The sequence below is a fragment of the Coenobita brevimanus genome, chromosome 98 (genome assembly GCF_032717465.1).
Source record: "Coenobita brevimanus isolate Jiangsu-jjx chromosome 98, ASM3271746v2, whole genome shotgun sequence".
NCBI classification, from domain to species: Eukaryota; Metazoa; Arthropoda; class Malacostraca; order Decapoda; family Coenobitidae; genus Coenobita; species Coenobita brevimanus.
The window spans coordinates 15430146-15502234 of NC_137051.1; the positions used below are offsets into that span (position 1 = coordinate 15430146).

General features: G+C 44.1%; 1 protein-coding gene across 1 annotated transcript; it reads right to left on the bottom strand.

Moving 5' to 3' along the window:
• Positions 1-28698: 28698 nt before the first annotated feature.
• Thor (eukaryotic translation initiation factor 4E binding protein thor) lies at positions 28699-54378 on the bottom strand. Its single transcript, XM_080283813.1, has 3 exons — positions 54070-54378; positions 51245-51409; positions 28699-30094 (listed from the first exon to the last, which is right to left on the bottom strand). Exons 1-3 carry the CDS (start codon positions 54215-54217, stop codon positions 30057-30059), a joined length of 351 nt encoding a protein of 116 aa, XP_080139939.1. The 5' UTR covers positions 54218-54378; the 3' UTR covers positions 28699-30056.
• Between the last annotated feature and the right edge of the window lie 17711 nt (positions 54379-72089).

Genomic DNA, 72089 nt, shown 5'->3' on the forward strand with positions numbered 1-72089 from the left:
GATGCAACAGTGCGGCAAAGAGACAGAGGTTGAAAGGAGTCAGTAAGAGGAGGAGAGTTAATGAGGCGAAAAGCCTTTGACTCCACCCTATTGAGAAGAGCTGTATGTGAGGAGCCCCCTCACACATGAGAGTTGTACTCCACACAGGGGCGGATAAAAACCCCTGTATAGAGTCAACAATTGTGCAGGGGTAAAGAAGGAACGGAGTCGGCTTAGCACACCCAATCTCTTGGAAGATGATTTTACAAGAGATGTAATATGATCTTTCCAAGATAAGACCCGCATACACACACTAATTCACACACGACGATTTACATGCACACAAACACTTACGTACACATTCACATAAATCTTTCACACACAAAGACAACTTTACTGTACACAGACCCGCTCACAAGCATGCAATTGCACACATAGGCCTAATAGTACACACACACACACACACACACACACACACACACACACACACACACACACACACACTTCACGTGACGCACTGGGCCACTCTGCTAGTAAGTTACAGAGTTTAGGAGCGAGGTTTGCCGGGTAACGGCTATGAAATACGGCACGCTATGTAAATCAGGTTAAAGGCTACGACAAGCTTAGGGATGCTTAGAGATCTGTAATAGGCCCGAGGGTATGACAGGGCTGGGGTTACGATAGGCCTTGGGGCTACGACAGGCTAGGTATCCAGTGGTTTGAATGCCCTATACTCAGTTCTTTTTTATTGAGGCGAAGATGCACTTGATAGGTTGGTGACGATTGGTTGAATGCAACATGTCCGAATAACATTTACTAACCCAAATTTCCTCATCAGATATATGTTGTCAATTAATAATAGAGAGATTATGAAGTAATGTTGCATTAAGCCAATCATCACCAATCTGTCAAGTGCATCTTCGCCTCAATAAAAAAAAAAAAACTGAGTATAGTCGGAGTGAGGACCTTGTCATGAGCATGGATTCGCGTCCCAAGGCTAGAGGCAACAATAGGCAAGGGTTATAACAGGCCTGGTGATACAAACAGGTTAGAGGCTACAATGGACTAGGGACTATAACAGACTAGGAGCTAGGCTAGGGGTTACAGAAGGCCTGGAGATAAAAGAGCTGCAATAAGCTAGGAATTTTAACAGTCCAGGGGCTATGGAAGGCTACAACAGGCTATGGGCTAGACCAGAATAGAGACTGCAACAAGCTAAGGGCAATGACAGCACAGACTCCAGCAAGCTAGGGGATATTACAGGCCAGAGTCTACGTTATGGCTGCTGAGGACTATATATGTCATTATATTTTCTCTTAATGATACAAATACTACCCCAGTTTCTCACACCCACAACCCACACGCCAACATAAACATCACACACACACGTGCGAACTACAGTGTTTACATATAATTACAGACTCAAATACATCTGCAAACAGATGCAAACTCCAACGCTACCCATTATAATTTTTTAGCTCATTGAACGAACTTGGGTATTTTATTCTGGCCTAAGATGCTCCAGCCGGATGCAGTCTATAAAGGTTTATATCCGAGGATGGTTGGGGTTTATTGCTTACATAATGCTACTCAGGGAAGAGCGACTGGTTTGTCTCGCCTTAAATGTCGGGACTACCTACCCTAACCCCAGAACCCTACGATTCTGATAGGGCAATACATGAGTGGATGGTGGATAAATGAATGGTACTATATTCTGCATAACACCAGACGATATTATTGAGCTAATGGAAGACCTACGTAGTCTGAGGAATTAAAAAATAAATCGTAATTACACACACACACACACACACACAGTACACGTTCACGCATTCTAATACACACGCATCTAGGTTTACACACACACACACACACACACACACACACACACACACACACACACACACACAGTAAACAAGCAAATAAATTCACCACTTCTCGCATCCAATGCCTTTCTTGCCCGTCGATGGTCGAGGGGAAAAATTGACAATCGATTCTTTCATTATTTGTCAGACAAGACGTCATTTTCCAAAATGCGCGTGAACGAAACGCTCCAGGTGATGAAATGCTCTCGCGCTGTCCCGCTGTTTTCGGGTACATTTTTTGGGTGAAGTTTGAAAATGGAGCACGAGAGAGAGAGAGAGAGAGAGAGAGAGAGAGAGAGAGAGAGAGAGAGAGAGAGATGTTTTAATGTTTTAACGAGTCGAGGAACAGAGTGGGGAAGGAGCTGTGTGTATGTGTGTGTGTGTGTGAATTTTTAGTGTCTAGCCTATGCACTTAAAGGAAGAGTTCTGTGTACTTTGAGTGCATGGGTCGTGTAGCCTACACGTGTATGTCGGTGTAAATACATAAACATTGTATATATAAAAATTATGTATACATATTTATATAAAATAGCCAAGATTGTAAAATTTTCTCTTCCTTCTCACGTACTGTTCTTTTTTCAAGTGACTCTCTCTCTCTCTCTCTCTCTCTCTCTCTCTCTCTCTCTCTCTCTCTCTCTCTCTCTCTGTATATATAAATATAAATATAAATATCTATCTGTCTATCTGTCCATCTATCTATCTATCTATATATATATATTGTGTGTGTGTTCCAACTTTCAAAGCTGATTAGAACCTGGCATGAGCATTACCGGTACATAAGCACTTGACATTATAATATGTATCTTCCACTCCTTTTCTTCTTCATCAGAAGTGTAGGGGACCAGCGCTGGACTAGCCTACTCAGTCCCAACATTTAAGGCGATAAACTAACCTCGCACGCCCCTGTATAGCATTATGCAACAAAATCCGGTCAGCCCTCAAATGTAAATCCTCACGGGTTCCATCCGGTTGGATCACCTTATCCCACTATACCACCAGCCGTCATTTGGTTATATGGTTACTACCCAATGTAATAAAAGATTTCCTTAACCACAGGAAACCAACTGGCTTGTTATTCCATGTAGTCACTACCACTGCACATCCAGTGAGTGGATGGTGGGTGCCCTTACCTTGTACAGTAGGTACAACTAACCAAATCTGTCCCAAGCACAAGCGACAAAATATTATATACCGGTAATATTCATTTTTATACAGCATATATTGTTTTACGATTAGGAAGGCCTCCAAGGAAGTAAAAAAGGCGCCAACAGAAATTCCGAAGTCCTCATTTGCATATGGAAATGTTGAGTACAATTGTCAGAGGGAGTAATATCACAGTTTTCAGAATACTTCAGACAGACTCTGTTCCTGTAATGTCTGCCAGATGTAGGATCATTGTTTGATATGCTGCAAAATGGTGCCACATTTCAAAAGAAAACGTAAGGTCATGTCCTGAAACTACTGATGCTAAGTTGCACAAAAGTGAAAGATTTTTATTTATTTATTTATTTATTTATTTATTTGCATAAGACCGTATGTATATTTGTTTTTTCAGGCGTCTTGAGTCATAGCCAATGTGCCAGATGCTGTCAAATTTGGCACATTTTGCCAAAACTTGCATACAAAAATTGGTATCTGTGAAAAGCTGTCATTGTATTTACTTTTCTTGTGATTAAAAATTTAAAGTGCCATAACCAGCTTGGAACATTCACAAACTTAGGAGCTGCCAGTGATCGCCGCGTACTTCAATCAGGAACGCAGTCAACTACTCCCGGCTCGGACAGCCATATATTTTCAAAGTCCCTTCCATGATATTTAGTGATGAAGAGTACATAAATTCATCAAAATTGTCATCACTGGTTATCATGCCAGTTTTCTTTATATGATTTACAAAGTAAAATACTGCAGAACAGTTACTAGAATGCATAAAACGACAAGTGATCCGTTTGCATTTATCATGGAACATCAGAGGCCTCGCTGCATGTTCAATTTGAAACACTTGTCATTTAGTTATCAAAGAGATTAATGTTTCGTCTGGCAAATGCCGAAGAGAATGTACCGACAATACCTTATAAAAAAAAAAAAAAAAGAAAAAAAAAAAAGCACCATTTGCGAAGGCAAAATCATGCAAAGATGAAGCTGCCGATCGAAATCACAAGTACCAGTGTTTCCAGGATGACGACAGCAAAACTTGGCGCAAGAGTGTGCATACAATCTTCACCTGATTCCTATAGATCTTTCCCACGTGACGTCACGAGTCATGTGGCTTTTTTACAACGCCACGTTGGATGGCAAAATTGTTGGAAATCTAGAGAGAGAATTGCAGATTCCACAATGGTATTCCACTGTTGTGCCTTCGGCTGTAAGACAAGGCAGAAACTGGAAGTGGGGTACACTTCTACCGGTTTCCAGCCAATGACGAACGGCGACAGAAGTGGCTAGCTGCTGTGGAGAGGGAAAATTGGCAGCCAACGGCCTACACCCGGCTCTGTGGCAAGCATTTTATATCAGGTAAGGCGATGATTTCTAAGTAGATACCGGCATATTTATCATTCTTAGCAGCTACAGATGTCATGGGATATCTTAATTATGTTAATGTCATAGAGCACAAGACCCACATGGCCATGTGCGTGCGTAGGAAAAGAGGGGGAGGGTCCATGTCACAGGTCTAGTTTTGGTATTATTCCAGAGTTTCACACAAACGAAATCGGACATAAACTACTGTAGCTATATTCTCCAAAACAGTGATCAAGAATGTTAGATGAGTAAGTAAAATTGATTAAATTACAGGTTAGGTCATACTTTTGATTACCTTGGGTTAGGTAAGGCTGGGTTAGGTTAGGTTAAAGCTTAAATTTTTATTTGTCAATGTTTTTCAATGTGATTCATATGAAAATGATATGTCATGGTGGATCATTTTGATAGTAGTGCAGTACAGAATACTGTTGCGTCCCCACCCCACACTGCCACAGGCTCCAACAGCAGTAGTTCAATATAGGAAGGGTGTTGCCCAGTGAGTTCTTCTTCCTATGTTCAGCCTTTAGGTGCACAGTGCAAATGATCAGCTGAGGCGAAGATAAACACTGGCTTCTTAAGTTCACTGTTCTTATTTTCCAAATAACTACACTCAATGCTTTCCAACTTCACGTCACTGTTTTCACAAGCACTGGAGTTATACAGACTTTACTAACTGCAGTTACACTTAATGCTTGACAACAACTCTTCACTGTTTGCCAACAAGTACCGAAAATATAGAAACTGCACTGCACTGACACTTAATGCTTACCAACAACACTTCACTATTTCCACAAGCACTGCACTGACACTGAACGACACTCAAACTGAACTGAAAACCAACCGAACTCAAACTAGTCTCTTCCCCATCCTTATATAAGCTTCCTTGCTTCTCCAACATTCTAGGACATCCTAGTCCTGTACCTGCCCCTAACAACAACAGTTACCAACTCAGCGACAACCAAAACATGCCAGTTTTCTTACACTGCATAACACTGTAAATTATTTAGCATACTGACTTAAATTACATAATTAATAGCCACATAAATAAAACATTTAAAGAAAAAGAGCACAAAAATTCATGCGTAACTTACAAAACAAGTACGCTCACAAACAGCAAGCAAACCGGCAACTCTTGCTGCCAAACTGGCAACTCTGACTCGTACCAGAACCTACGGTAAACGTCAAGAAGCTTCTCAACCACCCAACTGGCAAATTTCGCTTCTTAACACTACCCCCTCCCTAGATCTTTGTTGTCCTGACAAAACTACACAATATATACAAGCATAACTAATCCTAATGAAACATTTAACTGTACACAAAATAATCCTTCAACTTATCAGGTCTTCTTCTATGCCGCTTCTGACGACGTCCTTGCTCCTCTACATGGTCCTTTCCTCCTGGAAGGTCTTGGTCCTCTTCCTGATGATTTTCTTTTGGGAAACTGTCACCATCCTCTTGCACTTCAGCTCCTTGGTCCTCTTCAAAACCTCAGCTGCAGGACAGCACGATTCCTTGTGAACATCCCAGCTGTATTGCCCTGGCCCATGGTACTGCCACAGATGGTTCACGTGTACCACCTTCGGGCGAGACTTCCTGCCTCCCTGAATCCGATATGTTAAGTCTGACAGGCAGTCTAACACAGTGTAAGGCCTGTCCCATGGGCTCTGCAGCTACGGTAACTGTCTCTTCTTTTGCTAAGGACTGTACAACCAAACTTGGTCACCATCTCTGAAGCTCACCTCACTTGCCTTGGCATCATACTGTACTTGTGCTTCATCACCTGTCCTGAAAACTTAAGGGCTCCTTGCACTGGATGATATACCTCAGCCAGCCTCTCCTGAAGGTGCTTTGCATAGCCGGAGGTGTCTGTAGGCAGCTCTTCACCAGAGGTCTTCCAATTACCAAGTCAACGGGCAGGCATAACCCAAGGCCCAATGTAAGTTTTGCAGGGGTGTAGCTGGTAGACTCATGGGATGCAGACTGATATGCCATCAGCAATGCAAGTAATTTCTAGACCCATTCTATTTGTACCTCTATACAGTACTTGGCCAGTTCTTGTCCCAGGGTCCAGTTGAATTTCTCCACGATCCTATCTGACTGTGGCCTTAACCCATCATGTCTGGGGGTTGTTTTCACCACCCAAGCCACCATAAGGTGTTTTTCTTAAAAATCACCTTTATTTAAACCATAATTTCTCAGCTAAAACTATAATATAATATTATAGTATAATATATTATAACATAATGCTATAAACATAATAATAATAATACAATAACACTACAAAACAATAGATCATGTATACATGACCCCCGGACGGCCCCGGAAAGACATTTATGCATGTCACACGGAAGGGAGGGGTTAATGGGGTCATCCTGGTCTTCTTGATCCCCAGTAACTTGCAGCACTCACTGAACACAGCAGACTCAAAGTTTCTACCCTGGTCTGAATATAGCTCTTGTGGCATCCCAAAACAACAGAAAAACTGGTCAACCAACACCTGAGCAACAGTCACAGCCTCTTGATCAGGGATAGCACAGGCTTCTCGCCACTTTGTGAAGTAGTCCATGGTAACACATATATAACGGTTTCCTCTTCCAGTGATTGGCAGAGGTCCAGCAATGTCCACCGTGACTCTTTCCATCAGTTCACCCACTTGGTACAGCTGAAGAGGGGCTCAACCACGTTTCTTGGGCCCTTTCTTGGCACAACCCCCATCACAGGCCTGACACCACTCTTCAACATTCTGACACATGCCAATCTAGTAGAATCTCTGTCACAGCTGGATTAGAGTTTTCTTCACTCCCAGGTGGCCACGAGTGATCTGGTTATGGGACTCATCCAAGATCTCAGACGTCATCTTCTTCGGAACCATCAGTTGCAAATACTTGGTGAGACCATCGGCTGTCTCCCACTGATGTTCCAGTAGTCTGCTGGTCAAACGAAGAGGGTCCCACTGACTCCAGTGGCTCTTGGTCGCAGGGCCTAACCTGGAAACTCCTTCCCAAGATGCCCGCACTGTACTCCGCTGCAGCCACTCCAGCCGTGGTTGTAAATCTGCATCCTCCATCTGCATCCTCTCCTCTACTGACACTTGGCCCAGAACATCCATTGCAGCACCATTGAGGCTAGTAGCAAGCTGCACTGCCCCCTCATACTTCTGCTGTTCTAGCTTGGCATCTACTTACTCCTTAAGCTGTTGCTGTTCTTCATTTCACCCATGAAAGCATCTAGCTGTCTTTGCATCCTCAGTTGTAATTCCCTCTGTTGCTCCTGTAATGGCTCTTGAAGTTGTTCAGATTGTTCTTTTTGTTCTTCACGTGCCTCTAGGTGTTCACTCTGTGCCTTCAATTGTACACTTTGTGCCTGTAATAGTTTTTTTCATTCTTTCTGTCCTTCATTCAGTGCCTGTAGTTGGACACTTCATGCATGTAGTTGTACACTTTGTGCTTGTAGTTGTACACTTTGTGCTTGTACCAGCTTCATTAGCCTATTGCTGCCAGGGACACTTCGTCTTCCTGCCCAGTTTGAGATCCTGTCTGCACACCCCCTTGCTCCACATCGAAGATTAGACTCACTGCAGCATCTTCTAAAATTCCACACTCCTGACACCAGTGTTACATCCCCACCCCTAGCTGCCAAAGGCTCCAACAGCAGTAGTTCAGTATGGGAAGGACGTTGCTTCTTAAGTTCACTGTCTTTATTTTCCAAATAACTACACTTAATGCTTTCCAATCTCACTGTTTTCACAAGCACTGGAGTTATACAAACTTTAACTGCAGCTACACTTAATGCTTGACAACAATACCGTTTGCCAACAAGTACCGAAAATATAGAAACTGCACTGCACTAACACTTAGCCTAATGCTTGCCAACAACACTTCACTATTTCCACAAGCACTGCACTGACGGTGAATTACGCTCAAACTGAACTGAAAACCAACTGAACTCTTCCCCATCTTTATATAAGCCTCCTTGCTTCTCCAACATTCTAGGACGTGCTAGTCCTGTATCTGCCCCTAGCAACAACAGTTACCAACTAGGAGACAACCAAAACATGCCAGAGTTTTCTTACATTATATAACACTGTAAATTATTTAGCATACTGACTTAAATTACATAATTAACAAGCAGTCACATAAATAAAATATTATAAAGAAAAAGAGCACAAAAATTAATGCACAGCTTACGAAACAACTACACTCACAAACAGCAGGCAAACTGCAGGAAACTCTGATTCGTACCAGAACCTACGGTAAACGTCGAGATGCTACTCGACCACCCAACTGGCAAATCTCGCTTCTTAACAATACTATTCAGCACTTCCGTATAAAACCGTTATATACTACTGTGAAACTGTGTGCTAAACTATGTTTCAAGTAGCTACAACTGAAGCATAATTACTGTTGCTTCTATATACAACTTCTGTGTTGTATTTAGAAATAAATGTTACTCCACTGAAAGCCAAATTGCCAATACATGCTCCAGTTAAACATACATTTTTCAATGGGTACAAAAATACTTTAATTATAGATGAAGACAAATGCTGTACTTATATCAACTCCTTTCTATATTTATCTTTTACCAGGTATGTACTAAAACTTTTTTGTTAATTTAAAATGTAAAATCATTAAAACTATATTGTTTAAGTCTTTAAGTTTTATTTTATGGTATTCATCAGCATGAAATAAATGACCTTGATTTAAATTTGTGCCAATGTTATGTTTCAGTTGTAATGTAAAAATTAACTTCAACAGTAATACTGTCAATTATGCATTTTATTTAAAACTATTTTATATATAGGCTGTGTGTATGTAATTAGGCCTATAATTACTGAAATATCCAAAAAAGTAAATTTTATGGTAAATTTCCAGAATTACACCCAACTAACACTGAAGCTTAAAAATTTTCATTTTTCAGTGTTTCATATTGTGGTTTATATGAATCTGCTATTCTGATCTTTCGGAAATAACTTTTTTATACTAAACCAAGCTAACCCAACCAACCTAACCTGACCTAACCTAACCTAGGACCTAACTTGATTAAGAAGAGAGGATAATTGTAGGAGGCCAATTGGCCCATGTTAGACAGCTCCTACAAAAGTGTGGCTAATCTACCCTGCCTACCATAGCCCATGCAGGCCCATGCTAGGCAGCTCCCACAAGAGTGTAACTAATCTACCCTGCCTACAATAGCCCATGCAGACTTATGCTAGGCAGCTCTCACATAAGTGTGACTACAAGAAAGACAAATATTACATGCAACATACACCTGTCATATGCATACCTAGCCTATGCTTGAAACTTTCTAAAGAGGGGGCAGCAACTACATCACTGGGTAACCTATTCCATTCATTAGCCACTCGATTCCCAGTCAATACATACAGTACAATCCCTCCCTCCTTGGCCCCACGTCAATAATTTACTGATTAGTAAGGCGGTTTACATGTACTGTATGTCAGTCCCAGCTAGCTACATTACACATATACAATATGACATGTCCATTTACCTTGAGGGATGCCCCGGTGAACTCTGACGGGGTGTTCACCTAATACCGTAGTTATGGAGATCGCCATATCTGAGATCAGGTTTCGGTCCCCAATCTTTGAAACTGGTGAATTTCTCCCTAGATATGGTGTCAAGATCAAGCCCCAAACACTTTATCTTGTTCCTGTAGATCTTGGTGGTGCTGATCCAGACTTCTGCATAAATCTGACAGTTCCATATCTGACAGCCCTGTCTGTACAGCCATTACTGCGAGGAGTTTGCATTCCTGTATGGAATAAACAAAACCAAATGATTTCTGTGACGTCACTGGAAAAGGTCTTTAAGTATTGTGCACCCAAACGACTTCATATTAGCATTATGTGTAGACATATATGTCTGAAAGTGTTTATTTGATTAAAACTATATTAAAGACATGCCTGGAATGTATGTATAATCGGTTTTAAGCTAAGAAGAAGAATTGTCCTGAGGTTTAGACGGTTGGTTTAGTTAGTTTAGTCATAGATATAAATATACATAGATGCCGCATGACACTACTTCAGGCACGTCTACGCGGCCGCCCTCCTGGAGCGGTCGAGGCAGGCCATGTTGCGTTCCAGTCACTGGGGAAAGTTGACCACTGTTTACCTAGAAATGCCGCAACACTGTGCTGCTTTTGGGTGTAAAAACCGTCGAAATATAGAAACAAGACAATAGGGAATAACTTTCCACAAGTAAGTTGACTTAAAGACTAGTTTTTGTGTGATAATTTGACGTCAGCTTGACCATGCATCTTGGATGACAATGTCAGTAATGTCCATGTGTCTGGTGTACCAGGGCCAGTAACATATGAAATTATTAGTTTACAATCTTAAACCAGATGCTTAATTATTTGCTTTCTTGAATTTCGTCTGTATAAAGTCTCAGGGAAGATTGGGGGAAGCAAGCTGCATAAGCATTTGAAAGTCAAGAGTTTGGAGGCTGTCCATTCCAAGAAATGACCGGATATATTGTCAAAATGTATTGTTGTGCAGCTGTCACGTGTCCGTATTAATATTATAATATACTCGTATATTCAAGGCCAAGCACAATGATTCTGTTTCACTTATCCCCATGAAAGTATTATTTTACAAGGTGCCAATATGCGGTTCAGGGATATGACCACCATAAACGCATAGTATGATACCTAACTCTAAGCATTCCGCTGCAGCACGTTAGACTAGGTTAGGTTAGATTAGATCCAGAAAAATATACTGCACAACCTTGGGGGTGTATTGGCAATTTGTAAAAACTTACCCCCATGAATTAGCTTCCAACAGAGTAATACTTTTACCACAAAAAAAAAAAAAAAAAAAAAAACTAGAAAATAAATTGTATGCAGTTAAACTTAATGCAGATTTTTCTTGCCATTTATCTAAATAGGTTTCCTAGAGATCTTCAGCTGATTAAAGTTTGGGAAACAGCTGTGAGGAGAGAAAGTCTTATGCATGTGTAAGTTTTTTGCTTTATACTGTACATTGTATTTTCTAATGATGTGTAATTGTGTGTGTAATTTTTTGTCTTATGCATTGTATTTTCTATGCATGTGTAGTTCTATGTTAATTTTTTTGCCTTATACATTGTATTTTCTATTGACGTGTAATTCTTTGTGTAATTTTTTTTGCCCTATACATTGTATTTTCTGTGCATGTGTAATTCTGTGTTTAATTATTTTGCCTTATGCACTGTATATTTGTTGATGTATTTTTTTTTTTTTTTTTTTTTTTGCCTTATGCATTGTATTTTCTATTGATGTGTAATTGTGTATTTTTTTCCTTTATGTATTGTATTTTCTATTCATGTGTAATTATTTTTTTTCCCCTTGTGCATTGTGACAGTGCAACAACTTAAAATGTATATTTTTTATAACCTGTGATTTGTAAGCCCTCCTTCCATTTTTCCTTCCTTCCTCTTGTCTTTCTTCCTCTTCCTTCTGTGTACGAGTGACGCTACACTGAGTGACAAGGTTTCTTGTATACTTGTGAGAGTTTACTTAAGTAATATAAGGTAAACTCAACACGTGTGAAAATTAATTTTTATCAGCTACCAGCTAGGTCCTAATTGTTTTAAGTTTTAAAGATAGTAAAACTTAGAATATACCCATGATCAAGTGCAGAACATAATTATTTAGTTATTTTTTTATGAAAGAAATAATAGCCCTGCAGAGGCTTAGATCTATTTGGTATTCTAAACACTAGCTATACGGCTGTAATATATCCTTCATTATGAACATCCGATTATGTACACTCATAAGAAAAACTCGTCACCCCCAGGATGTTCGATGCATAACGAACGTTAGCTGGGCTATGTGGGCGGGTCCTTGTTGTTAGTCCCTCCCCTATCTAGTGTTGCCATATCACAATCCCATTACAAGTGTTAGAATAATGAGCAAGAATGGGCCGTATGGCAGGGAAATATATAGGACATGTTTGCGTTACCCTGAGCTCCCCTCCGGGGATTAATAATGAAGCTCGGCACGTTTATCATTTTTCTACTCTTCATCACTTATCATCTATAGAATACAACAAATTATTTTGATATGTATTAAGTCTATAGGCATCGACTTTTTTTTTTAAATGATACTGTTGCAGGGGTGCACGAGTTCATTTGTTTGCTTTAGATGGGTGGTTAAATGCTTCAGATGTATGCTTCAGTTAGTGGCATCCTTGCGTCGACGTCTAGAGGTTGTTTTGGAAGCAGGGGGTGGGTATACAAAATATTGAGGCAATGAGACTGAACATGTATTATTATTTTCCTTCTACCCAACATTTATTATATGTAGAAAGCAATATATATCATTATTACATTGAAATTTACTAGACTTGTATCGGCTGATGTACTATCATACGTCTGGCATGGGTGCACATACTCATTGCCAGTTAGCATGTGTGTTGCCGACCCTACACCATTCTGTTATATTTTTATTTAATGAATTCGATGCTGGAAAATGAAACATATTGTCTCTATGCACAGAGGCCAAACGATCTAATTAGCTTTTATTACCTGTAGCACAAATTCTAATATCGGTCTCACATAACCGATATTGACGGGTTTGAGGTATAAACTTTTCTGTCCCATCATTCCACAACACTTTGTCGCTGTGTCACAGTGCATCGCTCTGAAGGGTAACGATGGTTTTTCTTTTGGTTGTACAATCTTTATTTAATTTTCTCTTCTTTAAGCGTAAGTTTAACAAAATCGGACAACAAATGGCAAAGTTACATTCATTTTCATAGTCTGAATTCATTCTAAAACAAGCGCCACTATTACACGCTAGACCGTTCCAAGATGGCGGCCATACTGAAGCATCGGCGCTGTACTGAGGAATGGGCGATGCGGCATCTAGGTATATTTATATCTATGAGTTTAGTGACTCCCTTCAACTTTATCATATTTATTGAGTAAATATGTTCATAAAATTATACTTATGAATGAAGTGATAAAGAAAACACCTACAAAACAGTAGTTTAGTTGACCGTATTTTTTATTTTTTCAAATTAAGTTACCAAGTGAAGACTGGCAACTTTGAGGAGTTTGTGAACGCTCCTAATTTGATAACTCCGGGAAGCAGAGTATCGGCAAACCGAAGCCAAACAACAAAAGGAAGTCCCTTGTCTTATCTTTATGAATCGATAAATGCTTTTGTTGATGTTCAGTATTTGTCCATTCACTCGTGGCTGAACGCTACCCGTGTAATTTTATGATGGTTTCCCTCTGAGCTGCTAACTCTTGCCTTGCCCGTTGACGTCCCGCCTTTCCCTTAGGCACATTGAGGCGATATAGACCGATTTTTTTTTTTTTTTTTTTTTTTTTTTAAGCAGTGAGATATCAGAAAGAGTTTGACTATAAATCTCAACTTTTTAGATACATTATTTACAGTTTTTTTTTTTTCTGAGTAACAACATTCGTGTAAATTTACTCCCGACAACTACTCATTATGTATAGTCATATATATATCCTACATGACCTTGAGCAAAGGTAATGTATCTTAATGTTTGTAGACATATATATCCTACTTGACCTTGAGCAAAAGTAATGTATCTTAATATTTGTAGACATATATAGCCTACATGACCTTGAGCAAGAGTAATGTATCTTAATATTTCGTTTCAGTCTCCTGAAATTGTAACTAAATAAGTTTTTCTTACAGAATTGTAAGCATTTTTTTTTTTTTTTTTAAATCCGGGAGTTGATTTGTGTTATTTAGCAAAATAAATCTTATCTCGTGAAGAAATAAGGTAATTAAAGCAAGCCCTGAGTTGCCAGATATCATTTGAGAACAAAAATCACTGGACTTTGTGGCAGTACCCTGTATCGCGACTGTACACTGTAGTATTTACTTTTCTCACATATCTTCAAAGTTTAATTAGGTCTTTTGGGGATAGCAAGAACAAAATGTGCCATCGGAGTGAATGAGTTATATGATGGGTCAAATACGGTGGCGTCATTCGTAGTTTATACTGGGTGTTACCAGACGATTTTATTCAGGCCAGGAGAGCCCCTAGAAGAGAAAGAAACAAGGAGGATTTTGGCAACGTTAAAATAAAGATATTTTTACAAATTTTGGTAATGCATATTAACTTTTGGGTTGAAACCATTTTCGCGTGAAACCAAAACTCAGTACGAAACTGAATCATGATCAAGATTACTGTGTTGCACCTGATGTATTTTGACTTGATTACTAGAGGGGCATTCAGTGGAACTCATTTTTCCGACAAGGGGAACGTAATTTCCAAACCACTCCTCATAATGGGTTAGGTTTTCTATCATTGATTAGGGTTAAAAAAAAAAAAAAAAAAAACGGATCCAGAATCTGTAATACGATCCGAATCGGTCCCAAAAGTTAATCGATTGTTCGCTGGGACATGGGCTATCTACCCACCTAATTTGGTCCAAATCTCTCAGTTTTTGAGTAAGCCAGCTAACAGACAGACAGACAGACAAACAAAAACAGGGATGAAAACATACTCTTCTTGGGGAGAATAAATGACGATACTTATTTTTTCTATTTTGTATACACACCAGTGTGTCGGCTTTCTATATGAAATGTGGGCTCCTGTTTTGAAGTAAAACAGTTCAGCGGGTGGGCTATTAACTTATACGTCGTAAGGATGGCAGAGGTAAAGCGGCAGGAAATGAAGAAATGGTATAAGTAACCACACGATCAGCTGATTTCCTGTTCTGGCGACTCTCCATGTTCAATATTGTCGTTTTTTTTTTTTTTTTTATAATTCGCGCCAAAACCCATCTATAATGAAAACTTCATTTAATTGGTGCTGGACAGGGACGCCTTCACGTGGTGGCCCCCAATATAACTGACTGGCTGAATTATCTGGTTAAACAAACGTCCCTCAGCTACTTCAGTCTCACCGAAAGGACTGTAGGAGAACGGTATCGTAAACCTGCAGTCCACTGGGTTCACATTTTAGACGAACCTGGGGCTGCAACAACAATAACAACCCCTCCAGCTCAGAAAGTCCACTCAGAGATTTAAATTCTCACTGCTTGAAAGTAGCAAGAATTAAAAATACCTTATTAAAGGGGTGAAAGATGCTGGTCACTGGTCAACTCTGAAAATGGGCAATGAATGGTCTAAAGACCAAAGGTCAAGGTCAGTGACGAGTGAGAAAGGAGGAACCTTACAGATCGCACGTTAAACATGTACTGGTTGGCTAGACTTCATGACACCTATTCATTGGCGATTTATTTAGCCTAGTTATTTGCTCGTTACTGATGCAAAGAAAGTCTACTGAATATGAATAAAAAGCTTACAATTAAGAGAATATCGATGTGTAAAATGCACTGTAAAGCGGTGTTAAGAAGTCCATGCAAATTAGAATTCGACTCACTGCTACAAGAGATCGATATTAAAACTAAATATGTCACTTACATTAAGGAGTCTGGGATAAGCCATGGGTCCTGAGGCATTTCTTAATACAGTCTGAGAACAGAATGGAGGCTCCGGAACAGCGGACAGTGGGTACGTGACGCACCGAAGGCCCGCAACATCATTTTCTTGAATCTTTTCACTAATGCCGTTAATGATTCCCGCCCGTTACACTGCATACCACGAGCCTAAATATTTTGTGCCTTTGAGCAATGTACTCGAACGTCAAGTTTGATAATTGATGTATAATATTTTATATAGCTTAAAATTAGCTCCAACAATATACAATAATAAAGCATGATAATTTCACACTTATATACCATTTTTAGGAATGTCAAGGGATTTCGCAACGCAGCTGAAGTTATGCACACAATTTAATCTTGTAAGAAGAAAACAATAAGCCACAGTTATGCAGAAGACTATCTTAATGAGGTTAATGACGCTCAAATTTACAAAAGAAAAAACACTAATGAGTACGAGCTTATTAGACGTGTATATCAATTCCCCCCCCCAAAAAAAAGTCGTCTTTTTTTTTCCACTCTGCGTTAAACCATATTAATTATACTAATTATCAGTGGTGGACAGCGCAAACGAAGAAGGACCTTGCGCAAGCGCAAAGTGCAATCCACAGTTCACTACCTTGCGCAAGCGCAAATGCGCAGTCTGACAAATATTTAGCTCGCAATGTCGCAAAGCGCAAGCGCAAACCATTTGCATATATTTTGGGGAATTACTGAAAAATATTGAGATACTTAAATAAAACAGCACAACTACTTACTTTTATTTATTATTATTTTCTATTATTTGTAATTTGCACAAGTGCGCAATCTAATATTTAGCTTGTGCAATGTCGCAAAGCGCTAGCGCAAATCATTTACATATATTTGTGGGAATTACTGGAAAATATATATTGGTATAATTAAATAACTTACTAAAGTAGCAACCTGCCCACCACCAGCGGTGACTGAGGTACAGTAGGTCATTGTCCGGAAAAACGGCCTATATTTACCAAGGCATTGGCAAGGATCACAAGATTACAGTATCATCAACTCTCTCTCTCTCTCTCTCTCTCTCTCTCTCTCTCTCTCTCTCTCTCCGACAGAGGAGGGAGGGAATGGAGAATAAGAGAGAGAGGAGGGAAGGAATGGAGAATAAAAGAGAGACGAGGGACGAAGTTTATGCCTTATCTCCTCACTCAAAGGGATGCTTCTTTGCCATTCCCGTATTCTCTCTCTCTCTCTCTCTCTCGTCTTGTCAAGACAATTTATTTAATAATTCAATATAGATATACAATAGCATATGTAATTCGTTACAAAAAGTAAAAAATCATGAAAACAGAGTTTTTAAATCAAATATCCACAGCCTAATAAATTATTAGGCTTTGGATATTTTATTTAAATAATATGTTTTAATGGTTTTTGTATGGAATTGCATATGCTAATCTTAATAAATAATGTATATTTATTATTTACTAATAATAATAATTTGAAAAGTATTAAAAATACATTATCTCTGTTGAAACATTAATAAATGCTACTACCCCCTTCCCTCCCGCCTCTCCCCACCAACCGACCCTCGCGACCCGCCCCAGCCTCCCCCATCCATTGTCCAGCCATGCGGGACGCTCCCAAGACCACGTGTCCCCTGGGAGACCACGTATCCCTTGGATTGCACAGTGCGCAATCCACAGGGCAGGTGCGCAAGGCAGGTGCGCACCTGCCTTTTCATGTACGCAAGCGCAAAATTGCGCATGGTCTCATGCGGTGCGCAATGCGCAAACGATATCACCGGAGCGCAAGGGTGCGCAATTGCGCTTTGTGCAAGTGTTTGCGCACCTGCCCAGCACTGCTAATTATTGATATAGTTTCACTTGTTCTGACGTCTGTCTATCGAATGGTGAGAAACTATTTTCATTACCAGAGCAATTATTTGATTCTTGTGTGCTGAAGGTTATAAGGAGGGAAAATTTTGCTACTTTGTTGGTCGACAAGCAATAAAGAGTCTGTGGGAAAAAAATACTGAAAATTCGAGAATCACAGTGCACAACCAAAATTCAAAACCCTGCTCATTGTTGTTGACATATTAGACTATAATATCATCACGAGTATTATAGCAGTTAACAGCAGCTAATGTATTTTAAGCATTTCAAGAACTATCCTAGCAAAATCATTCCGAACAACATGCTCGTTTTCCTGTCTTCTCATCAGTCACATCCCACCATCTCCCACCATAATATTTTCAAACCACCAACGGCCTTGGGTGTCCTTAGTTGGGAGGGGGGGGGGACACGGCAAGGAGTAGAGGGCGCCTGGTGACAGCTCGCTAATTACTTCTTGGTTCTGGTGCTACGGCGCGCCAGGGGGGAAAAAAAACTTTGACTCATTTCGCTCGGCACAACAGTGACCCACTCTTCCTTTTCTTCGTTTGTTTGATTGTATCTTAACGCTTTTCTAGTTAAAAAAAAAAAAAAAAAGTCTGCTGATGCATTATGTTTTTCTTCATTCGTCAAAGAATTTTTATTTTCTCCAGTAATATCCATTCCCTTTGGTTCGCTTTTTACATTTTGTGTAAATATTTAGCGTTTTTGTTTTTTCCCACTCCTCAGCACCCCTTTTGTTTATACGTTGATCTTTCTATTTTCTTACAACATCCACTCCCATAGTCCTTTCCATGTTAGGTTGTCCATTTTTCGATATTTTCTTCCATTCCTCACGACACAAATGCTCCCTTCATTTATACAACCATGCGCTTAGCCGCGAGCAGGTTATGCATTTGTTTGGTTGGTTTGTGTGTGTGTGTCTGTTGGCAAGATTATGGAAAACAGTTTAATCATATTTTGAATAATGACGAGAACTATCAAATGAACAAAGTGATCAGGATAAATTTTGACGAAAAAGGCCACATCTTGAGTCACAGGGCAACTCATTTTCATCCGATTTGGAGTAAACTTGGTGGAAGGGTTTAATGTACTGTGAAGATGAAACTTCACTTCTAAGAACAAAAGTCAAAGGAATAGATTTGGGGGCAAGGTCAGCTTAAACGCTTTTCATCCTATTTGGAATAAACTTTATAGGGTTGAGGGTTAAGACAAGGATGAAGTCATTCGAATTGAGGACAATAGGTCAATAATAGAAATCATGGGACAGGGCCAAACATCTGACAATACACCAGTTGTAGGGCGTTGATACTGCACTTTGTTAGATTCTACACACACACACACACACACACACACTCGCTGGTGCAGTGGTAACGCTCTCGCTTGCCAACTGGTGGACGGGAGTTCGCGCCTCGCTCAGGTTGCGAAAAGTTTCACTGACGAAGTGGGTGGTTACTGTCCCCCTTGAGCAAGGGGACGGGTGTGTGCGTGTGTGAAGGTCACAGCCTTGCCCTTAGATCGGACTATATGAGCTCTCAGCTCCCTTCCGGGAGGGTAAAAAGCTGACGATCACGACCATCAAGTGATCCTGACCGACCCGGTGAATTACACACACCGCTCGCTGGTGCAGTGGTAACGTTCCTGCTTGCTAACTGGTGGACGGGAGTTCGCGCCTCGCTCAGGTTGCGAAAAGTTTCACTGACGAAGTGGGTAGTTACTGTCCCCCTTGAGCAAGAGGACGGGTGTGTGCGTGTGTGAAGGTCACAGCCTTGACCTTAGATCGGACTATATGAGCTCTCAGCTCCCTTCCGGGAGGGTAAAAGCTGACCATCACGACCATCAAGTGATCCTGACCGACCCGGTGAATTACACACACACACACACTGATGAGTCGTGTACCAGGTGTCATCTGGAGCAGTCTAAGGCCATTGTTGTTCATGTTACCAACACCATGGCAGCCTGAAATGCCTTACCAGAAGTGATTAACTTTTCCTGCTCTGGAATTAAAATCTCCATGCAGGATCAGTTTGTCATTAGGCGGAACTGAGCGAATGGCAGCATCCAAAGAGTCATAGAAGGAACCTATGACGGTGTCCTCGGAATCAAGCACTGGGGCATAGGCGCTGATAAGTGTTGCATACTGGCCTTTAGAGAGCGGTATGTTCCAGAACATCAGCCTCTCTGATATACCCACAGGTGTTTCTTGGATATTCCGTAGAACGTTGCTTCGGACTGCAAAGCCAATACTATGGTTTCTTTTTACATTGTCTGGGTATCCCCTCTATAAAGCTGCCCTTTCCTGAGAGGCAAGTCTCAGACTAGGCAGCAAAGCCAATTTTATATCTTTTCAGTTCATATGCAATAAGGGCAGTTCTGCGGCGTGGTCTTGTGTTGTGGTCCAAATCAAGCAAGGTTCGTATATGCCAAGTAGCATGAGTCAGAGGGATTCTTTGGGTTTTCAGTGTAGGATGCCTTGACAGACGCGGTTTTCTGCCCAGGTGGTGCAGAGCAACAAATATTTAGGTTACCTTTTCTAAACCCCTCCCCCTCAGGATTAAGCAGTTGGTCATCCGTTTCTGGCTGTTTAGTCGCGCTGGATGCTGCCGAAAACATGACCTGATCCTTGCCATCGTGCCAGCGACCAATGGGTCAGTGCCGTCTATGTGCAGGCCTCGAGCTAGCAACTTCCAGCCACATCCATTACGTGTCACCGTCACCCTGTCCTGTCGCCATAGGTCTTTTGTTTTGGTGAAAGATGAGATGGAAGGTGATTATAGCAGTGGGCTTGCGCAATGAATGGATTTGATTGATGGTGAAGGTGCATAGTCCTTACCACCACGTGAATTGGCCCTTCCCAGCCTGTGATAATGGCATGAAGATTCATGATGACCATCTACTGAGCAGGGTTGCAGGAGTCTGCCGGGTGTTCTGTCTGTCAGCCACACCTTCCGTGGGACTCCACTCAAGGATTTTTCGTTCAGGTTTTACTCCCGTAGCCTTGACCCAACCAAAGGCAATCTACAAGGCAATGAACCTGGGAACACTTAGCCTGACCCTTCACTGATGGTCCCTTCAGCATGGATAACCCTGTCCTCCTGCTGAGGCCGGGGGAAGATCTCCCTCCGCTGGTACGACCCACCAGACATACAGGGCACTCAAGCCCCCAGCCACGACAAGGTGGTTCCCTAGGAGTCACACACACACACACACACACACACACACACATATACATATATATATAGATAGATAGATAGATAGACAGACAGATAGAGAGACAGATGGATAGGTAGATATAGATAGATAAATGGATAGATAGATGTAGATATATAGATATAGATACAGATATATATATATATATATATATATATATATATATATATATATATATATATATATATATATATATATATATATAGACTGATATAGATAGATGGACAGATGGATAGATAGATAAATAGACAGATAACTGAATTTGTATAACCAGTTCATGAAATCCCTGGTCAGTTAATGAAATGAGTGTGAACCGGAATGGATCAATTTAAGCAAGGTTAATTTAGGCTGTGGTTAGGTTAGACTGGGTTAGTCTGGCTTAAGCTTAGGTTAGATTAAGCTTGGTTGGTTAGGTTAGGTTAGATTAATCTAGATTAACGCTTAACATTACTTAGAGTTCATTATTAGCCTAATCTAACTTACCTAGCTTTACCTAACCTAAGCTTAACCCAGATTATCCAAGCCTAACCTAATCGCACCCTAAATTAACCCAGCTAAAATTAATCCATCCCAATTCACACTCATTTCACGAATTGACTAGGGATTTCATGAAATCACTGGTTACACAAATTCGCTGTAACACACACACACACACACACACACACACACACAGAAAGAAACTCTGTGGCAGTGGTAGAGCGTGCATTTCGCACGCTGATGGACGCGGATTCGCCTCCCGCCAGAGTTGTAAAAACTTTGGGAAGCGTTCACCGAACCCCTTCCTACTTTGGCGGACATAAGGGGTGCTGTGGTTGAACCAGTGTCGCATACTAGTATGCTTGCGCCCAGTCGGCTTAAAGCGGGCCGATTATACTTGGTTCACAGACTACCCACACATCCAAAGCCACTACAACACTACAATCACACTCACAAGCACTTCTCTCCCTACATACAGTCTCTACCAGATAGCCTAAGCCACTGGGTAGAGATACGTTGGGTGTATCGTCCCTGCTTCGGTAGGGATAGGCCGGTCCTGCAGTGGACCTCAACGACTGATATATATATATATATATATATATATATGTGTGTGTGTGTGTGTGTGTGTGTAATTCACCGGGTCGGTCAGGATCACATGATGGTCGTGATCGTCAGCTTTTACCCTCCCGGAAGGGAGCTGAGAGCTCATATAGTCCGATCTAAGGGCAAGGCTGTGACCTTCACACACGCACACACCCGTCCCCTTGCTCAAGGGGGACAGTAACCACCCACTTCGTCAGTGAAAATTTTCGCAACCTGGGCGAGGCGCGAACTCCCGTCCACCACTTGGCAAGCGAGAACGTTACCACTGCACCAGCGAGCGTATGTGTGTGTGAGTGTGTGTGTGTGTGTGTGTGTGTGTGTGTGTAGGCTGTTTTAATTGTTTCCCCTTACAACATCCACTCCCTTCTCCTTTCCTTATTAGGCTGTTTCAACATTTTACGATATTTTCTTCCATTCCCCATAACACAAACTTCCTTCTCATGTATACACACATGCTCGAGAGCATAATCTCTTCTCCCCCCCCCCCGAAAGGCCATTTCTTTTCCTTTTCGTTTGCTTGGTTTGGTTCGGCGTTTTAGTTTTTTCTCACTCCTGACAATACCAGCTCTTCCTCTTGTATTCGTCTGTTAGGTGGTATTAACGTTAGGCCACGCCTCATACTGGAATAATCATTGTCGCTAAGTTATAAACGTGAGATATACAGCCTACAGTATTGCAACTATGGTTCTTGTAAACTCATGGCGGCTTGTTAAGCACGCACATTTCATGGTATTAAACTTTGTCCTACAATTGGGTTTTCTCTAATCAAAACATTCTATATGCACTCACTTTCCCGAAAAATAAATAAATAAATAAATGTTATTTTAACAGCGGTTGACTGTCTCACAAACTCAAAAGATCCAGGGAAGCAGGAAAGAAGGATTACTACTTATTCCTTGCATGGAGAGAGAGAGAGAGAGAGAGAGAGAGAGAGAGAGAGAGAGAAAGAAGTGAAACAAGGGCATTTGGGAAGAGGAGCACTTCGTCCCTCCCTTAACGCTTTCACAGAGAAATGCCCTCCTCCACTGAGTACCTTAAAGTAGTTTGGTAGTAGTAAGGTCATGATAAAAAGGCGACATCGTGATGAATGGGCTTGCTGGAAACAGAAAATCTCACATACTCTCATCCCTATCCCTACGGTTACTGCACCACTTACCTTAACCCTTCTCTTCGCACACTCCCCGTCTCTCCGGCCAGCAAAATAACACAACATTAAACTTTGAGATCTCGCTGTTGCTCAAAGGACACGAGTTCCGCCATTTTTTTGTGTACATATAGTTACTCTCAACCAGACCTAAGCAGCATATTCAGATTTGTATCACATTTTAACGTCTCGTATTACCAGTGGTTTTCATTTCATGTCTAAGCCAGCCATTAAAAAAAAAAAAAAAAAAAAAAAAAATCCTTAATGCACACTTAATAAATTAAGTTCATCTAGAACCAAAATGGCAGAAGTTGGGCATTTCGTTACATCACAGAGCCGCTAATCAGACTGCTTGGCCGACCAAAGTTCCCCACGGAAATTAAAACCCGCATGTAATTTCCTTATTATTGTGGCGCTGGCCTTTGGAGGAAGGAAATAAACAATAGCAGGGCCAACGTGAAAGGAAAAGCTTGATGCCGTCGAAATTTTAACATTACGCAACATATTTCTATGGTTTTAAATCATCTGAAGTAAGGAAAAAAAAAGTCCTCGGTCATTTTGGAAGGAATTTTTCGGTGCCGTCGAAATTCCACCATTACAGTATTTGAAATTCTCTATTTAGTCTATAAATAACCAGCGGTAAGGAAATAAAGCGAGAGTATTTGTGAGAAGTGATAGGTGGTGCCGACTATCATCCACTCACTTGATGTATTCCATACTTCTCCCTTCACCTTTATCATTCTTTTTCTGTCTGCCCCCCTCTCTTCCTACTTCTCCCATCTTTCTTGTCACTTTCTATTATATGCGTGATTGTTCTTTCCATTTCAGGTGGCTTTACATTAAGTGACAAGCCAAATAGTTTCCTGTAATCCAGGAAACCATTTACAGTGATGGATGGTAACCATGTCACGAATTCGCGCGTGTATTTATAAATTCGTAACATTTTTCATATGGGAAAACCACGAATTCTGGTGGAGATCCCACTGCGTATCGCTCAGTTCAACCGTCCTCGCATTCACTCGGCTGGGGAGGTTTCCTTGCGCGAGACATTAGCGCCTTCACTGAGTGATTTATTGTGAGCGTATATCGCTCACTTTCTTTCCATTGACCGTTGAAGCAAACACGGCCAGCCCCAGCCCTTGCCTCATAGTTTGAATTTAGTCAGGCTTTGATCATCGCGAGAGCAGGTTCGCAGTGCCCAGCGTGGAGCAGCACCGCCGTTGGACAGCGAGTTTCTGAAATCTCCACCTAGACGGTGAATCGGCGAAGAGGTCAGCCTCACTACTGACGGGGCTGGGTTCCGCCGGGGGCCTCTGTGTTCAGGGGCCACAGGATCACGCTTAGGGCGTCCTCTCTCGTCCGAGGCTGCTGGTGGCGAAGGGTCCCGTGCTTTTGGGGTTCGGGGCGGGAGTCTGGCCCTCGGGGTTGGGGCCGAATAGCTGCCTGAACTTCTCGCTCAGGCACCTGACGGAGGACGAAGATCTCCGGGGTCTGGGTGTAGGGAGGTCCCGCCCGGGGGTCCTGGGGGCGGTCTGGAGGTCCCAAGGGCTGCGGTCCCCGGTGTTCGGAGACGCCGTCAGGAGTGGACTGTGGCGTCAGCCTACTTCGGGGTCCGTCAGGCGAGTCCTCTCAGGATCCGGCTGCAGGGAGAAGAGCCCGGTTGCAGTCATGCGGCCTCTCCAGTACTCCTGCAAGCTGGGGGCTCCCTCAGGGTCGTAGGTTGAACAGGAGTCAGCACCTGACGGAGGAGCAGCTACAGGCCGTCTCCTGTTTGGCTCTGGAACGGTTGCAGGCCGTCTCGTGTAGGAGGGTCGAGCGGCTACAGGCCGTCTTGTTAGGGAATTTAGGGGCACCTTCAGAGTGGCTTCTGGCCGTCTCCTGACGAAGGCGGGAGCGGCTACAGGCCGTCTCCTGTTTGCCTCCATAGCGGCTGCGGGCCGTCTCCTGTTGGAGGGTTGAGCGGCTACCGGCTGTCTCAGGGGCGCTGACTGGAGCTGGAGTAACAGCTCCACCCGTGGTTGTCGAGGGTCGGGTCGCCCGCAAGGTAGTTGCGGTTTCCTGCTGTGGTGACGGCAGGCGAGTTGCGGGTCATAGGGGCGCGCGGCCCGGGCGGACTTACGTTCCCCTCGCACGGAGCTGGACCGCGCGCTGTCTACCACTCCGTGGGCTCTTTCTGGGGATGTCGTGTTGTTTTCAGAGCCCAAACCCGTCATTTTACTTTTCAATCATCCCTATACCTAATCGTTCCTCCATCATGTTCACACACCTGAAAAAGTAGATACTGTAGTACAGGGATGTTCACCATCAACCCCGGGAAGTACTACCACAGGGGTGAAATGTATCTGCGAACTTGGTAGCTGGCCATTCATCAGTCCATTAGAAACATTCAGCCACAAGTACAATTACTCAGCGATCCTTCTTTTGAGTGACTGTACATAGTGTCAAAGTCCAAGCGGAGACACATTGTTACAAATCTTACTGAACATCTTAAATTTCTCATTTTTCTAACAGCTACCGGCAAATGTCTGAATTAGCTAATTCTAGTACAGTACTTGGTTTTGCTTACAGTCCATAGCAAACCTCACCCGTGCCATGGCCAACCTCAGTATGGCGATTCCTCAGGAGGAAATATGGTGCCATTTTAAGTTTAGATTCAATTGGTTGAAAAAGCGTCATTAGAGACGGGTCCGATAACTTTAGTGACAAAATTAAACAGTCCAGCAGCATCAGTGGAATTGGTACGCATGAATGCAATACCACATGGGAGCTCAACTTGTCAAAAGAACATAATAATCTCTTTGTATAAAATGAGGCACTCTTTACTACTAAATAAACACAAACACTACCTTGGAACACTGCACATCCCAACAATGATTCCCACCTTAAAATGGGGTCAACTAGGGCACGTGGGAACTACTAAACAGCAAGCCCACTGAAATATGGTCACACAATCATTAAGTCTATGCAATCCTGGCTCCACTTTACAATTAAAGCTAGCTCTACATTTTTTTCTTATATTCATGCACTTTAAATACACTTGTCGGGCAGTCATTACACTGGTTAAAAAGAGGGTGCTAAACCTTAGTTCCTTCAATCTCTCTCTTCCTGCCTTCAATCACAAAAACTAGTTTCACCACCCTTTCTTCACAAATTCCCTCCAATTGCCCACCCTATCTAAGAGCTACACTTTACATTATTAAGATGACACCAAGATTCAGTGCCTTGAGGTCACTTGCCCACACAACAATTGAACACAACAAAGAAACCACCACAACAATATACAAACAATATATACGTTCAGTGACGAATTATGTAAGCGCTGCTTGGGCTCCTACCCTCACAAAAATACACTACAACGCCCTACAGACCATACAGAACAAGGCCCTAAAAATAATCACAGACTGCATAGCTACTACACCAACAGATCACCTACATCAGGAAACCAAAGTCCTCAAAGTCAAGGATCACCTAGGTATGAGAGGCACCCAAATTCTTGCTGCAGCCTCCACAAACCCACAACATCCACCACACTACATGGCACCACATGCACACACACACCAAGGAACATCAAAACAACACCCAGTACACATCATCATACACAAATACCGTTATCTCTACCCCCTCGCCCGCCTCAGACCAGCTTCCAGAAGCATATCCACACTCAAATCAATCGCCGTTCCATTCAAAGACAACACACAGCTGCATGCACGGCCTCCTGATGTCCACCCTTCTGAATCCCATCTCCCTCGTGAGGACAGGGTCCACCTGGCCAGTCTGAGATGTTGGCATCATCCAGCCCTCTTAACTTACCAGAAGAGGTTGGATGACTCCGTCGCTGATGCCTGTCCAAAATGTAACAGCACCCCATACTATCAAGCACATTATGGAAGACTGCATTGCACACAATCACCTACGCCAACAACACAACATACACTCCTCGAGAACTCTGTGGGAAAGCCCAGTCTCAGCCATGGCTTTCCTTAGGGACTCAGGGCTGTTCAACCAGACTCCCTGGGGGAACTACTACTACTACTGCATTATTAAACTTTACTCCACACCTTTTGCAAATAACATTTTGTATTCTGCTCACTCTATGCACTCCTCATATATTGCTCACCATTCACATCTTGGCTGCTCTTGCTCCAGACTTCACTTTCATACCACCACAAAGGCTCGCTGCCATACTGTACATTAAATGTGGGCACTAATTCACTTTACTGCAATCCTCTTGCACCCTCCATATTCAGCTCACATTCCTAACAAAGCCTCCATAGTACCGACCGCCTTTCTTTCCAGAATTACTATTTTCTCTACCTACTTTGAACTTAACACTTAAAATACTAGGTACAGCACTATACATACTGATTAATCTGTTTCTCCCTCTCTCCAGTCGCCAGACAACACCTCAAAAATCATTTTAATCAACACCTGGACACTGGCTAATAAGGGTGTGGACATGGTTTAAATCAAAACTTTATCCAGAACTGCAAATTGCAATAAGTAAAAGCCAGCACACACTGCTCTCAATGTACCAGTCTCACTCCAAGCAACATGTATACAAAAAATTGCATTCCACCACACAATATAGTGGATCACTTTGTTTGGCATTCACATAATTGAGATAACAACATCCAATGTTTTCAATCTATGGTCTGAACCAGTGTAATTGGTAGGCTATTTCTGTACTGTTGGTTTATTATCACAATATATCACGAGGATCTCTCGCATGTGTGTGAATCTTCAAAGGTGGCAAATGAGTCTGAATGGCAATGCACAGGAAAACTAAAGTGGATAAAAGTAAATGGAAAATAAGGTTGTTTGCAGGGAAAGATTGAGATAGTTAAAATTACCTAGTATGATACAGTGCAGAAAAGAAGACTTAACTGAATGTGCTTGTGAAAGATGAGATGCCTAATAAAGCATAGCACTCTGAATAGGGTATATGAAGGCTATATGAAAAAATCTAAATCAATAAAGACTAGAAAAAAGATTGAAGTTGGGAGCACTCTGAAAGGTAAAATGGTTCACCTGGAAGTTACAAGGACTCATATCCTGCTTCCATTGCTTTAATATGGGAGTATGACCTTGGCAGCAAGACTTTTACAACTTTCTGAGTTATAAGCTCTAGAAATTATGTTTCTCAGAAGAGCTCCAGCAGAGGCAAAACACATCCTGAAGCAATATGGGCTCAGTATGAAAATAAGTATCCATAATCCACAGATGATTATAATTATGGTTAAAAATAAATCCACCAAAATGCTACATACTTAAAAACTGGACATGAATTGGTGCTAAAAATGTTTGAGACAGAAGCTAATGGTAAAAATATTACCTGAAAATCACATGGAATCTAAAAGACAGCACAAAAAGTATCGATACTAGTCACAACCCCAGGTCCATCTGAACGTGAATTTGGTGGACTTTGCATTAGGTGACCTTACCCAGCAATTCATTATCCTCCTTTCTGGGGATAGGGTTGGAGCTGAAGGAGGTTTATATAACCAGACAACCAAGCAATCAAGTTATATCTGTGCCACTACATAAAGGTATCACTCTCCAGCACCCTAGAGAGAGCAGTACATTCATGAGATAATAAGGAAAGGGAGTGACTGAAAGAGGGAAAAAAGAACGCACAAAGTATCCTGAAGTATTTTAATGTGGACATCCCATCACAGATTTGTGTGTGGCACCAATCATGTGATGACAATGATTAGGCAAATTAAAAGCATCAGAATCTTTTGATCTTTTATATTTTTAGTCATTTTCTACTTAGTAACTTAAAGGTCAATGCCCGGTCCTTAGGAAACTGACTGGGGCGTTGACAACAGTCGATGTCATGTCACAGTCACATCAAGGTGTGTAACAGTCACTGCAAATTTTACACACAGCCAGCATATGGGTAAAGTCAACAGTATATGACTGACTCCATTTCTAAAATTTAAAATAAATAAACACTATATTGAATATAGGAATTTAAAAATTCCATACTATTAAAAGGCAGTTATTGCTTCATAAAAAAAAAAAATCCACTCTTTAAAATTTTGAAAATTTGTATAAACACACATACTGTACACAATGTACATAAACATACATACACACACACATACACTCCCAATCCTTAAACTTATCACAAGGAGTAACACAGTACAAAACTATACTGTATGCAGTTGTCATATGGCAGTAATGATTTCATCAGCTTTAAGAACTTAACTTTTTAAAAGCCTACATGTAACAATTATATTGTATTAAATAATATTTGATATCAATTCTTCTGTAATGACCAGTATATAAATTTAATGCCCTTTTAATGTGTCTAACATATAATATACATATACTTTTTTATCTTCACTGATTCCTTAATGAACCTGAGGCATAAAACAACCCTCAATGAAGCCAAATGAGCTTTTGGCACACAATAAATGTCTCTCAAAGTAATGCTAATAATAAAGCTACAAGTCTACCCCAGTCCTTGAAGCATTCATATAAAAATTACAAAATTACACCAGCAGTCCTGTCAGCCAAAATGAATCCATATGTAAAAAACAAGTATTCCAACTCAGCTCATGCACAGCACATCATTTAATCTAAACTGGGTCATGTAGAAGCTGACCACAGCAGCTGTATCAAGTATCTCAGTATTAAAAAAAAAAAAAAAAAAAAAAAAAAAAAAAAAAAAAGGCTGACAATCTTGTGCTAGTTGTTGAGCGACATCTGAGCATATAAAACAGCTCAGGTAAAATGGGCATGACCCTATTGGTAACAAATGGAGTCGTGCCACTTGAGTGCATCAACACCTTGGCATCACAAAACAAGAAGACTCACTAGAGATCTTGTAAATATCTCCAATGCACTCAGCCACTGGAGAGAGTGAAATTTACCCTGACTCTTTTATCAATAACAGAGCAAAGGTAAAAGTATTTGCCCTCAGATAAACAGTGGTATCCTTGACTTGAGTGCTAAGGAGGGCTACTGGTGGCTCAGTTTAAAGGTCCATTTCAAACTGGTGGTCATCACCATTCTCTGTAATAAATAAAAGCTTATTAGGCATAAAATTCAAAAATGACTCAAATATTTAAAATAAAAACATAATACAGAAGACATTCATTTATTTATGTTGCACTTGACTGGGTTATGGTTTACTAGTACCCTACCATTTTAGATCTATATTCATCACCTACACCTTTCAACACTTAACCATCAGCAGGAACCAATATATATATATATATATATGAACCTCTGTGGTACAGTGGTAGAGTGTGCGTTTCGTACACGGGTGAACCAGGGTTCGCGCCCCGCCAGGGTAATAAACTTTGGGAGTGTTCACCAAGCCACGTACTGCATTGGCGGACGCAAGGGGTGCTGTGGTTGAACCAGTGTCACATACTATAAAGTATGCTTGCACCCAGTCGGCTTGCGCGGGCCGATTACACTTGGTTCACAGACTACACACACATCCAAAGCCACTCCACCACTACAATTACGCTTACAAGCACTTCTCACCCTACATACAATCTCTACCAGACAGCCTAAGCCACTTGGTAGAGATACAATGGCCGTATCGTCCCGACTTCGGTCGGGATAGGCCAGTCCTGCAGTGGATACTCAAACAGCTGATGATGATGATGATGATGATGATAATATATATACATATATATATATATATATATATATATATATATATATATATATACACACACGCACAGTAATCCTTCAACTGTCCGACATAACAGAGCCAAAGGCATGTCCAGGTACTGGCTCCATCCAGATAATGGACTTTTCCCCTGGCCCCCATTCGTACATAACCTAACTCTGAAAGCCAGTGTAAAAGGCCACTACAGTGCATCGTACAACACTTGTTCCAGCTGTTTAACACTACTCCATCTTGTCAAGCAGACCTATAAACCACAGCCAAGCAATTAATATGGTCAAGCAAATCCATCAACCACAGACAACCAACCAATCACCACTGCAGGGCCATACCCTGCAGTGACATGAAGACATGAAAAAAATAGCTACAAAAGTAAAATGCAGTGGGCACACAAGACATAATGGTAAAATGGAATAAAATCATGGTAAAACAGAATAAAATCATGGCAGAGTACAGTAAGCAGGAATAAAATCAACATCAACACTCACGATCTGACCATACAGCATCAGGAAGAGCTGTTTACAACACAATCTCACACGAGAAATGAGAAAGAGTGAGGGGGTCTCTAGTGGACATTAGGTAAACTACCCAGCCAGACACGGCGGCACCACCGGGCTCTTTCCCACCCATATGAATAATGGTTTCGAACAGCCAATCACAATGTCCCGTTAATGGTCGTTTGAATAATGGAGGGATTACTGTATACACAGTAATCCCTCGATTATCCGACATAATAGAGCCAAAGGCATGTCCAGATGGTGGATCTGTCTGGATAATGGACTTTTCCCCTGGCCCCCCTTCATACATACCCTAACTTTGAAAGCCACTGTAAAGGGCCACTACAGTATATCGTACAAGACTCTACCTGGTCAAGCAGACCTATAAACCACAGCCAAGCAAATATGGTCAAGCACACCCATTGACCACTGACAAGCAATCACCGCTGCAGGGCCATACCCTGCAGTGACATGAAAATGACATAAAAAAAATGGACCAGCTGAGCAACAATGTTTGCTCGGCCATAATTTCCACCTAAACTTAAGCATTTTGTCCAGATAAATGGAAAAATGTATGAACAATGGTTTCAAACAGCCAAATCACAGCATCTGGATAATGGAATGTCCGGATAATGACCATCTGGATAACTGAGGAATTACTGTATTATTCGTATATACATACAGGACGACCTCACTATAACGGATTAATTGGAGCCCATGCTATTCTGAAAAAAACGAAACTCCAATAAAAGAGACATCCGGACTTCCCCCTACTAATCTGGACTTTTTCTGATACATCAAACATTAGTCCAGATTGCACCAACAGATTTTAAAGTGTTTTCACTACCACTCTGAGTACTGTACTGTACTATACCCTCACTACAATAATCAAATGGTATAATATACAGTAACCCCTCGTTATACAATGGGGTTCCATTCCTGAAAACCCCATCGTATAGTGAGCCCATTATAACATGGAGTCAATGGGGATACGCTCCCAGACCTGCCTAAACTCCCACATACACATACCTTCGTACTCACATACATGAAATATCCTCATGTTTAAACATTTAAAGTAACACATTAAATTATTAAGTACAGTTATGCTAGGTTAGGTTAGGTTCAGTTAAACTGTTAGGTTAGGAAAGTGGATTTCAGTGAAAAGACAGACCCTATTCAGCTGCCTCACACCAGACAGAAAGACTCATAGACCTCCACAATTTATAAATTATCTTTGTATGCATATTAAAAGCTGAACTTAACACTCCATCACAGTTATTTTACAAAGTAATCTTGGCAAAGTACTGTTAAGCTGTCATGTCTAGCAGACAATTTAGTGTTTAATAACAGAATGAAAAGCTTAAGCATTATAATGGCCAGTTTACTGCGGTGTACTGCCATATCGCCATTGTGTGGCAAGGTGTGGATGGTTGCTATGGTAACCAAGCAAGTGCCTCAACCAACAGCGTTTACAGACGTTTTCGTAATTTATGATTTTTTTTCTTTTGTACCAAGAATTACTGTTTGTCCACCAGAATGTGCAAGAATCTGTTTAAACAAAACTTACCAAGTACAGCAATCATCAGCACCAAAATTTTTTGGCATGAAATTACAAACAAAATTGTGCTGTGGTGGCAACAGTGGCCAGTAGTGCACTGTGTGGTGACTGAGAAGCACTCATGGGGTTTATTGCTCACGTAATACCACTCAGGGATGAGTGAGGCTGGTCACTCTCATCTTAACCCGTTAAATGCTCTATACAGCCTGGGCTGTTCCAAGTGCGACTGCTCAATACAGCACTGGCTGTGCAGGTGAATTTCGAATATAGTGCCATGGTGACCAAGGCCAACCCATGCAAGCATGTTTGAGCCTTCAAAACTGAAACCAAAACCAAAACCGAAAAAGAAAACGAAAACCATACATTCCAATAGGGAATCAGACACTTCGATGTTCATCCATGGCTTTACCAAGGTAAATATTGAGCTAATATTTCGTTACTATATACTTTGGCATGTGTTCTCTCAATTCCTAAAACAAAATTTGGCCTTTGAGAAATTTCATTTTTACCCCTATGTCTGTGCACCACGGACACCTCCAAAAAACCCCCATGCGCAGTTAACGGGTTAAATGTCAGGACCAACTTGCCTAGCCCTGGGCTCCTATGCTCCTCATGGAGCAAAGTAGGATTGGATGATGGATGGATGGTTGGATGGAGTAGTTGGTGACGGGTGTGCCTGCAGAAGTGGATGAGAATGACAGTGCTAGTGGACATTTGTGAAGGGAGGGGGTTGGTGATAGCCAATACCCTCTTTGGACAAAAAATTATCCACAGGTATTCGTGGCGAGTAATGAGAATAGAGGGTGGTGAACTGAAAGAATGAAGGGAAAGATTGATTATGGGTGTGTGGATATGAGAATGAGAAGGTGTGTAATGGATGCAAGTGCATACAGAGGTTAGGGGAGTGGACTTTCTGACCTCCACTTGGTGGTGGTGAAAGTCAAGGTTCAAATGAAATGGAGGGGAAGGACAGGAGGAAGCAGTCCACACAAGGAGGGTAGACAGGTTGCAAGATGATGGAAAAAAGGCGGAATATAAGAGAGAAGTGGAGAAGCGATTGGGTAAATATGATTTGGAGCACATGGGGGATACAGAAGTTGAGTGCAAGATATTCACAGAAGAAATCTGTGCAGCATGTAAGGCGGTGTGTGAGGTGAAAAGAAGGTGAAAGGAGTGCAAGGAACAGCATGGTGGAATGCAGAGGTGAGGCTGTGGCACAAAAGAAGAAAGCATAGAGTGAGTGATTAAGAAACAGGGGCGTGGAGGAAGATGAGAGACAGAAGAGAAAGTTACATGCAGAGAGGAAGGGAGAGATGAAAAGATTAGTGTGAAAGAGAAAAAAGAGAGTGGATGAGGAATTAGGAAGGAATTTGAGTGTAAAGTGGAGGGAATGTAAGAAAATGTTCTGAAAAGAGGTAAAGTAAGTCAGACAGGGTGATAAAGAAGTCAGGGAGTGAAAGATAAAAATAGTACATTGCTACTGATGAAGGAGAAATGTGAGCAGATGTAGTGAACACTTTAAGGACTTGTAGAAAATAGAGAATGAAAGTAATGTGAGTATAAGTGACTGGGGAATGGCTGAGAGGAAGAGAGGAAGAAATCAGTAGGACGGAAGTAGTGGAAGCAATGAAGAAAGTCAAAATGGGGGAAACCCCAGGAACTGATGGAGTGTGTGGTGAAATGCTGAAGCATGGTAGAGAGATAGTAATAGAATGGATACAGAAGATGCACAGATTGGCCTGGGAGGAAGGCAGAGTCCCAGAGGACTGGAAGTCAGGTATAATTATTCCCCTGTATAAAGGAAAAGGGGGAAAAGAAGTATGTGGAAATCATAAGGCCATTTGTCTTCTTGGTGTAACAGGAAAAGTACTGTATATGGTAGGATACTTATTGACAGAGTCACGGAAATAACATAGGAATTTGTTGCAGAGGAGCAGGGAGGTTTTAGGAATGGAAGAGGTTGCGTAGATCAGATATTCATTCTTAGGTCTTTAGTGGAAAAGTTTCTAGAGAGAGAGGTATACAGGGCAAAGTATGAGTCACAGAGACAATTACTTGATAACCTAAATCATGGGGAAAGGAAAAATATATTTAGGGTGGCAGGTCAGGTGAAGAGGGATAATTGGGATATCATAGGTGAGCTGTGTGTGAAGAATGATGAAGGAAGGGTAGTGGTGAACAGTGAGGATATTAAAGATGCATGGAGAGAGCATTATAACCGGTTGTTGAATGAGGAGTTTGACTGCGACAGGGAAGGTTTGGAGCCAGCAGATCCAGTGTCTGGCCCTTGGCCTTTGATTGATACTGCTACTGTGAGTGAGGCAATAGGCAGGATGAGGGTGGGGAAGGCAGCAGGTGTGTCTGGGTTGACTGCCGAAATGTTGAAGGCCTCAGGCGATATAGGGGTGAGTTTAGTCACTGACCTGATAAATAGGATTATTTATGAGTGTGTTGTCCCAGATGATTGGCTGAAGAGTGTAATTGTAAATGTGTATAAAGGGAAGGGTGATGCCCTGGAAAGAGGGAATTATAGAGGTATAAAGCTTTTAGATCAGGTAATGGAGAGAGTTTTAGAAGGTATGATTAGAGAAAGAGTGAATATTGATGAGATGCAGTTTGGGTTTATGCCAGGTAGGGGGACCACTGATGCCATATTCATTGTTCGACAGCTTCAGGAAAAATATATTGGTAGGAGAAGGGATCTTTATTTTGTTTTTGTTGATTTGGAAAAGGCCTTTGACAGAGTCCCTAGAGAGGTGGTGAAGTGGGCAATGAGAAAGCTTGGCTTGGAGGAGTGGCTGGTTAGGGTGGTTATGGCCATGTATGTGGGTGCTCACACCCAGGTGAGAGTGAATGGAGATTTGAGTGATGAGTTTTCCGTGAATGTTGGTGTGCATCAGGGGTCAGTCTTGAGTCCCATGTTGTTTATCATGGTACTTGAAGCCCTTTCACGTGACTTTAGAAACGGACTCCCGTGGGAGTTGTTGTATGCTGATGATTTGGTGTTGATTGCAGAGAATGAAAGGGAGGCGGAGGAAAGGTTTAGGAAGTGGAGAGATGGTATGGGGCAAAAGGGTTTAAGGGTAAATGCAGATAAAACAAAAGTGATGATATCTAGGGTTGGTGGCAGTACTGTCAAAGACGAGGGAGAGTGGCCATGTGCAGTTTGCCACAAGGGCGTGGGAAGTAATTCCATCTTGTGCGGTGTGTGTGATAAATGGGTGCATAAGAGATGTAGTGGTATCAGAGGTAGACTGCGAGATAATGCTGATTTTATGTATACGGCGTGCCGGGGTGAGCAGGTGGAGATCGTCAGACGTGAAAGAATTGAACTTGCTGGTGAATCTCTTGAGTGTGTGGAAGAGTTTTGTTATTTAGGAGACATGTTGTGTGCTGGAGGTGGGGCTGGAGCTAGCTCTGTGGCTAGGGTGAGAAGTGGTTGGAAGAAGTTCAGGGAGCTCTTGCCTCTCCTGACATTGAGGGGGCTCTCCCTACGTGCTAAGGGGTCTTTGTATGCAGCGTGTGTTAGGAGTGTAATGCTGTATGGCAGTGAGACCTGGGCAGTGAAGGAGGAAGACATTCGCCGGCTCAGACGTACAGAAATGACAATGATTAGGTGGATGTGCAGTGCGTCCCTGCGTCCAAGGCCTGGAGGGGCTGGGTTTACAATGGAAGAGTTGAGAGGTAGGATGGGACTGGAGTATATTGGTGTTGTGATGAGGAGAGGTAGATTGAGGTGGTTTGGACATGTGGAGAGGATGGGGGATGATAGTTGGGTGAGGAAGGTGAGAAGTGTTAATATTGGGGGTGGGGTTATGAGGGGTAGACCGAGAAAGACATGGGACGAGGTCATTAAGTGTGACCTTAGGGTTAAGGGACTGAACAGGGAGGCTGCAATGGATCGTGCAGCATGGAGAGCCGCCATTAGGTGACCAAGGCCGACACATGCAAGCATGTTGGAGCCTTTAAAAACGAAAACGAGACGGGAAAGAAGTTGTATGCGGCCTCCATGGATTTGGAAAACCATATGACAGGGTGGACAGACATGGAATGTGGGAAGTATTAAGGATATATGGAGTAAATGGGATGTTGATGAATGCTGTGAGGATTATGTATGAGGGTGCTAAGGCTGCAGTGTGTGTGAATAGTGAACTGAGTGAATTTGTCTATCTGAATGTTGGATTGAAACAAGGATGTGTCATGCCCCCATGGTTGTTCAATCTGTAAATGGATGGGGTTAAAAAAGAGATACAATGCAGGGCAATGGATGTTGAAGTGACTCTAATAAAAGAGGGCAGTGTTTGGAAATTTCCTGTACTGTTGTTTGCAGATGATACTGTACTGTTAAGTGAAGACGAAGGGGAACTGCGAGGCTTGGTGAATGAGTTTGGGAGTGTGTGTATGAAACAGAATCTAAAGGTGATTGTAGGAAAGAGTAAAGTTATGGTCTTTGAGAGAAGTGAAGTCACTGAATGTACAATGAGGTTGGACGAAGAGGATATGGAAAATGTGAGTGCATTTACGTACTTGGGTAGTGTGATGAGTAAGGATGGAAGTTTAGAGGGTGACGGGCTTGAAAGGGTACAACAGGGAAGGAAGGTTGCTGGTTCTCTGAAAGCAGTGATAAGGAACAGGGAAGTGAGCATGGAAGTAAAGAAAAAAAACAAAAAAAAGTCACTGCACAACAGTACTGTTGATACCAACTCTAACATACAGAAGGGAAGCTTGGACCTTGTTGGATGGACACAAGTCAAGAGTGAGGGTTGTGAAAATGAGTTATCTGAGGGGAGCATGTGGAGTTACATGAAAAGACAGACTGACAAGTGAAGGAACGCTGTGCTGTGGATGTGGATGTGATAGACAGCGTTAGGAGAAATACACTGAGGTGGTTTGGCCATGTGGAGAGGATGGAGAGCGAGAAACTTACATAGAGAGTGTATGTGGGTGAGATGGTGGGGGAGGCCAAGGATGGGATGAAAGATGGAGTGGAGAGGTATATGAGAGGGAGGAGTGAGCTGGGAGCAAGGCAGTGAAGTGGCACTGAACTAGGAGAAATGGAGGCAATTTGTTTGTGGCCACTCCTTACAGGATTGAGGTGTCTGGCAATAGATAATTACTGGTAGATATAACTATTCCTTACATGAAGAGGGCAATAATATGGGTATATGTGAATCTGAAGGTGGCAGGCCATTGGTAGAGCAATGTAGGATGAAGCAAGGTACGAAAACTGAAGAAGCGCAAGCACTGACAAAAGTCAGAAATGGTGGGATAAACTATACTGTGCTGTAAATCGTACTGAGATGCACATACCAAAGACTGAACCAGTAACACATTTGGCAGTCAAAGGAATAGGTGCAATACCGGTACCTCAAGTATTATGCGAGCAAATTTATCAACTGAAGTATTTAGCATGGAAAATGTGGTATATGTCTCCATAGAGGAGCCATGAACTGTATGTCAGTGAATTAAATTGATATAGGGCACCTGTCATTATGCAGTACCGGTGCAGTATTTTGATAGTTCTAGTATTTTGATGCATTTCTTATTTTTAAATCATACCCACTCCAAATATACCAGTAAGAAATATATATTTTATTTTTTGAACCTTACCCACTCCATATATACCAGTGGTGGTAGGTGGAGGCACTCACCATCCACTCACTTGATGTGCTGCTCTCAGGTGGCTGCCTTTTCCTCTCTTCCTTTCTTCCTCTTATGCCGTTCTTTTCTTCATTCTTTCTTCTTCCTCATGTCTACAGGTAACTCTACACTGAGCAACAAGCCAAATGGTTTCTTGTGTGCCAGGAAACCATTTACTACAACCATATGGTGCCTTGTGGTTCAGTGGGTAATTAAGGCACTGCAACTGGACTGAGCCTGTGTCAGTTCATATTCAAGGGGTGGTTGTCTTTTTTTTTTTCTCACATAATGCCACTCAGGGATGAGTGAGGCTGGTCACTCTCATCTTAAATATCAGGACCAACTTGCCTAGCCCTGGGCTCCTATGCTCCTCATGGGACAACACAGGTTTAGATGATGGATGGATGGATGGGAACAAAATTATGACAGAAATGTCTTGTGGAATACATGGTATATCCTAAGCATTTTGGCTGTTCCCACTATTCCCATGACAGAAAACATTCCAGCCAAGTATTCTGCAATGAACAGTTTTGTTGCTTCTAATCACTGTATAAAACTTGAAAGGAACATCCTCTTCAGTATGAAATGCCACATACTACAAAATTTATTACACTGATATACATATATATACTATATTATATTATACTATATACCTATATATACTGTATATATATATATATATATATATATATATATATATATACACCCCGGTCCCAAACATGCCTATATGGTGGACGTGCAAGTTCGCGCTGAGATCGCACTAGTTGAAACACATAACTTAAGGGGAAAAATTCATTTGGTGGATGAGTGACTCCAACTTTAGGGGTTAAACTTTTAAACACTGATATTTACCCTAGTACATACTAAATAATCGTATATGTACATACATGACCACATGTGTACATACCCTTGATGAGCTGGTCTAGATCGGTTTGCTGCCCCCCCCCCCTCTCATAACTAATAAGAAGTAATATGCACCAAAATCGCACTAAAATCATAGTAGAGTGGCTGCAAGTGTTATTTTCTATTATACTGTACTGTGATAAAATACAAGTGATTTAGTGATCTATCTATCTATCTATTGCCAGACGCCTCAATCCCGTTTGGGGTGGCCACAAACAATTCGCCTCCACATCGCCCTGTCCCCCGCCATTTCACTGCCCTGCTCCCAATTCACACCCCCCTCTCTCATATACCTCTCCACCCCATCCTTCCATCTCATCGTCGGCCTCCCCCTCCCTCTTCCCCCCTCCACCTCACTCACATACACTCTCTTTGTCAGTCTTTCACCCTCCATCCTCTCCACATGGCCAAACCACCTCAGTGTATTCCTCCTAATCCTTCCTATCACATCCACAACCACACCACAACGCTCCTTTATATCCTCACTTGTCCGCCTGTCTCTCCATGTGACTCCACCGGCTCCTCTTAAATAACTCATTTCCACTGCTCACACTCTTGTGTCCTTCCAACAACGTCCAAGCTTCACTTCCATATGTTAGAGTTGGTATCACAATACTGTCATGTAGTAACTTTTTCACTTCCATGCTCACTTCCCTGTTTCTTATCACTGCTTTCAAGGAACCAGCAACCTTTCTTCCCTGCTGTACCCTTTCAAGCACTTCACCCTCCAAACTTCCATCTTTACTCATCACACTACCCAAGTACTTAAACATATTCACATTTTCCAATTCCTCACCATCCAACCTCGCTGTACATTCACTGACTTCACCTCTCTCAAAAACCATCAATTTACTCTTCCCTACATTCACCTTTAGATTCCATTTCTTACACACTCTCCCAAACTCATCCACCAGGCCTTGCAGCTCCCCTTCGTCTTCACTCAACAACACAGTATCATCTGCAAACAACAGCACAGGGAGTTTCCAAACACTACCCTCTCTCACCAGGGCCACTCCAACATCCACTACCCTACCTTGTACCTCTTTTATTACCCCATCCATGTACAGATTGAACAACCATGGAGACATGACAAATCTGTTTCAACCCAACCTTCAAAGGAAAAAATTCATTCAGTTCACCATCCAAACGCACTGCAGCCTTAGCACCATCATACATACTCTTCACAGCATTCAACAACTTCCCATCTATTTCATAAATTCTTAATACTTTCCACAATCCTTGCCTATCCCACCCTGCCATATGCTTTCTCCAAATCCATGAAAGCTGCATACAACTTCTTTCCCTTCTCTAGAAACTTTTCCACTAAAGATCTAAGAATGAATATCTGATCTACACAACCCTTCCTAATGCCTCCCTGTTCTTCTCCAACTAATTCCTCTGCTCTTTCTCTAACTCTGTCAATAAGTATCCTACCATACACTTTTCCTCTTATACTAAGAAGACAAATGCCCCTATGATTACCACACACTTCTTTTCCCCCTTTTCCTTTGTGCAAGGGAATAATTATACAGTACCTGACTTCTAATCCTCCAGGACTCTACCTTCCTCCCAGGCCAATCTGCACAACTTCCACATTCATTCTACTACTCTCTCTCCCCCATGCTTCAGCATTTCACCACACACTCCATCAATTCCTGGGGCTTTCCCCAAATCAACTTTCTTCATTGCTTCCACAACTTCTATCCTACTGATTTCTTCCTGTCTTCTTACCTCCCTCCTCCTCCCAGCCATTCCCCAGCCACTTATACTCGCATTACTTCCATCCTCTATGTTCAACAATTCCTTAAAGTGTTCTCTCCATCTGCTCACTTTTTCTCCCTTCTCCACTACTAATCTACCATTTTTATCTTTCACTCCCCTGCTAACCTCACTTCCACCCTGTCTTACTCTCTTCACCTCTTTCCAGAACATTTTCTTACAGTCCCTCAACTTTACACTCATATTCCTTCCAAATTCCTCATCCACTCTCTTCTTACTCTCTCTTACTAATCTTTTCACCTCTCTTTCTTTCCACATAGAACTCTCTCTTCCACCTCTCAACTTCTTCCACGCCCCTATTTCTCATCCATTCATTGTATGCTTTCTTCTTTTGTGCCACAGCCTGTCTCACCTCTTCAGTCCACCACGCTGTGCCTTACACCCCCCTCCGTCTTCTCTTCATCCCACACACCATATCATATGCCGTACATATTTCTTCTATGAATATCCTGCACACACCTTCCACGTCTCCCATCTGCTCCAAATTAATATTTGCCCAATCGTTCCTCCATTTCTCTCTTATACTCTGCCTTTTTCTCATCTTCTTGTAATCTTTCCACTCTCCTTGCAAATACTCCTTCTTCCCGTCCTTCCCTTCTTCTATTTCTCAATCTTATTTGGATCTTGATTCTGGCCACCACCAAGCAGTGGTCAGAAAGTCCACTCCCCCAACCTCTATATACTTTTGCTATATCAAAGAAGTCATATGAGGCATCTCGTGGACAAGGGGCAAATGCACCATTTTCTTACTTTTGAGTTCATTCATTCATTCATTGCCAGATGCCATGTATCCCAAACGGGGTGGCCAATGGCTTAGAGTTAATTGTTTTACAGGGAGGGGAACTAATCCTCCACCAACCCAACCTGACATGTAGGGATACCAACAGCATCTGGTGTTCCCAGGCGGTCACCCATCCAAGTACTAACCAGACCATACGTTTTGAGTTATGAGCGTTTAAAGTTCAGGTATAGGTGGCAGACATAGAATATTACTGAATAGCATGTTATTAAATATCATTAGAATCCTCTGGAAGAGGCAAATTTATGCTGCAGGGAAAAAAAAAAAAAAAAAAAAAAAAAAAAAATGGTGTTTTTTCAGCATATAGTAATTATTGTTCAATCAACTTTAAATTCATTCCTGTATTAGATGTAAATGAAACTAAGATACTGTGAAAATTTCAGCCAAAAATTCCTATAATTAATATTTTTCCTATAATTATTAATTAAAAATTTTCATCTCCTTATCGGCAACAGGTTGTTTTATTGTGTGTATGATAACCATTATATTGTTAATGACTGACACAATGAAGTTATAATACTCACCAACTATATACAACTCCAACTGCACACCAAGATGAAGAGGGGAGGGGGACCTGATGGTTAGTAGTCGAGGATGTCATCAGAGTGTAAACAATGCCAGGCTTCACTCACGTGATTGGTGGGATGACTAGCGGAGGTGCTAGAGTGCGTCTGATTGGCTGAGAGGCACCCCTTTAACTCTGACAGAGGTAGCCGCTCGCCCATTGGCTGGGCCGCATGCCGACATTTGCCCCTAACGCTCTGAAATCCCAGACCCTCCCCGCCCTCCTCCTCCCCTCCACGTGTGCAAAACAAGGGAGATTGAACCTAGAATTCTGAACCCGCATGGGTCGGAATCGGAAAATGCTCTTCACCACGAGATTTTCAGTGCTTCCACCTAGCGGAAAACATGCATAACTCATATTTGATGGGGGTGGCGCATTCGCCCCTTGACCACGAGACCCCTCATATGCTAAGCGCATTAGCAAGCGAACATTTTTGCGGTTGCAAACTGTGCAGCTCTGCTATGAAATGATTCATAACATTATATCAGGAAGTTTTATCAAAGTAAGCAGTAAAAGTCATTCATGACGTTTTATAAAGTCTGTAATGATTTTCCTCTTATCGCTATTGTTTCACTAAGTCTAACGTAAACACTGGAATATCATAATAAAACCATACGAGACTGGCTAGAAGTGTTATTTTTTTTATTTATTATTATTGTAATTACTGTGATGAGGTAACATGGCTTAACCCTAGTCTGTACAGGAAAAAATCCTGTGGTTTGGTGGAAACATCCACCTCACTGCTTGGGTCTTTCCAGCGTCAGACGATCAAAACACACCTTGTATTCTCTCAAAACGTTCTCTGGGCTTGGAGTTCATACAGACATGCAGTTTGCTGCAAACAATAGTAGAAAGATTGAAGTCTGTCTGACAAAAATATTAGCTCTTAAGGATGAGTGGGATAAAACATGTGTTGAAAACACACCATTTTTATACTATTTCTCCTCACTGAGCTGCAGCCAAAGGGTTAAGGCATCTACAGCAGCCAAGATTCGGCTGATCTGCATTATGGAGAGCTCTCCTGGTGTTTCTGGTGTTGCTGGCATCGGTGTAACCTCCTCTCGTCTCACTTCCCGTAATGCATCCTCAACAGATGCTGCAGTAATCACATCTGCTGTGGTGTCTTCACCAGCATCATTAATTTTAGACATTGTGGATATTAAGAGACAGCTCACACTATGTGGGAATCACACTATTTGATTATGTGCTAACTGGGAAGTAGGTGTATATACTTGTTTTCAGGTTTCAAAAATGGATGGCAGAATTGTTTCTTCCATCCGCACTTGTATATAAAATGAAAGCATAATGATTTTCTGCTTTGTGACCTGTGGTATAAATTATAATACCAAAAGATTCCTAAGTATTTTTCCAGTCAAACATGTCCAGTACAGTAATTACCTGTTACCTGAAAACTCTTAGTGGAAGATTTCACAAATGGCATGAATGGCTGCATCTGATAGTGAGTGTATAGCAGGGCTATTCAACTAAAAGTAGGGCCGAATTATGGATGTCAGGTTAACAACACGGCCATACATTGTTTTACCTGTATTTTTTCTCTCTACCTTAACACATACACAGAAAGAAACTAGAAATTCATATATTATTTGCTTTTGCATTTTCCACTAAATTCCATCCATCCATCCATCATCTAATCCTACGTTGCCCCATGAGGAGCGTACAAGCCCAAGGTTAGGCAAGCTGGTCCTGACATTTAAGATGAGAGTCACCAGCTGCACTCATCCCTGAGTGGCATTATGTGAGCAATAAACCCTAACCACCCCTTGGATATAAACCTACACAGGCTCCATCCAACTGGGGTGCGGTGCCTTAATTACCCACTAAACCACCAGGCGCCACAATTTGATTATAAGGTTACCACCCAGTGTAATAGCCTAAATGGTTTCTTGGTGTACAGGAAACCATTTGGCTTGTCACTCAGTGTAGAGTCACCCATAGGCAGAAGGAAAAGGAAAGAATGAAGAAAGACAAGAGGGAATGTAGTCACCCATAGGCAGAGGGAAGAAGAAAGAATGAAGGAAAGACAGAAGAGGAAGGAAGACAGGAAAGGGCAGACACCCAAAGAAGTACTACATAGTGTGAGTGGATGGTGAGTGCCCCCACCTACCCCATACATGAATAAAAATGCAAAACTTTGTTTTATGCTTGTTTTATTTTCTTTTTTTTTTCATTCTTCTGAGTCACTCAAAGGGCCAAACAAAAATGACTCAAGGGCTAGATTTGGCCCAGCTGAATAGCCCTGGTGTATAATCTAGCTACCTCTCAAGTTGGAAAACTGTTAACCCTCCCAGGCATGTTGATATGAATCGCGTTCTTTGTGGTTTGGCACATAAACACACACAGACACGAATCGCATTAAGCAGAAAAAAATTTGCCAAAAATAAAGTTTTTGGCCGATTTGCATCAAATTTTGGTGCATTCTAGCAGATGCGTCTCTCTTCCAAGGTAAACACTTGGCAACACTGTGACTGCTCTAATGAGACAATGCGCAGCAGAAAAACCTCAGTACCTCATGATCAGCCGGGATGAAGGGTAGGTCTGCTGTCAGTTGTCCCTTTAAATCCGCCATTTTCCCCCCTCCCACCCAAGGCAGAAGCCATTATTGAAATATTGTGATTGTACAGTGTTTTTTACTATACTGTGATGTAATTGTGTCTATTGAACATAGATATATTGTTTGTAATGCATTTGGGCCCGTTATCAGCCGTTACGCCTAGAGGAAGGAGTCTGGTTTGTTATAGCAGGGTTTCCACTCTGCTTCACCCTGCCCATACATGATGTGAGTATTTTACCTTTATAATGAAGCCAACACTTATATTTGTGAAACATATGGTGCCTGGATTAGTGAAATAACTGACCTACCATAGCAGGCATTATGTACGCCATGAAGATATGCCATAGTTGCTAAGTGAACAGGCGATCACATATGCCATAGAGTCAGGAAGGGAATAACAGAGGATGCTGGGATGGAATCATGTAATAGTGTTTTATACTGCATATAGTTTAGCGTGAAATATACGGATAAAATAGTGCAGCGAGTGTTTGTCCAGAAATATTGTATGCACTGACTTAGTGCAAGTATCAGAGACAACAAATATGCCACACAATCACTAACTTCAGTGAAAAGGTACTGTACTAATCTCAGACAATGCTATACTGTATTGCATATGGTTTAGTGTGAAACATACGTATAAAATAGTGCAGCGAGTGTTCACCAAGAAATACTGCGTGAACTGACTGACAGCGAAAACCTAGCACAAGGATCAGAGACAAAAAATATGCCACACAGCCACATATATATATATACATATGTCGTGCAGCAAATGTTCGTGGAGAAATCTATCGTGTGCATCGCCTGTGTTAGGCAAATGTAGCACAAGGAGGAGAAAACAAAATATGCCACAGTCACACACCCACACCCACACACTCACCCACACACACACATGCTCACACACTACATAACTCCTCATCTTCAAATCTTCAAGATCCTACCAGCATCTCAACATCTCTGGAGGAAGTGAGTTATCCATATTTTGTTGATCTGTATATTGACCTATTTCTATACAGTAATCCCTCCACTATCCGATGTAATAGAGCCAAAGGCATGTCCGGAAAGTGGTCCCATCTGGAAAGTGGACCCCTGGCTCCTGGACTGGTACTTACGGACCCTAACCCAGCATAACTTGGAAAGCCACCTAAATAACTCCCTACCGGACATGCATAGCACTTATTTAAACCTATTTAAGACCATATTCACACCAATAATGGACATAATGCATGAAATAAATTAAAAGGAACCAGCAAATGAGGAATCAAAAGTGAGTATGTAAAATAAATAGGCCTCGCAGTGTACAGGGTACTTTACTTACAGCAAGTCTGTGGTCGCCTCCTCTAACTCTCTAAGGCTCTGGTAATTTTGAAAATGCTCTTGAAGCACGTATAGTAATCCAGTGTTGTGTTACACTTAATTCTTTGCACTGTGAGTTATAATTGCTTAACACTGCACATTCTTCTTAATTGCACCACGCCAGTTTCAACCGCCACTTTGCACTCCACATTCACTCCACACTTAATCGTTTGCACTCTAAATTCTTATTTCTTAACACTGCACAACACTGTAAATTCCCATGTGGTCTAGTGGCAACGTATTGCAGTTTATTCACTGTTTATTCATAAAAAACGAGCACATGTGGCATTTACTGCGATGGACGTCTTCCCTGAACGAAGGTTAGGCAGTAACTGGGGACAGGGTTGCCAGATCTGAACTCTGCCTTTTTTTTTTTTTTTTTTTTTTTTTTTTTTTTTTTTTACAGAACAGAGGAAGGAAAAACAAATGAATTAAACAATAATAATCCATACACCAGATTACTGGTGTCCTCTGTTCATAAAATATCTGTAACAGTTAGACTTCAACAGCTATAGGTTGAAATTTGGAGGGAAACAACTCTGGGGAGTAAGCTCCAGAGAGATGCAGTTCGGGGAATGAAAGAAGTCTGATAGGCAGAAGATCTGCAGTATGGTTGAGTGACATTCCAGTCGTGAGCACTACCAGATGCCTGTGAAGCACGAGGGAAGGCATGGAGAGGTGGCACCATGGTAGCAACTTCGTCTGAGCATTTGCCAAAAAAATATCTGTAAAATAATGCAAGGGAGGCAATATTCCTTCTTACTTGCAGGGGAGGTAGTTTATATGTAATGGCAGGGTTGTTAATAATTCTAACAGCTTTGTTCTGAATTTTGTCTAGTTGTTTTAATGCAACCTCTCCACATCCATTCCACAAGGGTGAGCAATATTCAAGCTGAAAGCACACATGACTCTTATAAATTATAGCTAATTGCTCATCAGCAAAGAAGTTACGGACTCTGTACAATAATCCAAGTTTCTTTGAGGCGGTTTTAGCAAGTGATCTGACATGAGAGGTCCAGCTGAGGGCACTGTTAAGTGAAATGCCAAGAATTTCAATACTTTTGGAGAAGAGAATATTAGTAACATTGAAGGTAATGTACGAATCTGGCAATATCTGTCTATTAGTAAATTGTATATATTTAGTTTTACTAGCATTAAAAGAGACAAGGTTGTTTTGTCCCCATTCACTGACCGTAGATAGGTCTTGATTTATGAAGATGGCTGTACTGAGTTGAGAGGTAGAGATATTAGACTTTGTAAATGGGTGTCTGAGTGTGAATGAACTATGTAGTGTTGAGTCATCTGCGATGAGTGGATGGGATTGTGAGCGACAGATAATAGATCATTAAAAAAAAACAGGAATAGGGTTGGCGCCAGAACTGATCCCTGCGGCACGCCAGCGTTAATTGAGTGTAAATTGGAATATACATCATCCACTTTTACTCTTATTTTCCTGTCACTAAGATATGAAGAAATCAAAGGAACAAAAGACATTAGTTCATAGCAAGGGAGTTTGGACAGCAGGGAATGGTGCCATACTCTGTCGAAAGCTTTAGAAATATCAAGAGCTACTACATGAGTTTCTCCATGTAGATCAATTGATTGATGGATGGTATGAGTTAGGAGTTTGAGTATGTCAATGGTGGATCTTTCGTGGCAAAAACCACATTGTCTATCACTAATTAAGTTGTTGGATTCAAGATGTTTAACAATGTGCTTATTAATTAAAGTTTCAAATACCTCACCAAGAGAAGATGTGACAGCTATTGGTCTGTAATCAGAGGGGTCAGACAAACTTCCTTTCTTCGGAATTGGGTGGATATTGGCTTCTTTCCATGAATTTGGGAATAAAGAAGTACGTATGCATACTCTGAATAATTTAGCTAGAACAAAGGCAAGTTCAGGGGAACACTTTTTCAAAGCAATTGGCGAAATTCCATCTGGGCCTGGAGCTTTGTTGGTAGGTAAATTGTCTAGGATGGATATTACATATTTTGTCTGTATTTTAAGTGGGTCAATTTTGGAAGAGTCAAGTTCTAGTACTGGGACATTCTGGCTGGTATCGTCTATGGTAGAGTTTCTGGCAAATGTACTACCAGCATCTCAACATCTCTGGAGGAAGTGAGTTATTCATATTTTGTTGATTTGTATATTGACCTATTTCTATACAGTAATCCCTCCACTATCCAAACTCCTCAGTTTTCATTACCAAATTTAACTTTTCATTACCAAATTGTTAAAGGAAGCATTTATTCTTCACTAATTATATGTACAAATGGAAATAATCACTCTCCTTATAATCAGCAGCATGTTTATTTTTGCGCTATGTACGCTAGCAAATTAATCAAAGAAAGCAGACAGTCCACCGTCTCCATTCTCTGTATCTTCATATGTGTGAAAAATCTGTTTGGTAATGGATTATGCTGATTCACTACCAAACGAACTTTTCAGTACCAAATTGGCCCACATTTGGTAATGAAAAATACCAAATGGTAACCGTGACTGGGGAGGGGGGGAGGAAGGAAGGGGTGAAGGGGTTGTGGTGTAAACAGCTGCTTGGTGCTGCGCGGCGCGCAGCAATTTCAAATTATGGGTGGGAAAAAATTCGAATTTGGGGGGGATTTTTTTCTTTTTTTGGCCATTTTAGGGTTCCAAAGGTCAAGGCTCACAATGTCTGGTAAGTGGGGAGTCCAGAAAGTGGGCGTCTGGAAAGTACAGGGATTACAGTATTTCTATGTTTTTTACACAAAGAGGTATTTTTTTTTTTTTTTTACATAAACAGTACAGTACACATATGAGATGGAAGAAAGTTCAGCTTCAGTATCAGTGCCTAGCAAAAAGACTAGTGATCATGTCGAGTTTCTGAGAGCACTGTCAAAAAGCTTATGATATTTTGCGTGTATACTTTGAGTAAAAAAAGAAAATAATAAAACCTAACGAGCAAAAATATGTAGGTGTGGGTGTGGCAGGGAAAGAGAGAATTTTTATCTTGCTTGCAGGCGAGGAGGAGTATTCAACGTTTATCATCTATTTACTTGAAAACTATTGGACGTATCGATTTCGTGTAAGAACCATGATAAAAATCAGTGAATTCTACATATGTACATTTCCAAAATATAAGCTTTTGGGAGCATATTTTTTAGGTAAAGGCAGGGCAGAAGAGTGTTTTTTTCTTGCCTAAAGTAAAACTATGCAGCGTTCAGAGAAGTATTTTACATTTGTTGTCCATTTGCTTGAAGAGTATTGGACATAACGATTTCCTGTAAGAACCATGATAAAGTTCAGTGAATTCTACGTATGTACAAGACCCAAATATAAGCCTTTGGGACAATATTTTTTTTAGGTAAAGGCAGGGGAAGACTGTGTTTTTTTCTCGCTTGTGGTAAAACTATGCAGCGCTCAGAGGAGTATTCTACATTTGTCATCCATTTGCTCGAAAAGTATTGGACGTATCGATATCTCGTAAGAACCACGATAAAGATCAGTGAATTCTACTTATCCACAGGACATAACAATGTAATATCTCTGATGAAAAGTCATTGTTACGTAGGCGGAAATATAAATGTTATTGTGCATGCATGACGAAAGTGCAGCACGGGCGTGGGTACCCGGTAGTTTTTTGCAATTTACTCGGAAACTAAGAGGCCATGAAAAATTTCCAGGTACCTTGAGAAAGCTCATGAAATTCAACACAAGACTATAAAACAAAAACATAACCTGTGTGAGAAAACTTTTGCAGTAGAGCTCCCTGAATAATATTTTTTTTTTTAATGGCTTTTAGTTTTTTGCTATTTTCTCAAAAACTACAAATCATATCACACCTAGACTTTCTCATTAGAAAGCTGATGAAATTCTCTATCAAAACTTCCAATAACATTTTTCTTTATGATGGAAAACATTCAAACTAGGATGTTGGGAAGTGAGACTGACGTTCCAAAATGTTTATTCATGCCGACCTGATGTACTTTTTTTTTTTTTTTTTTTTTTTTTTTTTAATCAGCTAGAACAAACATCGGCGAATAAGATGATGTAGGTTTCATGGCAATATATAGAGGTTTGGGTGGCAAAAATAGGGCAAGAATATGTGTTTTCTGCGGTGCGCAGGCAGGCTGGTGGGGAGAGGGGTGGAATAAAATCGTGTGCCGGAAAACTTATTAAAACTTATCAGTGCGCCAGAGGGTTAATACTGTACTGTAATTATGATCTGAGCTTACAATGCTATTATTGTAAACAACAATGTAATTAAAATAATTATGTATCTGCAGCAAATGCCATTCATCCATCCACCATCCAATCCTAAGTTGCCCCATGAGCAGCATAGGAGCCCAAGGATAGGTAAGTTGGTCCTGACATTTAAGAAGAGAGTGACCAGCCTCATTCATCCCTAAGTGGCATTACGTGAGCAATTAACCCCAACCACCCCTTGGATATAAAACTACACATGCTCAATCCAACTAGAGCGCCTTAATTACCCACTAAATCACCAAGCGCCATAACTTGGTTACATGGTTACCACCCAGCATAGTAAACAGTTTCCTGGTGTAGAGGAAACCAGTTGGCTTCTCACTTAGTGTAGAGTCACCCATAGGCAGAAGGAAGAGGAAAGAATGAAAAAAAAAAGAATGACAAAAGAGGAAGTGTAAAGTCACCTGTAGGCAGAAGGAAGAGGAAAGAATGAAGGAAACAAAGAAAGGAAGGAAGAGAGGAAAAGAGGAAAGGGCAGACACCCAAAGCAGCACTACATAGAGTAAGTGGATGGTGAGCATCCCCACCTATCACCATGCCAATATTTAAAATACCTAGGAATATGCAAACCAGAACAAGGTAATGCCATATTAAAAGCACAAATTTCTCACCAGGTTTCTCAGGCTCCTCTTCAATAGTGCCATTCTCACGGTGGCTGCTCTCTGGGTCTTTAGCAGTCACTCCTGGAATGACTGGCAGGTTCTTTGGAGGTGTCTTGGCCAATGGAGAGTTCCTCATTTGTAGCAAGAAGTTCCGTTCATAGATGATCCTTGTGCCTGAAAGGGAAGTTAGTAAAACGTGTGCCAACACAATAGGCCATATATACTGTACTGTACAAAATCATCATCCTAACCCCATTTCTCACTAATACATAGGGTGGGAGGGATCCAGAATCAGGAAAATGATAAGATATGAGAATTATCAGCATAGTGCCCAATTCCAGTACAGTACTGCATACTCTGCACGTTCATTCCCACATCTTTCAAATCATCCACATCTTAAAGACCTTGCAGTCCAGAAACAAAACTGTGATTTATAATTCTCACAGGATAAAAACCATTTTGCCAACACTCCTGATGCCCTGCCCATCAAGTACAGTGTTCACTAGCTCCAAAATATGACACACAGGAGAGCTCCAATCATATCCAAAATGATCAATACTGCTTTTGATTTTCCAAAAAGAAATTACACTATTATCATTCAAAAATTAAACAAGAACAATATGAAACATCACAAGCATGTGATGTAATGCATCCTCATAAAAGCAAGTCTGCCACTGTGAGGCAGAATCATAGGGCATTTTGCAATTGCCATTGCCTGTGGTGTCAGATGCCTTGCGTGAAGTATACACCAAGGTCTTTTTGCAGGCCTAAAACGGTACTGTATTTCAAAGGTCACTGGCCAGCAGGCATGTATATGTCCAACTGGTAGACTGATATTCTCTTGTTACAAGATACTGCACATGTTCTTATCCTTATGCTAGCTTTCCAACCTGCCTATCCCTCCAGCCATGTCTGTCATTGTGCAATGAAAAAACTTGACTCCACCCTGGATTATGCATGATAAAATACAACTCAATATAGAGAAGGGATGAAAATGAATATTAGGATGGTCGTGCAGGTACCGTACCACATTAGTTTAAGGGCATCACCAGAGGGAGCTTACCTATCATTCCTATTTCTTTACAGATTTCCTGTAGTACTGGGTATCTCTCTAAGTACTTTGTAGATGAAGCAATACTGGTAATTTTTCAGAAAACCTTCTCCTTTGCTATCCTTGCCTTATTCTAGTAGTTTAGTTACTCTTGTAGGAGCTGCATAGCATGGGCCAGCTGCCCTGCTGCAGTTATCTTCACTTATGTTCTTATGAGAAGAATATTTTCTATAATAACCATGCTGTTTCTGCAACCTTTGTGATATAGATGAACAAATCTTTTTTGTCATTACATATTTATAATGAAAAAAGAATTATCACAAGTTACTGATTCCACTTGTTGCCTCTGAATCCTTTCCTTTCATGACTGGTTAGACCATGCTAAGTTTGGTTAAGATGTTAAGTAAGGTTATGCTCAATTAGCAATTAAGTTAGGACAATTTATAAACACATAACAATCACTGGACTATACTGTTTATGGTAGACAAAGGAAGCGTGCTGTAGGATTGGTCATACACAGATACTACAAAAACTCACGAAAGAGAAACATTGTCCTAATTACAAAATACTAGAAGTTACATCAGAAGTATGTAAACAAAACAAAAAAAAGAGGGGGGGAGGCATATTGGTAATAAAGTACTGTTTTCTTGCGATTCCTTTAAACTAAAACCTGACCATCACGCACAACCAGGTGTCTTTAAGCACTGCTGAATATAATGACCTAGTAGCCTATACCTATTCCATGTTAGTGTTGTTAAAACATTAAAGGGTCATGGGGGGCAAAGTCCCCAGTTAGGTGAAGCTAACAAGGTCGTAAATAAACAGGCTAACTTACAAAGCATCCAAACAGCTTCCTTCAATACAGTACCCTAAAAGATAAAAATTTGTTTGTTGTATATGTTTTGTAGTCTGCAATCAACAAACAACCGTGTTGCACAATGTACGGTATTTTCTTTCCTTAAAACATGAGAATGTAAGAAGGCAGGTAGATTGGCTGCACCCATATGGTACAGTTTTTTTCCTTTATCTGACAATGGAAGAAAATGGTTTGAATTTCTGCACACCAGCCCTCATATTCTACCAATATCAGAAGAAGAAGAGAGGGTAACTGCAGTAGGCCACTTGGCCCATGCTGGGCAGCTCCCAAAAGATTAACTAAACTACTAGAATAAGCAAAGAGGCTCTCATTACTATGATGTCCTGAGTACATGTCATAGTTTTACTTACCCCTTGCAAAATGAAAGGAACCTACCGTAACCGTGGTGGTTACTGGTGGGCCATCTCATTGATGTCTGTTACCGGTACACCTTATTGCTTCAGCAGGAACATACAGGTCCCCAATGCTCCAGCAGGAACATACAGGCCCCCAATGCTCCAGCAGGAACATACAGGTCCCCAAAAGTGAGGTGCTCAGTCATGATAATTAAAAGCAAAAAATGAATGGACGCTGTGCACTGATCCAAAAGTGGCAATATCCTAATACAAAATCAGCTGAAGGCCAGTGCAATAGTACAGTCCTGGTAAGAAAACAATGAATAAGCATGACCTTAATACTGTCATGTAAGCGCACTTCAAATAAAATCGCTATACCAAACTTTGCAGATTCCACGTTGAAACTGGTCCCCCCCCCCCTTTTTTTTTTATAAGCCTGGCAAGGTCAGTGCCAGGAATGCTGTTGCTGAATTTCTGCCACCCATTAAAAGTAAACAAATCAACCTGCACGGCTTCCCCCACCACCCACACCTGCCACACACCTGTCAGGCAACCCATCCCTCCGCCTCACCTCCGGGGGTTGTGGAGAACATGGTACCCCCTGGCGTCGTGCAATAATCATTTGGGAGTTCCGCCGGGGAGTTTATAGTAATTCTTCGGGGAATGGATTGTGGCTGGGCCTGAGCCACGGCCTGACGAGCAACCGGTGAGGCAGACATTGTCTTTAAAGTTATACAGAAACGATATTTATAGTTTAAGTTAATCGGGATTATGTTCGTAAACAAGAAACAGCTGCCGAATACTGTTTAAATGCGGCCCTTTAACTCGAGCACTACTCGCACCACCCAGCTCAGCCCCAACCACAACACCACAGCATGAGGTAGTGCGCGCGCATATTATTGGAACCAGCCTCACTACGCATCAACACACATGAAAGCCGAGAATCCCTGCATTTCACATTGTTAACTCACCTCTATGGTTATCACCTTTTTCAAAGGAGGACGAATGGCGACTCGCACATGGCTTTTTATACTACTTTATCCATAAATACTCTCGAAGGCTATAGGTATAGACATCAATTAATTTGTCTCTTTTAGGCCTAAGACGGAAGCTTATGCTGTACATTTTAACTGTATATGGATTCCATTCGTCATATTACTACGTCTTCAGTACTCTGTATTCCTTTATTCAGGATCGGTATTTACTGGTTTTACAGTAGTATATATCAGAATCATAAACGGAAGTTTACCATGGTCTATTTACATACGTGACGTGTGCTACTGAACTATCACCACCTGCAGATTTAGGTCACGCTACCGTGTGCTGGCTGGTTGTATCACTGTTACTTTCCACTTCAAGTAGGGACAAGTAACAAATACTCTGGGGACTATATAATGGTTTGAAGCAATATAATGTAGCTGATGTCATATGATAAAATGCGTAAAAATATATAAAAATTTAATTTAACAAACTACTCCCTTACATTCTTTAAATGTTTCATGCGGAAGTGTGTAAAGCCAGCCAACAAAAGGAGGGAGTCACGTCGTCGCGACGTTTTTTTGTAATATAAACCCAATGGCTGCGTGTTAGACCACCGCGCCCCATGTGCAACACGTACGTAAACAACGTCACGTTCTCTGTGTATACATGGGAAAAATAAACACTCATGTCTAAATTCTAAATCATCAATCTTAAATCTGCAGGTTACTTACATTGAATCTACACGTATGGTACAAATATTTTCTATGACAGTTTAAGATCGAAATGATCATGGCATAGGTTACATGTATGGATATAAAATTTTCCGCATTTGAGAAATTGTTTCTAAGTATAGCGTCAAGGAAGGCCGACTGCTTGGCGAGACGATGACGTCAAGGAAATTTATCAATATCCATCTGACACTGTAAAAGACAGCAATTCTACGCAGTTGCTGGAATGTTGTTACGAAATTTGTTTTTAAAATGCCGGCTGTGGCAGCGCAGGCCGCCACCATACCCCCGGGAGGAGGACACGGAGGACTAGACGGCGCGCGGAACGCGCCCGGACAATATGGTCATAAGTTCACCCGGGCCGCGCGCCCCTATTCCCCTGAACTCTCCCAGCGCCACCACCTTAGTCAAAGTACACTACCTTCCGGGCGAGCTGTCCACCGACAAGATCGGGGTGGAACTGGCCTAACAGTTCAAAGCAGCACCCCAGCGACGGCCGGTAGCCATGCTTTACCTGAGGTGGCCTGTAGCCGCTCAGAGACTAACGAGACGGCCTGTAGCTGCTCACCAAAAAGGGCCACGGCCTGTAGCCGCTCTGAGACTAATGAGACGGTCTGTAGCCGCTCACTGAAAAGGGCCACGGCCTGTAGCTGGGCACCAGAGACAGCCTGTAGCCGCTCACAAAAAAAGGCCATGGTCTGTAGCTGGGCCACTAATTAGGAGACAGCCTGTAGCTGCTCTCTGTCTGTTGCCCAAGGGAACCTAGCAACGGCCGGCAGCCACGCCGGGGAGAGATGCCAAAGTCCCTCACCCCCTGTGATTCCACAACGAGGTGGTGAGCTGTGCTCAATCCTGCCCTCTGGCAGGAGCACAGATTACCCTCCTGTCCACCCAGACCGAGGCATCCTCCAGGAGGAGGATATCACTGTCCCGAGGATTGGTGGAGAGGCCCTGTACTGTCCCCGGGGTTGTTCTCCCTCCGTCCAGAGGAGGAGGACGCCTACCTGACAGTTTCCGGCAGGGAACGATGCCACAGCCCAGCCTTTATGGCGGCGCCTCCAGCAGAAGACCGCAGCCAGTGCCTCTCCGAGGATGGCCCCCCAACCCCCAGGCGGGCCCACTCCCCACCCCAATGAAGGCGACGCCCATCCTCCACCAGGCACCTGAATGAGCGCCTCCAATGCCTGTTTGGCCCCAGTCCCAAGGGCCAGATCCCAGTCCCCAGCCCCGATAGTGAGGGGCCCTTCGCCACACACAGCCCAAGCCCCAGCCGAGAGGCGACGCCCCTGAGAGTGGTCCCATGGCCGCGGGACAAAGGGACTCCCAAAGGGCCTCTGCCTACCCCAAGCCGAGAGTTGTAAGCCCTGGACCTCGCCTTTCCCCAGTGAAACAAAGCAGACCTAAAGACAGTGAACTTACAGTGAACAGTGGGGCCAGCACTTACCCCCCCCCCATCCCGATGTTTTCTGGGCAGTGGTACACCCCAGTCCCGACATTTTTGGATCTTTTTTTTGGGGGGGCTCAAACATCCGCTTTTGGTAAGAAACATCGAAAATTCATAGAGAAATTGCTCACCTGAGGTTTAAAATACTCAACCCAGGTACCTTACTGGATTTTCTAACAGGCTGGCACCAAAGAAAACGAATTCTATGGGAGGATAACTATTTCACACCACTCATAAATAGTATTTATTTATTTACTTGGTACGAATTTATATGTAGCACGAGAGTATATTGGTTTTCAATCGGTAATATAGGCATTATAAGCATTGTTTCACTCACTAACCCATCACCATTCCTGACCTTTTTTTGCCACATTACCTGATCATCATTTCTGACTGTTTCTTCCTCTAATGTTTGTCCTCCACATTGTCATCAATTGGGGAATCACTCTGGCCCTGAATTTCGTACCGTGGCATGACATGGCTTTACTCGCCAGGTCACTGATAACAGGTGAATTGCTGAGAAAAGGTCATGCAGGGGGGAGGGAGGAGGTCATGCTGGGTAAGGCATTGTCCCTGCCTGGCATCTTGTAGAGGAAGGTGTCCCGTGTATACGTGCCAAAAATCACTCGCGAAAATTGAAAATTGTGCAAATTAGGGACCTTGCAATGTTGCTGCGTTAATTTACATCTCTGGGATATGAGTGCACATCATGTGAGGACGTGAATTCACGTCTCCGGAACGGGGCGGGTTAAGGCACGAAAGTGAGTTTACCGTGATACCAGTGTACAATGAGGCCCAGAAAAGACCGAGACCGGTGAGTGTAAAAGAACAGGCGCCCCAGTGAAATCAAGCTACCAGTGTACAGTACAGTGGGGCCCAGTAAGAACGTAAGATCATTGAAATGCATGGTTTTGACCGCATCGATTCTCCGGAATATTCCGGAGAATACCGCAGTCTCCCCGACATCAAGGCGGACCAGGAGCAGTGGAGTCTGCCCTCAAGAATGCCGACACCCCCACTCGGACCCCCCGGGGTAGCCGCCGCCAGCCACCACCACTCCGGGCAACAGCGGCGTACGTCAGCCCGGGCCGTGCGCCCTGGTGACACTCAACCACCACGCCGCCGCCACCGTAGGCAAAAGACACTACCTTCGTGTGGCGGAATCACCGAGTTAGCTAGGGGTGGAGTCAGAAACTGTACTCCAGACAGCACCCCTAAGGTAGAGACGATCTATGGTCGCTCTAATAGTGGCAAGGTAGAGACGATCAACGGTCGCTCCCTCCACAACCCGGTAGAGACGATCAATGGTCGCTCCCATAAAAAAAAGACAGAGACGATCTATGGTCGCTCACAACAAAATCAGGTAGAGACGATCAATGGTCGCTCCCTGAAAGCTAAGGTAGAGACGATCAACGGTCGCTCCCTCAGCACACTGGTAGAGACGATCAATGGTCGCTCCCATAAAAAAAAGACAGAGACGATCTATGGTCGCTCACAACAAAATCAGGTAGAGACGATCAATGGTCGCTCCCTGAAAGCTAAGGTAGAGACGATCAACGGTCGCTCCCTCAGCACACCGGTAGAGACGATCAATGGTCGCTTCCATAAAAAAAAGATAGAGACGATCTATGGTCGCTCACACAAAAATCAGGAAGAGACGATCAATGGTCGCTCCCTGAAAGCTCAGGTAGAGACGATCCACGGTCGCTCCCTCAGCACCCCGGTGGAGACGATCGATGGTCGCTCCCAGGGTATAGTGAGGAGGAAAGACCTCCCTGTCTCCCCCGGCCTCCGTTCCCTGCGCGAGGCCCTTGAGAAGACCCACCTGTCGGGCCCCCGTGACAGCCGCTGCCGCAGTCCTTCCCTGCCGGCGCCCCTGCCCATAGGAGACCGCAGTCCGTCGCCTCTTCCGGCCCGCCCCAGGACACCCGGGCGAGACCTCACCACGCCCCCGCGACGCCGGGACCTGACCCAGAGGTTCCTAGACCTCTTCGGCCCCAGTCCGGAGCCCAGTCCGGAAGCCCCCGGACGTGAGAGGACGCCCTAGTGAGTCGCCCCGTGCCCTCCCGACTCGCCCTACCCTGGCGACCCCCTCAGTCCGACCGGATCATCACTGAGGTAACCGTGTTTCTCTCCACGAGAGATATGAGGATCCTGCAATTGTGAAGTAGGTTAAGTGTGACTCCTTTTCTCTTAGAATAAGACTAGTGCAGTGATTTCATGTAATTTCCATTGGGGTAACCCAGGACATAATGCTACATTAACGGGCGAGAATATGGGTAGAGACCCCAAGTGAAGATACCTGCGAGTGTCATCCCGAGTTTACCAAGGACTTCTCTCTAGAGCCCAAAGAAAGGATAATACATTATTGGAGTGCTATTGGTTAAACTCTGAGTAATACAGTGGAATAGAATTTACGAGGGTTCCGACTTTGTTACGCGTTGGGAAGTGCGAGTCTACATAACCTACCCGGGAGATGTGTAGTATATAAGTTGTGCTGACGGAAATCTAGTGTTACCAAAACTACGAGGACCGCGAGTGATAACTGTACTCCCCTGTTCCGCACGCTATCCCTGAAAACCCTCCCCACTCCTCACCCCCGCTCTTAAAGTCCAAATAAGAACCAGAGTTAGTTATCAAAGAATTCTTGCCAATAGAAAACACCTAAACTCCCTTGTTAATATCGGGCCTTCTCCCTCGCCGTTCTAAGTCACTCTCCGTGTCTCCCTACCTCCCCCTCCCCTTCCTGGTAAATCACAAACCCCCCCCCTCTCTCCCCTCACGCGCTCCGCGCGCACGGGTATTTACTGTAGGCTACTCCTAGTACTAAGATTTGTTGTATTGTCTTTAATATCTAGGAAGCTAGTATACTGCGAGATACACAATATTTTAGATAAGGTTTTGTATTGCTCTATATTGTGATGTAATGTCTACTGAAATGTCTTGTGTCTAACTGAAATAATATACGTGTATGGTGTTGCCGAAAGTTTTTATGTCCTGCCTCTCTTCATTGCACTAGCTCCGGTCTCGAAAGAGGACCCCGCTCAGTGTTGAGTTGATTTGGAACGAGAAGTCGAGCCAAATTCTACTCAGCATTACAATCATAAGTACAAAAACACCGGCAGTGAATATTACAAACAGTGACACCCCCCGCTCCTCTCCTGTAACGGCGCCTGTAACGTAGTGCCATCAATTACTCTTTTCCCTTGTGCAGAGTCAGTAACACCCCCCTCCACTGTGCTCAGTCTATAGTGTCAGAACAGTGAATGCCTCACGACAGTGCCTCCTCACGGACAGTATAATAGTGTCTTTGCCCTCCTGAACCAGACTTAGACTCCTGTAGGCTACATCTAGTATCCTGTGCGATACTCAACCCACTAATACTAGCCTATGTATTGATTTTTGCCTATGACATTGTGTAAGGCTGTCTACTTGTTCCACAGTAGGTGAATTTGCCAATATACGTGCAAGAATGTTGCCCTGTGTTTTTTATGGCCATGCCCTCTCTTGTTTGTCGAAGCTCCAGTCTAGACAGGGAACCCAGCTGCACCCTAGGCGTTCAAGGGACGGGAAGCCGCCCCTTAAACACCTAGCATAACAGTTTTCTTATATGTATCTGCAAAGACTACAAGCAGAGCACCCTACAAGGGGAATGAGTACGGTTGCTCTAGGGGTTGCCCCTGACCCAGTCACTCAGTCTCGCCTACTACTCACATCTAGTTTAATTCCCCCTCCTCAGTCCCAACCACATACCTTCACTCGGTATTCAACCACTTTTACTCTACTTCTCTCCCTCCCCCCTCCTTTTTTTCCTATATTATTCTTACTCACCAGCTATATCCGATAAAAGCACGATATTATAGCATTTTAAGAAGTTTGCTTAGAAACTAATATATATATATATATATATATATATATATATATATATATATATATATATATATATATATATATTGTAATGCCAGGTGTTTAGGTTCGGCTTCCCTTTCCTTAAACGCCTAACGTATAGCTCGGCTCTCTTTCGAGACCGGGGCTTAGACAAATAAAAGAGAGGCAGGACACAGAAACTCCAGGTCTCATAAGCGAGTGGAGATGCTAGAGCTATTTCTCACTAGGATGTGTGTGTAAAGCACTAGGGTCTAATTATAATTATGGTGGTATGAGGTAGAGTCTAATGGCAGCGTGTTCACTTTGTTATTTTCTACTCGTAGGTTGCTTTTGATCAATTACCGTCACTCACTCCTATGCTTTGGTGTTTATCATATTACTGTATGGTAGTTCACTGTGTCTATTCTTCTTTCCAACACTTTGGTCTATCACTGTCAATTCACTATTCCGCCTCGTCACTGCTCGACCACCATCATTGCACAGTTACAGTCACTATGGTTAATCTGGCACCAAGGGTGTGGCTGAGGGGCAACACACCTCCGCTACTGACGGGGCTGGGCGCCACCAGGAGACTCCGTACTCAGGGGGCACAAGATCACGCGCATGGGCGTCTGCTCTCATCCGGAGCTGTGGGTGGCGAAGGGTCCCGTACTCTCAGGGCTGGGGACAGGAGTGTGGCCCTCAGGGCTGGGGCCGAACAATTACCTGAACCGGTCGTTCAGGCTCCTGACGGAGGGAGAGATCCTCCGCCGTCGAGGTGTAGGGAGTTCCCACCCGGGCATTCTGGGGATGGTCTGGGGTTCCTTAGGACTGCGGTCCCCAGGGCTGGGTGGCGCCGACAGGAAGGGGCTGTGGCACCGGTATGCGTCAGGGTCCGTCAGGTGGGTCTCCTCCAGAGCCAGTCATAGGGAGCAGAGGCCGGGGGAGACTGCAGGGTCTCTCCAATACTCATCTATGCCTTCTGTGTTGGGGGTCGGGGAACAGGTGTCAAGCTAAGGCGGGGGCGGCTCTCGGCCACTTCCCGCCGTAAGGGCCCAGCTACTGGCTGTGGCTTCCAAGGGGCGCGGCTACAAGCCGCCAAGGCCCGGCTACTGGCCATGGCCTGAGAGGGTGAGTGACTGCCAGCAAACCCAGGGACACCTTTGGAGCGGCTACAGGCCATCTGACAAAGGCGGGAGCGACTATAGGCCGACTCCTGCTGGAAGGGTGTAAAGCGGCAACAGGCCGACTCAGGGGGGACACCTTCGGAGCGGCTACTGGCCGTCTGATGAAGGTGAGAGTGGCTACCGGCCAACTCCTCGTTACCCTCAGAGCGGCTACAGGCCGTCTCCTTCAGGAGGGGTGAGCGGCTACCGGCCATCTGACAAAGGCGGAGTGGCTACAAGCTGGCTCCTTCAGGAGGGATTTGGAGCAACTACTGGCCGTCTCAGGGGGAACACCTTCGGAGCAGCTACAGGCCATCTGACAAAGGCGGGAGCGGCTACCGGCCGTCTCCTCATTACCATCAGAGTGACTACTGGCCGTCTCCTTAACGAGGGGCGAGCGGCTACCAGCCGTCTCAGGGGGAATGCCTTCAGAGTGGCTACAGGCCGTCTGACGAAGGTGGGAGCGGCTACAGGTCATCTCCTTCAGGAGGGGTTTGGAGCGGCTACCGGCCGTCTCCGGAAGGACACCTTCAGAGCCACCTCAGGTCGTCTCTTGGCGAAGGCAGGAGCAGCTACCGGCCGTCTCCTCATTACCATCAGAGTGACTACTGGCCGTCTCCTTAACGAGGGGCGAGCGGCTACCAGCCGCCTCAGGGGGAATGCCTTCAGAGTGGCTACAGGCTGTCTGACGAAGGTGGGAGCGGCTACAGGCCGTCTCCTTCAGGAGGGGTTTGGAGCGGCTACCAGCCGTCTCCGGAAGGACACCTTCAGAGCCACCGTAGGTCGTCTCTTGGCGAAGGCAGGAGCGGCTACCGGCCGTCTCCTGATTACCCTCAGGACAGATACAGGCCGTTTCCTTAGCGAGAGGCGAGCGGCTACTGGCCGTCTCCTGACGAAGGCAGGAGTGGCTACTGGCCGTCTCTTTTGGGGTGCTGGCAGGAGCTGGATAGGCAGCTCCACCCCTTAGCTGGTTAGTGAAGGCTCACCCAGAAGGTAATGCAGTATTCCTGCTATGGCGATGGCGGGCAGGCTCCAGGTCATAGGGGTGTGCGGCCCGGGCTGACTTAGGCCGTTGTCGCACCGAGTCCTGGCGCGCTGCTGCTGCTCTTCCGTGGGCTCCTTGTGGAGGTGTCTGGGAGTTCATGGGGGCACTATGCTGTATTCCTTGTGGGGGTGGTTGGGTGTTCCAGGGGGCACTGTGCTAAATTTTATATATATATAAAAATATATATATATATATATATATATATATATATATATATATATATATATATATATATATATATATATATATATGTATATATATACATATATATATATATATATATATATATATATATATATATATATATATATATATATATATATATATATTTATCATCTCATCTCATCCGGTGTTTGAGTGTCCACTGCAGGACCGGCCTGTTCCAACCGAAGCAGGGACGATACAGCCAATGTATCTCTACCAAGTAGCTTAGGCTGTCTGGTAGAGATTGTATGTAGTGTGAGAAGTGCTTGTAGGTGTAATGTACTGTAGTGTTGGAGTGGCTTTGGATGTGTGTGTAGTCTGTGAACCAAGTGTAATTGGCCCAATCAAGCTGACTGGGTGCAACTTAGTTTATAGTATGTGACATTGGTTCAACCACAGCACCCGTGATGTCCGCCAATGCAATACAAGGCCAGAAGAACACTCCCAAAGTTTATTACCCTGGCGGGGCGCGAACCCTCGTTCTTCAGGGTATGAAAACACACACTTTACCACTGTACCATATATACAGTATACATATATATATATATATATATATATATATATATATATATATATATATATATATATATATATATATATATATACATATATATATATATATATATATATATATATATATATATATATATATATATATATATGTATATATATATATATATATATATATATATATATATATATATATATATATATATGTATATGAAATACCGACCTTGGTGAACAGGGACGTGACATCAGCCCCAGGGGGCGACCATGGAGGGGCTTTGAGGACGCGCACACCACCCGAGCAGTATGGGCATATGTCCCATACGGCCGTGCGCCCTTATTCCCTGGAACGTGCATGACAGAAACACTGCAGTCTAGGTAGGCTACATTACCCTCTTACCAAACCAACCCTCGACAGGATTGGGGTGGAACTGAAAAGACAGTTCCAGGCAACACCCCAGGGATGGCTTGTAGTTGCACAGAGAAAGTGACGGCCTGTAGCCGCACAAAAACAGAGATGGCCTGTAGCCGCTCAGGTGCTGCCTACCCCCCTCCCCCTGCAGAACCAGTGTTGGCCTGCAGCTGCACTTGGGGAGAGAACAGCATGTCCCCTCTTCTTGTGCAGCTACCTCAGGGAACAAGACACCGGTGACAGCCTGTAGCCATACCAGTAAGCAGGTGATGGCCTGTAGCTGCATCTCGCTTACACGTCGCTCCCCACGCAGGACACCAGCAACGGCCCATAGCCATGCTCGTGGTAAGGTGATGGCCTGTAGCCGCACCTCACCCATGGTCCTGTCAGGAAGTCAGGCCCTGGTGTGGCCTGTAGCCACCCTCCCACTGTTGCCCACAGAACCTCGGCGACGGTCTGTAGCCGCGCCAAGGAGAGGCGCCACCCAAAATGTCTCTCACCCCCTGTGACTTCCCAGCGAGAGGACGACCCTTCCTCAGCCTTCCCCTCCTGTGGCCGAGTTGGCTGTTCCTCTATCTCTCTCCACAGAGGCAGCCCCAAAGAGGAGTCTTTCTGCCTGAAGGATGTGTGGAGAGGACCTGTGATATCCCCGGGAGTGTGTGCCATTCAGCCGACGCCCATGGGAGATGAGCAGCTGATGGACTCCTGCCAGAGGCAACACCGCAGTACGATCCTGACGGCGACCCGACAGGAGGGAGGCCGCAGACGCTGGACTCTCAGCAGCTCCTCTGGAACCACGGGACACAACCTATCCAGCCCCAGCCGATGGCAGCCTGCTCCCCAGAGTAGGCGCTGACAAAACCACTTGCTCGAGTTGTTTGGCCCGAGCCCCAAGGGGCAGACCCCTCAGCCAAGCCCCACGAGTGTGGGGCCATTCACCACGCCCGACTGCAGTCCACAGCAGGTGACGTCACCCCTACAGGTAGTCCCGTGGCCCTTGAGAGAAGGGACACCTGACGAGACTCCACCAACACCTGGCCAACGCCTGGGAGTTTCTGGGCCATCACAGCCCAGCCAAATACCCTGGGCCTGCCCTGTATAATCAGTGACTGTTATTCCCATGAGAGTGACCATAGTGCCCGTGTACTATACAGACAGAACATAGTGCTCTAGTGACCACATCATGAACCGTGTGTGTGCATACCCACCAGGTGTACTATGCTGAACTTGTGTCTCCACCACTAGACAGTGAGTGTTAACCTCTACACGCTGAGGGTTTTCCGATATTGCACGCTCCTCCCTACGGGGGATATCCGTGATGGAAAAAAATACCTTTGCTTTAAACCCTAATATCTGCAATCTGTAACAGCTTGAGAAAAAGTTAAAGATACATAAGAACCAACAACTCTTCCTCTTTCAAATGAAAGTATCCCCACGTCTCTAGGTGGTCCTGTCGATGACTAAGGATAAGTTAAAGTTCAAAGGGTAGTGGGAAGACGTCTGTGGCTATACACGTCAACCGGTGTTGCTCCACGCCCAAAATCGTGACCGCTATACACGTCAGCCGGTGGTTAGGGGTTAAAGATAGTGTTCCAGTGACTACAGTATACCTCGAACTGTGTATATGCAGACCCATCCGGTATGCTGAGTTGAAATAGTGCCTCTATCACCACTTAGTGTATGATGGGACATTCAGATCCAGATTGTGTATGTTCAGCCCTATATTCAGATTGTGTAAAAACTCCTCTCACCTGATACACAGTGTCCGTCCGCCATCCTCGTGACTGGGAAGTATCCTGTGTGATACTGACATCTCATAAGCCAGTCTGAGCCCCTAATCTGTCTAGTATCTATTGATACTGAGTAGTGTATTGTGTGACTCATGCTCATATTGTATTCTGGAAATTATAGTTAATATATGTGTAAAGTTGTTGCCCAGAGTTTTTATGCCCTGCTCTTCTCGTTGTGTGTTCTAGCTCCGGTCTTGATAAAGGACCCCGGCTCTATACCAGGCGTTTCTAGAACGGGAAGCCGACCTAAAAACCCCTACCATAACACTGGTGGCCAGCGATGGTTCTTGACCCGGGCAGAATACAGAGAGGAGCAAAACAGGGACAATAGCAAAATGGCAACAAACCCTCTCGTACAATTACCTAAATTCGACCAGGAACAATATGACAACCACACATACCTATCCATAATCAAACCGCTACTAGACATAGGGTTCGAGGATGACAGACAGAAGATATCACCCTACCCCTCTTGGGCATAGCAGTGGCCGGCATCACACCCAAAATCGTCCCCAAGCTGACATGGGCGAACTTTACCAAAATGGTGATACAAGCCATCACACCTTCTCTGGGAAGAGTTGTAGCACTCTCACAACTCGACAGCTTAACCTACGACGGGAACCTGGATGACACTCTCATCTAGGCCAGGTGACTCATCACCGCCGCATACCCGGGAAATGATGTAGTGACCTGGGAACAACATACCTTCAACATGCTGCTGAGAGTTCTCCCCAGTATGGTCAAGGAACACTTCACAATACATGACCCTACAGTAGATCTAGACAAGGATAGCCACCTCATACGACGACTCCTAACCTCCCACTCCACCCCTCAACAGATCGACGTTGTCAGTAAATTCCCCACAAACAGACCAGCACCACACAACAAGCCACGACCGCCCCAACGCATACCAACCCCACGCCAACACCTAACCTACCCAGGGCACACTCCACCAACAAGCGCCCTAATCCCAAGGAGAACCAGAATCTAATTTTTATCAACCCTTGGGAATTCTTCGCATGCAGCCACAGATGTCCACTCCATGACATCCGGGAACAACTCAAGGCTGCTCAGCGCAGATTATGCATCCAAGGCTGGCATAAAGTGTCATCCCTAGAAACCGAGGGCCCCGAGGATGAAACCGCACCAACCGAAGACACCGACCCTGGGGAAACGGAGCCGGAGGAAGACGAGATCCCGCAATAGCTGGATTTTTAGGCCCGCCCCCGCACCTCCCCACAGTGGCAGGGGCCACCTCTCAGAAATATCGTCCCCCTAGTCTACAACAAGATGAGACTGAACAGGGTAAAAGCGAGGCTACTGGCTGACATGGGAGTGGCCAGATCCTGTCTCTACAGTCATTTCTACTTCTGCCATAAGTAGGCTTTTGGCCCGCTTTTCCCTATGTCAGCTTAACTCGTAGACGCAGGGGACAGCCCCTTACCCATCCACGGGGAAACCCGGGCCCTATGCACCGACACACACCAACAAGTTTCCATTCATCACAACCTCATCGTATTTGATTCGACCTGTCATACCTACGATGGATATCTGGGACTGGACCTCCTGCAGAAGTTATGAGCAAACATCGATTGCCACAAACGGCGACTCCAGTTCCAGAAGCCCCCAGACCCTCATCCCAACTCCCCCCAACCCCTGTGCACCTGCAAGCCCTTTTTTCCCCCTCTCATCATCACTCCCCCACCCCTCCCTTCCCTAACTTCCTCCCCGGCCCTCCTCACCCACCCCACCTTACCAGCCATTACTGCCTCCGCCATAATGATTCCCCCTCAACACGAAGCTTGGCTACATTTGAACAGGCCTACTGGTGCCTCGGTCCTGTTCTCTCCCGACCTACCACCCGAGACCCTCTCGGCCTTTCTGTTGTCCCCCCCTTCCTCCCCCCCTCCACATCTGCTGTCCCCCACCTTCCTCCCCCCCTACATCGCAGCAGTCAGAACTGAATAGCCAACATCTCCACCACCCCCCTCACGCTACCCAAGGGACTGGTTGGTAGGAGAGATGGAAGAGGCCGAGCCTTGCACCTCCACACCCCTCCCCCTACCCCAGTACCCCCCATACCTAAGCATCTCTCACCTCATCAAGCGGACACCCTCCGCCACCTTCTCCTGGATTTTCTGGACTTCTTTGCGTCAAGCCCTACCGACATCGGCCACACCACCTACCTGACGCATGAGATACATACCACAGGACCACTCATTCGCCAACCATCCCGGCGAAAAAAAACAAACAACGGGCAGAAGAAGACTGGCAGGTCCAGGATATGCTTAATGCCGACGTTGTATCATCCTCCACCAGCCCTTGGTCTTCCTCCATCATCCTTCTCAAGAAAGACGGCACCATGCGATTTTGCATGGACTACCGCCGCCTAAACGACGTAACCACCAAAGATGCCACCCCCCTTCCCAGGATAGACAACTCCCTCGACTCCCTGTATGGAGCCTCCTGGTTCTCTACACTAGACCTCCAATCGGGCTATTGGCAAGTCCCCATACACCCAGAGGACAGGAGAAAACCGCGTTTTCCACTAGCAACAGAAAACACTATGAATTTAACGTCCTGCCATTCAGACTCTGCAACGCCCCTGCCGCGTTTTCCTGACTAATGGAGTCAGTCCTCAGTGGCCTCACCTGGGAAATCTGCCTGGCATACCTGGACGACATAATTATTTTCAGCCGGACATGGGCCGATCACCTCCAGAGCCTCAAGAAAGTTTTCATGTGCATCTGCCAGGCGGGACTTAAACTTGAACCATCAAAATGCATCCTGGCTGAACTGTCCGTCTCCTTCCTGGGCCACATCATCTCAAAGGAAAGCATATCACCTGACCACGACACACTGCGGGCCATCGCAGACCTCCCCCTACCACGAGATGTCCATGACATGCGCACCTTTCTCGGGCTCACATTCTACTACCGGCGCTTTGTAAATGGTTTTGCCAACACCGCAAAACCCCTTCACGACATGACTTAAAATGGCGAGCCTTTCATCTGGACTAATGATCGGGTCACCGTATTCCATCCCTTCAAAACCAAACTCATCACTGCTTCGGTCGTTGCATATCCCGACGACACCCTGCCCTTCCACCTCTACACTGACGTGTCCTTAGTGGCAATTAGCGCTGTCCTAGCCCAGGTCCAAGACAGGCGAGAGCACATAATTGCCTGTAGCAGCCGCAACCTCAACCCAGCTGAGAAGCCAAACGTGAATGCCTGGGCATTATATGAGCATTGGAGCATTTCCGAGCCTACCTCTCCAGCACTCACGTCACTATCATAACAGCTCACCAATCCCTACAGTGGCTACGAGAGTCCCACACCCACAACGCCCAACTGATCAGGTGGAGAGAAACCCTCAAGGAGTTTGATTCTGAAATCTCCTATAAACCAGGAAAACTATACATACCAACGCTGACGCCTTGTCCTGCCTGTCAATCAATTCCATCAGCGCCACCTCAAGCCTCCTACATCAGTGGCAGAATAAGGAGCGCCCCCACTGGATACCACCCCAGGTGTTCTCTAGGCTCCAGTCATGGCGATCACCTGTTTACCCAGGCCGAACACATAGTCCTCAATCCAGACACAGCCCTCAACGCAATGACTCAACTACATTCAGACAACTTCATCCATCTCGACACAAAGAAACTCCTACAAGTATTCCACGATATCTATTGGACGGCTGGCTCCTCCAACCTGGCCAAACAAGTCATCCAGGCCTGCCGGGCCTGTGCACTAGGCAAGGACATCACCCGAACACCTGGCCCATCGAGAAGTATCACCGCCCACAAACCATGGCAACTATTGTCCGCGGACGTAGTCGGTCCCCTACCACCCAAAGCCGGCTACAAATACATCATTACCCCTGTAGACACCTACACAAAATTCCTCATCGCCTACCCAGCGAAGGAACATCACGCCGTGGCCGTGGCCAACACACTCGTCCGTCACGTCTTCCCCTATTTTGGCATTCCCCAAGCCCTTCACTCAGACAACGCCCCGGAATTTACCAGCAAGATCGGGAAAGAACTTGCCACCATCTTCGGCTACTAGATCTCCCACTCCTTTCCCTACTGGCCCCAAGGGAACGGAGTGTGTGCATGGAGCCATCGCACCCTTCCCAACCAAGTATAGGCCCAAATAAAGGAAACGAAGAATGCAGACTGGCCGGCGTATGTGAAAATTATACAGTTGGGAATGAACACCTGCCCCAGAGAAGACGGAATCACCCCCCATGAACAGGTGTCTGGAGAAACTCCCCTCCTCCTACCCTTACGACACCACCTCCAGCCACCCTCCACATCTCCGACGTCCAACCCTCTTCACCACCTCAAGACCCGACTGCACCACTTACAAAAACACCAAGACCTGCAACCAGACATCACCCTAACCAATCCCTACAAGACAGGAGACTCGGTAGAACAACTTCCGATCCCAAACAATATCTCACCTCGGTTCATAGGACCCTACACCGTCATCAACGTCCTCAACCCCTATCAAGTTACTATTCAGTACCACAACACCAAGCGCACGTATCGAAACCGTCATGTGCGACTGTTTTGTCCCCCACCCAGCAACGCCCAACCACGCTGCACCCACTCCATCCCCCACCACACCACACCATCACCCCCCCCCCCAGAATATGCATCTGACTTTCATACGTCTGCTATTTCACGCCCTCCTCCTCCTCACCTTCACCTACCCCCTTGTCCACAACCACCTCCCCCACTCCACCTTCCACCCATTCCACACCACCCCCACGGGCCCCCGATACATCACCGGCGACCTCACCTTCCGCCGCCACAGGACACACAGGCCCAGCCTCTCAGAGACCCCCACCCACCCCCAATCACCCCACCACGTCACCAACACCACACGCAACCCACCACCACCCCTACACCCACACAGTTTTCCTCCCCACGCACACCCCACTCCACAACCACATCCTATGCCAGACCACGCACCAGCCTCTCATCCACCCCCACTGCCACTCCACGAACTCCGCCACTAAGACAATCAACCACCCGGCCGCTGCACCACGTGACCCCACCACCTCACCACCACCACAGCTAGATCCGGCCGCCTCTCCCGCCCCCTAGCCAGGTATGCAACCACACTCTCATCTACACCCTCATCACCATAACCACACTCACCCACCCCCACCACACCCAACACAACCCCCATCACACTGAGAATACACCAGGCACAATGGAAACTTCCACTGACCCAATCCTCCAGGGAGAGAATTTGCACCTGCCCTCGGAACTCCCATAAAACCTAGGTCGCCTCACCCGTTGCCAGCATTCAGCCAGGAGAAATCAGCCACTCACCACCACCAGAGATGAAGATACGCCGCGTGACCTGGTCCCCTGTCCAGGGGAAACGCCACTGTATCCAAGGGACACCTCACCTCCTCTGCCTCCTCCTGCAGACACCGCAGACCTCCACCCTCCACATCACCTATGCTCTGCACCAGGAACCCGACCCACCCACCTACCACTGGACCACTCTCCTCTGCCACCTCACACCGACACACCGGACCACCACCTCGGACACCAACCACCTCCAGCCTCGGGGATGTGACTTTTTCCTCACTGACGGTGGTGAAATACCCACCCCAATGGGAGACCACAGTAGGGGTGGTGCAATTCCTACCCCACTGAGGAGCCACGGACCAGATGTTGAAACACCCATCCCAGGGGGAGACCACAGGGAGGCACATAAGGTGCATGTAAGGCCCAGCCAAGGCGGGCCTATGTCCCCTACGACCTTGCGCCCCTCTTCCCCTCAATGGAGCCAGGAGCAGCAATGCCACCCCGGCAGACTGCTCTACAGCCAAGCCAACCCTCACCAGGATCGGGGTGGGACTTGTAATAATTCAGTCCCATGCAGCACAGTGATGATGGCCACCATCCACGTCGGGAAGGAAGAGACGGCCACCATACACTCTTCTTCTGCTACCCCCCTGAAGGACCGTGGTGACGGCCACAGTCTGCACTGGGAAGGAAGGGACAGCCACGTACGCCCATTGCCTGCAGCCACTCATGGGAACAGCACTGTGGTGACGGCCGCCTTCCGCACTGGGGGGAGAACGGCCATTGTACACCTCCCTGGTGTGGCCCCAGAGAAGGGCAGAACCATGATGACAGCCACCGTCCACACCAGGAAGGAAGGGACAGCCAGCGTACACCCTTCGCCTGCTGTCTCAGGGGCACGTGGAACCGCGATGACAGCCACTGTCCATGTCAGGGAGGGAACGGCCCCCGTCCATCCATCATCCACTGCCCTTGTGACTACCCCCACAGAGGACATCCCTTGCTCACTTCACCACCCACCCAGAGGCCGAGCAGGACACCCTTCTTTCTCTCCCCACAGGTGCAGTTCCCAGGCAGAGTTGCAGCTGCAGGAGCTCTGGTGAGGTCCCGTCGTG

What these genes read in the sequence shown, in the direction of transcription:
- Thor (XM_080283813.1), bottom strand. Translation starts at nt 54,217, where the DNA reads ATGTCTGCCTCACCGGTTGCTCGTCAGGCCGTGGCTCAGGCCCAGCCA. An exon ending in GTTCTCCACAACCCCCGGAG is followed by an intron (nt 51,410 to 54,069) that starts GTGAGGCGGAGG and finishes CTTCCCTTTCAG; the next exon opens with GCACAAGGATCATCTATGAA. An exon ending in AGAGGAGCCTGAGAAACCTG is followed by an intron (nt 30,095 to 51,244) that starts GTGAGAAATTTG and finishes TATTTATTACAG; the next exon opens with AGAATGGTGATGACCACCAG.